At 45.5% G+C, this 72,089-nt stretch overlaps 2 protein-coding genes and 2 pseudogenes across 2 annotated transcripts; all 4 read right to left on the reverse strand.

Moving 5' to 3' along the window:
• Positions 1–21,542: 21,542 nt before the first annotated feature.
• Positions 21,543–21,693, reverse strand: LOC120970052 (U4 spliceosomal RNA; annotated as a pseudogene).
• A 553-nt stretch (positions 21,694–22,246) lies between these two features.
• Positions 22,247–27,104, reverse strand: LOC109750497 (ATP-dependent 6-phosphofructokinase 6-like; annotated as a pseudogene).
• A 3,400-nt stretch (positions 27,105–30,504) lies between these two features.
• On the reverse strand, positions 30,505–31,756 carry LOC109750506 (uncharacterized). The gene has a single exon (XM_020309465.4). The coding sequence runs from the start codon at positions 31,689–31,691 to the stop codon at positions 30,933–30,935; it is 759 nt and encodes a 252-aa protein (XP_020165054.1). The 5' UTR covers positions 31,692–31,756; the 3' UTR covers positions 30,505–30,932.
• Positions 31,757–34,791: 3,035 nt separating this feature from the next.
• LOC109750502 (ubiquitin-like modifier-activating enzyme 5) lies at positions 34,792–41,454 on the reverse strand. Its single transcript, XM_020309463.3, has 14 exons — positions 41,249–41,454; positions 41,088–41,159; positions 40,874–40,987; positions 39,835–39,963; positions 39,593–39,661; positions 38,708–38,854; positions 38,515–38,551; positions 37,711–37,793; positions 37,425–37,499; positions 36,925–36,999; positions 36,604–36,690; positions 36,394–36,509; positions 35,346–35,398; positions 34,792–35,262 (listed from the first exon to the last, which is right to left on the reverse strand). Exons 1-14 carry the CDS (start codon positions 41,324–41,326, stop codon positions 35,120–35,122), a joined length of 1,278 nt encoding a protein of 425 aa, XP_020165052.1. The 5' UTR covers positions 41,327–41,454; the 3' UTR covers positions 34,792–35,119.
• Positions 41,455–72,089: the final 30,635 nt, after the last annotated feature.

Raw genomic sequence — 72,089 nt, forward strand, 5'->3', positions numbered from 1 at the left:
GTTTTTATACCTAATTTTTTTGGTACTGTTTTTTTAAATTGCTACTGTTTTTGCTACTACCCTAATTTCCTAAAAGATTTCTAACTTTGCTAACTGTGCTAGATTTTCCCTAAAATTTACTGCCCTAACCCTAAAATTTGCAAACCCTACACCCTAAAATTTACAAAGGGGAAGGAGGAGGCCGGAGGGGGAGGGAGAGGTGGGGGCAGTACCTGAGGAGGCGGAGGAGGCCGGAGGGGACAAGGAGGAGGTCGGAGCGGCGCGGCGGTGGCGCGGACGAGGAGGAGGGCGAGGACGAGGACGACGGGGCGGCGGCGTCGGGAGAGGAGAGGGGAAGGGGATCGAGGGCGACGTCGAGGGGCGAGGAGGAGGTCGGGGCAGCGGCGTCGGGAGAGGAGAGGGGAAGGGGCAGCGGCGTCGGGGCGTCAGGGCGGAGACGAGGACGACGGGGCGGCGTCGAGGCGGCGGGGCAGCGGCGTCGGGAGAGGAGAGGGGAAGGGGATCGAGGGCGAGGGCGAGGGAGAGAGAGGGGATAGGAGAGGGGAAGGGGATCGAGGGCGAGGGCACAATACTAATGGCGCACCACCCCTCGGTGCGCCATAAGTACATCCATACTAATGGCGCACCTCACCCTGGTGCGCCATTAGTATTTTTTTTTTGATTTCTGCTCGAGCCAACAGGTTATCTTCCACCTGACCTGATCCACACCAAGTTCCCTCTACTAGCTCGACTGGTCAACAGCCAGTTCTCACACCAGGAGGTCCTGGGTTCGATTCCCAGGCTCCACAAATTTTTTTATGCATTTAAAATGCTGTTTGATATTTATTTGTGTTTAAATATGTTCAAACTTGTTTAAATCATAACAGTAATATTTTTTTATAAGACAGTAATAATTTTTTAAAAAATATCATCAAACAGTAATGTCGGTGGAGCGGGGGAGGGTGCGCGGGGTGCGGGGGGCCGGTGGACCGGGGGGTGCTCGGCGGCGAGGGGGGCCGGATCTGGCGAGGTGGGATAGCGATCGAGATGGAGGGGGATCGAGATCGAGTGTCCATGAAATTTAAAAATATTCATGATAGTTCAAAAAGTGCCCATGAAATACAATCGAGAAATGAAGGCTACGATTTAAATACAATCGATCTTAGCTAGCTATCTGTTCACAATCTTCTTGCCCTTCTTTTTCGCAAATGGAGTTCTTCTGTGGAACGGACGTCCTTTAGGTAGGGTGGTCCTGCTTCTTCTTGTGGTGTATGCTGCTACTTCATCATCGTCGTCATGTTCGATTCTCGGGTCGCCGTACTTGTCGAAGTCTTGCTCATTGGCTACTCCATCCATTCCGATGATCTTCCTTTTGCCTCTCCTCACGACAACACGACTGGGCTTTGACGGGTCGGTAATGAAGAAGCATTGGTCCACTTGGGAAGCCAGTACCCATGGCTCATTTTTCGCGGTGACGTTTGCGCCTGCGGTCTTGAATTTGGCTTCGGGTATAACCATGGTGGTGAAATACCGGTCTTCTTTTAGGACGCTCTTGGCCCATCTGACACGGAACATCGGGACCTTCTCTCCAGCGTAGCTCAGCTCCCAGATCTCCTCGATCCTTCCGTAGTATCTGTCCTTGTCGTTACCGGTGTAGGATTCCATCGTTACCCCGGAGTTCTGATAACCATCGCTCTTCATGTCCTTGGCCTCGGTGTAGAATGTGTAGCCGTTGATATCGTACGCCTCATAGGTCATCAGGTTGTGCTCGGCGCCCTGTGACAAGGCGAATATGAGTTGTTCTTCCGCGGAAGAATCCTCATGTAAAGGGTACGACAGAAGCTTCTGCTTGAACCAACGTGTGAAACATGAGTTGTGCTCTTTGAGTATATCTCCGTCCGTCCTCTGTTTGCCTCGGTCATTGTACGTCTTCTTAATAAAGGTTTTGTGCTCTACCACCCAAGGATCGACCACGTCTATGTGTTGTAGCGCGACTAGGTTTGCTCTTTCAAAGTCGGCGAGTCGACCCTCGAAGTCGACATGCATTTCGCGGCGACCCTCACGGTGACCCCATCCAGCGAGCCTGCCGAGGTGCCTGTTGACGGGCAGACCAACGGGGTTCTTGATCCCTAGATAATTCGTGCAGTAGGAGATGCACTCTTCGGTCAGAAAGCCCCTGGCTATGCTTCCCTCTGGACGTGACATGTTGCGAACGTATCCTTTGATGACACCATTCATCCTTTCAAACGGCATCATGCTCTGCAGGAACGTCGGCCCGAGTTGGATGATATCGTCCACGATATGGACCAGTAGATGCACCATAACGTCGAAGAATGCGGGCGGGAAGTACATCTCAAGCTCGCATAGTATTACCACGATCTCTTCCTGTAGCCTTCTAAGTTGCCTCACGCCAACAGACTTCCGAGAGATGACGTCGAAAAAGTTGCATAGGCCAAATAGCGTTTCACGGACGTGCGCGTCCATGATCCCACGGATTGCAACTGGAAGTATCTGCATCATCAGCACGTGACAGTCGTGAGACTTCATCCCGCTGAACTTCAGCTTCGCAAGGTCTAGGTATCTGCTTATCTTCCCCGCGTAACCGTAAGGAAGTTTTACTCCTACAAGGCAGGTGAAAAACTGCTCGATCTCCTCCTGACTTAGAGTGAAGCACGCGGGAGGGTAGTCATTTCCGGTCTTCTTGGCCTTTTTGCCTTTGCGACGACTTTCCGTGTCCTGCTTCGCCTCATCATCATCATCATCATCATATATAGCGTGAAGCTCCTGCCTGATGCCCATTGATTTCAAGTCTGCCCTTGCTTTCGGCCCATCTTTGGTCCTCTCTGGCATGTTGAGCAGGGTACCAAGCAGACTCTCGCACACGTTCTTCGTGATATGCATGACATCAAGGCTGTGAGGCACACGGTGGATCTTCCAGTACGGCAAGTCCCAGAAAACAGACCTCGTTTTCCATACCTTCAGCAGGGGCTCTGGCGCCTTTCGCTTCTTTCCCGGCTCTGGCGCCTTTTGCTTCTTTCCCGGCAGTGGGCAGTCTTTCCAATTTTTCAACAGCTCGTCTATTTCCTCGCCGCTCCTCGTACGCGGGCGTCCTCGGGGTTCGGTTTCACCATCGAATAGATCCTTGCGTTTTCTCCACGGGTCATCGTCGCGAAGCCACCTTCGATGTCCCATGAACACGGTTTTCGAAGACCCGGGATCTCTATCTAGCTGGCGATACGTTGTGTCATCCATGCACCTGACGCATCCAGAAAATCCGTGGACCACCTGCCCCGCGACATATCCGTAACCGAGATAGTCGTGCACCGTCGTGAGCAGCGCGGCTCTCATAGGGAAATATTCTTTCTCTGTGGCGTCCCACGTATTGGCTGGCGTTTTCCACAGCGTGTCAAGCTCCTCTTTCAGCAGCCCCAGATACAGATTGATGTCGTTCCCTGGTTGTTTCGGTCCTTCAATTAGCATACTCATGTGAATGTACTTCATCTTCATGCACAACCAGGGGGGAAGGTTGTACATCCACACAAACACAGGCCAGGTGCTATGTGTGCTTCTCTGGCTGCCAAACGGATTGACTCCATCGGTGCTCGCGCCCAGCACGATGTTCCTTGGATCGTTCCCAAATTCTAGGTCTTCGAAGTTCAACGCTTGCCACTGGCTCGCATCCTTAGGGTGACTCAGCATCTTGTCTTTTTTATCTATCTCCGGATCATTTGCGTCATCTTCTCGCTTCTTCTCCTCCCTATCCGCGTGCCAACGCAGGAGCTTTGCTACCTTAGGGTCCGCGAAATACCGCTGCAGACGAGGAGTGATCGGAAAGTACCACACCACTTTTCGAGGAGCTTTCTTCCTCTTCTTGTATCGAGTGACGCCGCACACCGGACATATGGTAGACTCCGCGTGCTCGTCCAGATAAATGATGCAATTGTTCATGCACACATGGTATTTCACGTGCGGTAAATCCAGAGGACACACGATTTTCTTCGCCTCCTCCAAACTGGTCGGTTACTTGTTCCCCTTGGGAAGACGTTCGTGCCAGAATGACATGTTCTCGTCAAAGCATGCGTCGGTCATTTTGTGTTTTACCTTCATCTCCAGAGCCATGAGCGTTACTTTCAGGCGGGTATCCTCGGGCCTGCATCCTTCATACAATGGAGTAACCGCGTCTAACTCAAGTTGATCCATCTTGGCTTTCTCTCGGGCGGCAGCTCTTGCGTTATCCGTCTGCTTGAGAAGCAGCTCTTGAATATGAGGGTCCTGCACCCAGCCCATCCATGGTCCAGCGTCGTCTGCTCCGCCGGCATCATCATCTTCATGATCATGCCCGTCGTCTACTCCGGCATCTTCCTCATCATCATGTCCTGCATCTTCTACATGATGACTGTGTACAGCATCACCGTCGTGATCATCTCCTGGGGATTCTTCGTCTTCTCGCCCGCCCGAGCCGCGGTGGTTGTCTTGCTGCCCTTCCTCATTTCTTGCCCGGCCCCCATGGACGACTTCGTAGTCATCTTCATCACCTTGCCACCGATAGCCATCCATGAAACCACGCAAGAGCAGGTGGTCCCGCACCTGCCCGGATTCCGGGTCCGCAATAAGGCTCTTCAGCTTGCATCTTCGACACGGACATCTTATCTCCGTCTCGTTCTTTTGAAGCATCTCGGCCTTCGCGGACCTCAAAAACCTATTCACGATGCCTTCGGTCATCATGCGGACCATGGTCGCCTGCGGGGTAGAGCAAAACGATATTTTAGAACCAAGAAAAAATTTGGCATGACTTTCCCTAAAAATAGGACCAAAAAGAATGCTTAATGCCAAAATTCTCGCCGAAACGGAAATGAATCAACATTCCGGCAAAATATTGGCAACTATCGCATTTCAAATACCGGTACACCTCCAAACACAAACACATATGCAACACCACAAACATATGCAACACCACGAACATACATAGATCTAGCTAGGCCATAAAAAGTGCATGTGCACATTGTTGTAGGGAGAACAACATAAATATAGCTTCCCCCCTTACTTACCTATCAAAACAAGGTAATTTAACCACTTAAATTGAATGAATCTATGGTGGAAATGAGGTGAAAAAGAGGAGGCACCCGAGACAAGGAGGAGGTGGAGAGAATGAAGTGGGGAGAAAGTGAGTGTGGGTAGGAGAGGCTGTCCAAAATATCTTGTTGCTGCCCACTTACTAATGGCGCACCAACTCTAAATGCGCCATTAGTAATCCAGGGTACTAATGGCGCACCTTCTGGTGGTGCGCCATTAGTAGTTTTGCAAAAAAAAACATACTAATGGCGCACTCTTCCACAATGCGCCATTACTAGTTTAAACTAGTAATGGCGCACGGTGGAAAAGTGCGCCATTAGTAGTTTTGCAAAAAAGGGAATAAAAATATAATAGAAAAAACAACATTAGTGGCGCACTTTCCGGCAGGTGCGCCATTACTAGTTACAACTAGTAATGGCGCACTGTGTCTGGATGCGCCATTAGTATGTTTGGACAGGCGCACTAGTTAAAAAAAATTGATACTAATGGCGCACCCTGGGCCAGGTGCGCCATTACTAGTTACAACTAGTAATGGCGCACTGTCTGGATGCGCCATTAGGATGTTTGGACAGGCGCACTAGTTAAAAAAAATTGATACTAATGGCGCACCCTGCGCCAGGTGCGCCATTAGTAGTTTCAACTCTAATGGCGCACCGCTTGTCTGGTGCGCCATTAGTGTCAATCCCATCTATAGCCCTTTTTCTAGTAGTGATAGGCTCTATCATGTATGTAATGATGTGTACCAGACCTGATGTGTGCCTTGCTATAAGTTTAGCAGGGTGGTACCAAAGTAATCCAGGAGTGGATCACTGGACAGCGGTCAAGAACATCCTGAAATACCTGAAAAGGACTAAGGATATGTTTCTCGTTTATGGAGGTGACAAAGAGCTAGTCGTAAATGGTTACGTCAATGCAAGCTTTGACACTGATCCGGACGATTCTAAATCGCAAACCGGATACGTGTTTACATTGAACGGTGGAGCTGTCAGTTGGTGCAGTTCTAAACAAAGCGTCATGGCGGGATCTACGTGTGAAGCGGAGTACATAGCTGCTTCGGAAGCAGCAAATGAAGGAGTCTGGATGAAGGAGTTCATATCAGATCTAGGTGTCATACCTAGTGCATCGGGTCCAATGAAAATCTTTTGTGACAATACTGGTGCAATTGCCTTGGCGAAGGAATCCAGATTTCACAAGAGAACCAAGCACATCAAGAGACGCTTCAATTCCATCCGGGATCTAGTCCAGGTGGGAGACATAGAAATTTGCAAGATACATACGGATCTGAATGTTGCAGACCCGTTGAATAAGCCTCTTCCACGAGCAAAACATGATCAGCACCAAGGCTCCATGGGTGTTAGAATCATTACTGTGTAATCTAGATTATTGACTCTAGTGCAAGTGGGAGACTGAAGGAAATATGCCCTAGAGGCAATAATGAAGTTGTTATTTATTTCTTATATCATGATAAATGTTTATTATTCATGCTAGAATTGTATTAACCGGAAACATAATACTTGTGTGAATACGTAGACAAACAGAGTTTCACAAGTATGCCTCTACTTGACTAGCTCGTTGATTAAAGATGGTTATGTTTCCTAGCCATTGACATGAGTTGTCATTTGATTAACGGGATCACATCATTAGGAGAATGATGTGATTGACTTGACCCATTCCGTTAGCTTAGCACTCGATCATTTAGTATGTTGCTATTGCTTTCTTCATGACTTATACATATTCCTATGACTATGAGATTATGCAACTCCCGTTTACTGGAGGAACGCTTTGTGTGCTACCAAACGTCACAACGTAAATGGGTGATTATAAAGGTGCTCTACAGGTGTCTCCGAAGGTACTTGTTGGGTTGGCGTATTTCGAGATAGGATTTGTCACTCCGATTGTCGGAGAGGTATCTCTGGGCCCTCTCGGTAAAGCACATCACTTAAGCCTTGCAAGCATTGCAACTAATGAGTTAGTTGCGGGATGATGTATTATAGAAAGAGTAAAGAGACTTGCCGGTAACGAGATTGAACTAGGTATTGAGATAGCGACGATCGAATCTCGGGCAAGTAACATACCGATGACAAAGGGAACAACGTATGTTGTTATGCGGTCTGACCGATAAAGATCTTTGTATAATATGTGGGAGCCAATATGAGCATCCAGGTTCCGCTATTGTTTATTGACCGGAGACGTGTCTCGGTCATGTCTACATAGTTCTCGAACCCGTAGGGTCCGCACGCTTAAAGTTTCGATGACGGTTATATTATGAGTTTGTGAGTTTTGATGTACCGAAGGTTGTTCAGAGTCCCGGATGTGATCACGGACATGACGAGGAGTCTCGAAATGGTCGAGACATGAAGATTGATATATTGGAAGCCTATATTTGGATATCGGAAGTGTTCCGGGTGAAATCGAGATTTTACCGGAGTACCGAGGGGTTACCGGAACCCCCCGGAGGCTTAATGGGCCATAGTGGGCCTTTGTGGAGAAGAGGAGAGGCGGCCAGGGCAGGGCCGCGCGCCCCTCCCCCCCCCCAGTCCGAATAGGACAAGGAGAGGGGGGTGGCGCCCCCCCCCCCTTTCCTTCCTCTCTCCCTCCTCTTTCCCCCTCCACTCCTAATCCAACAAGGAAAAGGGAGGGAGTCCTACTCCCGGTGGGAGTAGGACTCCTCCCGGCGCGCCCCCTCCTGGCCGGCCGCACCTCCCCCCTTGCTCCTTCATATACGGGGGCAGGGGGCACCCTAGAGACACAACAATTGATCGTTTGATCTTTTAGCCGTGTGCGGTGCCCCCCTCCACCATAGTCCACCTCGATAATACTGTAGCAGTGCTTAGGCGAAGCCCTGCGTCGGTAGAACATCATCATCGTCATCATGCCGTCGTGCTGACGAAACTCTCCCTCAACACTCGGCTGGATCGGAGTTCGAGGGACGTCATCGGGCTGAACGTGTGCTGAACTCGGAGGTGCCGTGCGTTCGGTACTTGATCGGTCGAATCGTGAAGACGTACGACTACATCAACCGCGTTGTGCTAACGCTTCCGCTTTCGGTCTACGAGGGTACGTGGACAACACTCTCCCCTCTCGTTGCTATGCATCACCATGATCTTGCGTGTGCGTAGGAATTTTTTTGAAATTACTACGTTCCCCAACAGCGGGTTACACCGGCCGGCAGCGGCCTCGGCGGCTGCGGGCCCCAGTTGCTCCGTGGCTCAGCAGGCGGGCCGGCCACGAAACCCGGCAGGTTGATATAGTTGCGAGTCGGATCCAGGTTGCGGACGTAGAAATACGATTTCTGCCACAACTTGGCCGACTCCAGCACCACCACAGCCGGAAACCGGACCCCACCACCGGTGCGCCGCACGGCGACGCAAGCGCCGCACTGAGCCACCTCGCCCTTGGCCGCGGTGCCAAGCTTGAGGTAGAAGAATCGCCCCCACAAGTCAAGCGTGGGCACAACTCCGAGGTAGCCCTCGCAGAAAGTAACAAAGGCGGAGAGAAGTACCACGGTGTTGGGCGTGAGATGATGCGGCTGCAAGCCATAGAGGTTGAGGAAGGAGCGGAAGAAACCGCTCGCCGGCAAGCCGAAGCCGCGGAGAAAGTGGTTGTGGAAGACCACGAACTCGTCGGGCTCCGGTGACGGCGAGATCTCCTGCTCCAGAGGAATCCACACGCCCACGCACTCCTCGTCGGGCAGCCTCCGCGTCATGCGGAGAAAAGCGATGTCCTCGTCTTGGACGTTGGAGTCGTCCCAGTCGCCGGAGCGCCCGTCATGCGCCATGGTCGTGGAAGCACTATGGTGGGGCGGTGAGGTCCCATGAGGACGAGGGCGCGGCAGCGCGGCGAGGGCGAGCTACGACGGGCTACAGCGACGCTCTGGCAGCAAGCAGCTACGGTGCACAGAGGAAGAGAGAAGATGGAGAGCGGGGGGAGCGCGCGTGCGTTCTGTCGCCCCCCCCCCCCCTACTTATAGGCCCGTGGCGGCAGAACCGAGGAGGCGAGACATGGGGGGCGCGAGATTAACTGCGCCCACTTCCCCCACGCCCCCGCACCTTCCGCGCCGTAACGGCGTAAAGATTAATGCGCCCCAGAAGGGCAACCATTGCCTCGGCCGCGGCGGATCCACGCGCGCACTGAGGCCTTGTAGTGGCGGGCCCAGGCCTGTGGCGACGTCCCGTGGCGCGTGTGGGCTGGCAGGCCGGCCTGGTCTGCTGGCGCCGCATGGCGAACGAGCAACGGGCGGCAAGCCTGTCACCCGGCGGACATGCCACCCGGCCTCTACCCCGACGTTTTGAATTCACCAGTCGGACGGCCATTCCTTGGCCGACTCCTAATAGACGACATCTCCAGAAGACAGACGAAGCAAGATTACCAGATCACTCGGAGTAGGAAGCTGCTGAGGCTCCTCGATTTCAGCCGCGGTGCCCCACCAGCTTCGGGGACTACTGTCGGAGTAATTGACCACGGGTAGCCTCATCGGCACCCCATGGCATTTCAAGACATCGGGGCAAGCTCCGCCCCCCACACCTTTAGGACATACGGCTGGTCTAAGAGGCCGGCTGCTGGAAGACGGCGAGATGACAGAAGACGGCCACGAAGGGGCCGACTCCTAGCAGGCGGCCCCTCGTCCCCTCAAAGTTTGCACCCATTAACCACAACAAGACGGGGCGTGGCTACAGTGCGACCTGCCACCCCCGAATCTAGGGAGGATTGTGGCCGCAGTGCGGGTGTACCAAGCGTACACCCCTCGCCCGGCGTGGCACTGTTGCCACGCAACCCATGACATCATCCACGTCAGAGGGAGCCATGCTCCCACGATGGCCGGTCGGTACGACCCGCAGGCGGCGGGCCCTACCTGTCCGCGAGCCACCAGAAGGCGACGAACCCCAAGCAGGCAACAGTGCCAAAGTCGATGTGATCGCCGTCAGCACGCTACCTCTACATCTACCTTCGGGATTACTTCTAGACCTGAATAATTGTTATTTGGTGCCAGTGTTAAGCATGAACATTATATCCGGATCTTGTTTGATGCGAGACGGTTATTCATTTAAATCAGAGAATAATGGTTGTTCTATTTGTATGAGTAATATCTTTTATGGTCATGCACCCTTGAAGAGTGGTCTATTTTTGATGAATCTCGATAGTAGTAATACACATATTCATAATGTTGAAGCCAAAAGATGCAGAGTTGATAATGATAGTGCAACTTATTTGTGGCACTGCCGTTTGGGTCATATTGGTGTAAAGCGCATGAAGAAACTCCATACTGATGGACTTTTGGAATCACTTGTATGAATCACTTGGTACTTGCGAACCATGCCTCATGGGCAAGATGACTAAAACTTCGTTCTCCGGAACTATGGAGCGAGCAACTGATTTGTTGGAGATCATACATACTGATGTATGTGGTCCAATGAATGTTGAGGCTCGCGGCGGGTATCGTTACTTTCTCACCTTCACAGATGATTTAAGCAGATATGGGTATATCTACTTAATGAAGCATAAGTCTGAAACATTTGAAAAGTTCAAAGAATTTCAGAGTGAAGTTGAAAATCATCGTAACAAGAAAATAAAGTTTCTACGATCTGATCGTGGAGGAGAATATTTGAGTTACGAGTTTGGTCTACATTTGAAACAATGCGGAATAGTTTCGCAACTCACGCCACCCGGAACACCACAGCGTAATGGTGTGTCCGAACGTCGTAATCGTACTTTACTAGATATGGTGCGATCTATGATGTCTCTTACTGATTTACCGCTATCATTTTGGGGTTATGCTTTCGAGACGGCTGCATTCACGTTAAATAGGGCACCATCAAAATCCGTTGAGACGACGCCTTATGAACTGTGGTTTGGCAAGAAACCAAAGTTGTCGTTTCTTAAAGTTTGGGGCTGCGATGCTTATGTGAAAAAGCTTCAACCTGATAAGCTCGAACCCAAATCGGAGAAATGTGTCTTCATAGGATACCCAAAGGAGACTGTTGGGTACACCTTCTATCACAGATCCGAAGGCAAGACATTCGTTGCTAAGAATGGATCCTTTCTAGAGAAGGAGTTTCTCTCGAAAGAAGTGAGTGGGAGGAAAGTAGAATTTGATGAGGTAACTGTACCTGCTACCTTATTGGAAAGTAGTTCATCACAGAAACTGGTTCCTGTGACGCCTACACCAATTAGTGAGGAAGTTAATGATGATGATCATGGAACTTCAGATCAAGTTGTTACTGAACCTCGTAGGTCAACCAGAGTAAGATCCGCACCAGAGTGGTACGGTAATCCTGTTCTGGAGGTTATGTTACTAGACCATGATGAACCTACGAACTATGAAGCGATGGTGAGCCCAGATTCCGCAAAATGGCTTGAGGCCATGAAATCTGAGATGGGATCCATGTATGAGAACAAAGTGTGGACTTTGGTTGACTTGGCCAATGATCGGCAAGCCATTGAGAATAAATGGATCTTCAAGAAGAAGACTGACGCTGACGGTAATATTACTGTCTATAAAGCTCGACTTGTTGCAAAAAGGTTTTCAACAAGTTCAAGGGATTGACTACGATGAGACTTTCTCACCCGTTGCGATGCTTAAGTCTGTCCGAATCATGTTAGCAATTGCCGCATTTTATGATTATGAAATTTGGCAAATGGATGTCAAAACTGCATTCCTGAATGGATTTCTGGAAGAAGAGTTGTATATGATGCAACCAGAAGGTTTTGTCGAACCAAAGGGAGCTAACAAAGTGTGCAAGCTCCAGCGATCCATTTATGGACTGGTGCAAGCCTCTCGGAGTTGGAATAAACGTTTTGATAGTGTGATCAAAGCATTTGGTTTTATACAGACTTTTGGAGAAGCCTGTATTTACAAGAAAGTGAGTGGGAGCTCTGTAGCATTTCTGATATTATATGTGGATGACATATTGTTGATTGGAAATGATATAGAACTTCTGGATAGCATAAAGGGATACTTGAATAAGAGTTTTTCAATGAAAGACCTCGGTGAAGCTGCTTATATATTGGGCATCAAGATCTATAGAGATAGATCAAGACGCTTAATTGGACTTTCACAAAGCACATACCTTGACAAAGTTTTGAAGTAGTTCAAAATGGATCAAGCAAAGAAAGGGTTCTTGCCTGTGTTACAAGGTGTGAAGTTGAGTAAGACTCAATGCCCGACCACTGCAGAAGATAGAGAGAAGATGAAAGATGTTCCCTATGCTTCAGCCATAGGCTCTATCATGTATGCAATGTTGTGTACCAGACCTGATGTGTGCCTTGCTATAAGTTTAGCAGGGAGGTACCAAAGTAATCCAGGAGTGGATCACTGGACAGCGGTCAAGAACATCCTGAAATACCTAAAAAGGACTAAGGATATGTTTCTCGTTTATGGAGGTGACAAAGAGCTAGTCGTAAATGGTTACGTCAATGCAAGCTTTGACACTGATCCGGACGATTCTAAATCGCAAACCAGATACGTGTTTACATTGAACGGTGGAGCTGCGAGTTGGTGCAGTTCTAAACAAAGCGTCGTGGCGGGATCTACGTGTGAAGCAGAGTACATAGCTGCTTCGGAAGCAGCAAATGAAGGAGTCTGGATGAAGGAGTTCATATCCGATCTAGGTGTCATACCTAGTGCATCGGGTCCAATGAAAATCTTTCGTGACAATACTGGTGCAATTGCCTTGGCGAAGGAATCCAGATTTCACAAGAGAACGAAGCACATCAAGAGACGCTTCAATTCCATCCGGGATCTAGTCCAGGTGGGAGACATAGAAATTTGCAAGATACATACGGATTTGAATGTTGCAGACCCATTGACTAAGCCTCTTCCACGAGCAAAACATGATCAGCACCAAGGCTCCATGGGTGTTAGAATCATTACTGTGTAATCTAGATTATTGACTCTAGTGCAAGTGGGAGACTGAAGGAAATAGTCCCTAGAGGCAATAATGAAGTTGTTATTTATTTCCTTATATCATGATAAATGTTTATTATTCATGCTAGAATTGTATTAACCGGAAACATAATACTTGTGTGAATACATAGACAAACAGAGTGTCACTAGTATGCCTCTACTTGACTAGCTCGTTGATCAAAGATGGTTATGTTTCCTAACCATTGACATGAGTTGTCATTTGATTAACGGGATCACATCATTAGGAGAATGATGTGACTGACTTGACCCATTCCGTTAGCTTAGCACTCGATCGTTTAGTATGTTGCTATTGCTTTCTTCATGACTTATACATGTTCCTATGACTATGAGGTTATGCAACTCCCGTTTACTGGAGGAACGCTTTGTGTGCTACCAAACGTCACAACATAACTGGGTGATTATAAAGGTGCTCTACAGGTGTCTCCGAAGGTACTTGTTGGGTTGGCGTATTTCGAGATTAGGATTTGTCACTCCGATTGTCAGAGAGGTATCTCTGGGCCCTCTCGGTAAAGCACATCACTTAAGCCTTGCAAGCATTGCAACTAATGAGTTAGTTGCGGGATGATGTATTACAGAACGAGTAAAGAGACTTGCCGGTAACGAGATTGAACTAGGTATTGAGATAGCGACGATCGAATCTCGGGCAAGTAACATACCGATGACAAAGGGAACAACGTATGTTGTTATGCGGTCTGGCCGATAAAGATCTTCGTAGAATATGCGGGAGCCAATATGAGCATCCAAGTTCCGCTATTGTTTATTGACCGGAGACGTGTCTCGGTCATGTCTACATAGTTCTCGAACCCGTAGGGTCCGCACGCTTAAAGTTTCGATGACGGTTATATTATGAGTTTATGAGTTTTGATGTACCAAAGGTTGTTCAGAGTCCCAGATGTGATCACGGACATGGCGAGGAGTCTCAAAATGGTCGAGACATGAAGATTGATATATTGGAAGCCTGTATTTGGATATCGGAAGTGTTCCGGGTGAAATCGGGATTTTACCGGAGTACCGAGGGGTTACCGGAACCCCCCGGAGGCTTAATGGGCCATAGTGGGCCTTTGTGGAGAAGAGGAGAGGCGTCCAGGGCAGGGCCGCGCGCCCCTCCCCCCCCCCCCCAGTCCGAATAGGACAAGGAGAGGGGGCGGCGCCCCCCCCCCCCCTCCCTTCCTCTCTCCCTCCTCTTTCCCCCTCCACTCCTAATCCAACAAGGAAAAGGGAGGGAGTCCTAGTCCCGGTGGGAGTAGGACTCCTCCCGGCGCGCGCCCTCCTGGTCGGCCGCACCTCCCCCCTTGCTCCTTTATATACGGGGGCAGGGGGCACCCTAGAGACACAACAATTGATCGTTTGATCTTTTAGCCGTGTGCGGTGCCCCCCTCCACCATAGTCCACCTCGATAATACTGTAGCAGTGCTTAGGCGAAGCCCTGCGTCGATAGAACATCATCATCGTCATCACGCCGTCATGCTGACGAAACTCTCCCTCAACACTCGGCTGGATCGGAGTTCGAGGGACTTCATCGGGCTGAACGTGTGCTGAACTCGGAGGTGCCATGCGTTCGGTACTTGATCGGTCGAATCTTGAAGACGTACGACTACATCAACCGCGTTGTGCTAACGCTTCCGCTTTCGGTCTACGAGGGTACGTGGACAACACTCTCCCCTCTCGTTGCTATGCATCACCATGATCTTGCGTGTGGGTAGGGATTTTTTTGAAATTACTACGTTCCCCAACAGCGGGTTACACAGGCCGGCAGCGGCCTCGGCGGCTGCTGGCCCCAGTTGCTCCGTGGCTCAGCAGGCGGGCCGGCCACGAAACCCGGCAGGTTGATATAGTTGCGAGTCGGATCCAGGTTGCGGACGTAGAAATACGATTTCTGCCACAACTTGGCCGACTCCAGCACCACCACAGCCGAAAACCGGACCCCACCACCGGTGCGCCGCACGGCGACGCAAGCGCCGCACTGAGCCGCCTCGCCCTTGGCCGCGGTGCCAAGCTTGACGTAGAAGAATCGCCCCCACAAGTCGAGCGTGGGCAAAACTCCGAGGTAGCCCTCGCAGAAAGTAACGAAGGCGGAGAGAAGTACCACGGTGTTGGGCGTGAGATGATGCGGCTGCAAGCCGTAGAGGTTGAGGAAGGAGCGGAAGAAACCGCTCGCCGGCAAGCCGAAGCCGCGGAGAAAGTGGTTGTGGAAGACCACGAACTCGTCGGGCTCCGGTGACGGCGAGATCTCCTGCTCCAGAGGAATCCACACGCCCATGCACTCCTCGTCGGGCAGCCTCCGCGTCGTGCGGAGAAAAGCGATGTCCTCGTCTTGGACGTTGGAGTCGTCCCAGTCGCCGGAGCGCCCGTCATGCGCCATGGTCGTGGAAGCTCTATGGTGGGGCGATGAGGTCCCATGAGGACGAGGGCGCGGCAGCGCGGCGAGGGCGAGCTACGACGGGCTACAGCGACGCTCTGGCAGCAAGCAGCTACGGTGCACAGAGGAAGAGAGAAGATGGAGAGCGGGGGGATCGCGCGTGCGTTCTGTCACCCCCCCCCCTACTTATAGGCCCGTGGCGGCGGAGCCGAGGAGGCGAGACATGGGGGGCGCGAGATTAACTGCGCCCACTTCCCCCACGCCCCCGCACCTTCCGCGCCGTAACGGCGTAAAGATTAATGCGCCCCAGAAGGGCAACCATTGCCTCGGCCGCGGCGGATCCGCGCGCGCGCTGAGGCCTTGTAGTGGCGGGCCCAGGCCTGCGGCGACGTCCCGTGGCGCGCGTGGGCTGGCAGGCAGGCCTGGTCTGCTGGCGCCGCATGGCGAACGAGCAACGGGCGGCAAGCCTGTCACCCGGCGGACATGCCACCCGGCCTCTACCCTGACGTTTTGAATTCACTAGTCGGACGGCCATTCCTTGGCCGGCTCCTAACAGACGACATCTCCAGAAGACAGACGAAGCAAGATTACCAGATCACTCGGAGTAGGAAGCTGCTGAGGCTCCTCGATTTCAGCCGCGGTGCCCCACCAGCTTCGGGGACTACTGTCGGAGTAATTGACCACGGGTAGCCTCATCGGCACCCCATGGCATTTCAAGACATTGGGGCAAGCTCCGCCCCTCACACCTTTAGGACATACGGCTGGTCTAAGAGGCCGGCTGCTGGAAGACGGCGAGATGACAGAAGACGGCCACGAAGGGGCCGACTCCTAGCAGGCGGCCCCTCGTCCCCTCAAAGTTTGCACCCATTAACCACAACAAGACGGGGCGTGGCTACAGTGCGACCTGCCACCCCCGAATCTAGGGCGGAATGTGGCCGCAGTGCGGGTGTACCAAGCGTACACCCCTCGCCCGGCGTGGCACTGTTGCCACGCAACCCATGACATCATCTACGTCAGAGGGAGCCAGATCCCACGATGGCCGGTCGGTACGACCCGCAGGCGGCGGGCCCTACCTGTCCGCGAGCCACCAGAAGGCGACGAACCCCAAGCAGGCGGCAACGAAGGCGGGCCGACTCCTATCAGGCGGCCCTCCTCCCCCTCGGAGTCTGCGCGCCATTAACCAGATGAGACGGGGTGTGGCTACAGTGAGCGCCCGCCAGGTGTACATGGCCCGCAGGCGGTGGGCCCTACCTGTCGGCCGAGATCATGGCCGCCGTCGGGACCCACCAAGCGGCGGGCCCCAGCAGCCGACGGAGAAGCCAGCGCCTAGAGACACTGACGGCCGGGTCCCACACCCGGCCGGATTACCATTGTACCCCTTGGGGGTAGGCCTATATAAACCCCCAAGCTTCCCCATGCAAGGGGTTCCGAACCCTAGCCAGTATACACCCACGTAGAGAGAAGTAGAGGAGCTAGTCTTGCCCTTCTTCTTCCTCTAGCCATACAGCTCAAGGAGCACTCTTGTAGCCACTCTATTGACGATAGTCATCATGTAGAGACCCCGCAGAGTAGGACTAGGGGTGTTATCTCCACGGAGAGCCCCGAACCTGGGTAAGATTCGCAGGCATATGCGGTCTCGCTCACTCCCGCTTCTAGAGCCCGGCGACGTACTCTTGTCCCCATCCATGATAAGCCACCCCCTGGCATATGTCGCTAGATATCCCTGACAGTTGCAGATTTGGCGAGCAATTTTAGAGGGACGAGATATCCTCAAGCAAGGCATCATACAAAGGATTGGCAAGGAACAGTCGACGCACATCTGGGATCACAACTGGATACCCAAGGAGGGGTCGCTTCAGACAATAGTTTCTCTGGTCCAAGACCCACCTCAACTGGTCTCGGACTTGCTAGTACCAGCAACGGGCTCCTGGAATGAAAATCTTATACGTTTGATGTTCCTGCCAACCGATGCGGAAGCTATCTTGAAGATTCCTGTATGCACGAGTAATATCGAAGATTTCTGGGCATGGCATCCAGAGAAGAAGGGAAGGTTCACGGTGAGATCAGCCTACAAGTTCATGATCAAAACAAAAATTACTAGAGAAAACTAGCTTGAAGGCAGGAGCGGGTCGTCGAGCAATGACAGAGAGGAGAAGGACTGGACCAAGCTATGGTCTTTAATGGTGCCGTCAAAAGTCAGGGTCTTCCTGTGGCGTCTAGCCCGCCACTCTCTTCCAACAAAGGATGTCCTGAACAGAAGAAACATGGTAACCCGAGATGCCTGCCCACTGTGCGGTTCCCCAGACTCATGGCGCCACGCGCTGGTTTCATGCACATCGGCAAGGTGCACCTGGGCTTTGTCTGGTCCTGTTTTGATAGCGAAGATCGTTGAGAACTTTGAACTCAGTGCAAAGAACTGGCTATTCCGTTTGAATGATGTTCTCGATCACAAGTCCTACACAACAATGGTGGTGACCCTCTGGGCAATATGGTATGCGAGGAGGAAGGCGGTACATGAGGGTATTTTTCAGTCCCCAATGCATACTTCGTCTTTTGTGACCTCGTACATAAACCAGCTGCAGCAGCTCAAGAAACCTGAGGAGCCTCACACTACAACAGGCACGAGAAGCGTAGGTCCAAGGCAATGGCTAGCTTCATCTGTTGGGGTGGCGAAAATCAATGTCGATGGAGCTGTTGCACGCCATAGACGTGGCGGGGCGGTTTCAGCTGTGTCAAGACCACACAGGATTATTTTTGGGCTCTTTGGCGGCGGTTTATCGAGGCATCGCTGACCCCACGACCTTGGAAACATTTGCATGCAGGGAGGCGTTAGCACTTGCAAAGGATCTTCAGGTAACAAACTTGACAGTTGCTTCGGACTGTCTGGGTGCGGTGTTGGACATAAATCAAGGAACAGGAGGTCCGCACTCAGCTATTGTACATGAAATAATGGGACGAAGAAGCACTTTCGCTTCGGTCTCTTTTGTTTTTAGCGTAGAAATCACAATTTCGAGGCTCACAATCTGGCCAAGTTCGCTTGTAATTTAGGGCTAAATCGGCATGTTTGGTTGGGAGTCCCTCATGACCAACATATCGTGTACCTATGAACATTGCTATTATCTAATAAAGTGGCGAGATTTCCTAAAAAAAGGAAAGGGAAAGGAATATGCAGTGGGAAGAAATAATGTAATTTTAAATGTTGCGCTTGGCGGAGGGAAAACACGTCTTCTGCAGCCAAAACTCAAGTAGTTGAATTGTATAGGTACAAGTGTAATCTGATCTAACTATCGGATTTCGCTCCTTTCTCTCAATCGACGTCCTTTTTCTCCCTTGTGAAATCCTAATTATGGAGCCACGGCTCCGCTGAAAAACAATTAAAGAAATACCACATTGAAAGAATATTTACTCTGAAATTTAGACAACAATCGAGTTGTTAGATTAGGATCGTGGGACAACTTTCTTCACTTACCGTCTTGCTAAAATGGTAAAAGTATCAATAAGGATGGAGTAAATAGCATAAAACTACTACTTTACATGCTAGGGTTTCAAAAAACTATTGATTTTTAATTTTCTCAGATAACTATCAAATGGGTGGTCGGCCGTTTCAAAAAACCCAAATCGTCGAGTGCTTTACGATTAACTGTGATTATGAAAGTTGGGCCCCAAGTGTAAGAGCTCTAATTGTTTGACCGTTTGTTTGACCGTTAGGGGTAGGCCTGCACACAAATTTAGAAAAGCAATCAGGTCCCTATAAGTTTGTAAAAAAGCACTCAGGTCCCTGCCACATCACGGCAACCATTGGTGTGGGTCTGCCCAGACCACGCGATGTCGCCTCCTCTGGCCGGCGAGCCGCCCGCCGCCCGCCACCAGTGATCACCGGAGCAAAACCCCGGCCGCTCCTCCGGCTTACCTGCTTCTCTACACCCACAGCCGACCCGTGCTAGATGGCGGGCGGCGACCCCCAGCCGGCTCCCCATGGCGGGTGGCGCGGTGACCCGAGCGGAGCCCCATGGCCGGCGGCGTCCCAGGCGGCAATCGATGGCGCGCGGTGGCGCGGCGACCCGAGCCGGAGCCCCACGGCGGCGTGCGCGGCGGCAACCCCCGCCGCGGATGAGGCTGTTGAGGCCGGTGAGCTCCTTGTCACCAGGAGCTCCAGCGAGCTCCTACCAGCAGCAACCGCAGTGGGGGGCGACGTGGCATAGGGCGGCGGCCGGACGTGGCATAGGACGGCGGCGTGGGCCAGCGGTGTGGCTGGCGACCATGGCGGTTCTCCGGCGTTCTTCGTGAGCAGGGAGAGTGGAGGAGAAGAAGGGAGGCAGAGAGGAGGAGAAGAAGATGACTAGATGAGAAGAGACATTGACATGTGGGCCCCACATGTCAGTTAACGGTCAAACAAACAGTCAAACTAACACTTCATTTAGGGGTGGGTCCAACCTGTCATAATCACGGTCAATAGATAAGCACCCGGCAATTTGAGTTTTTTGAAAAGCCGACCACCCATTTGGTAGTTATCTGAGAAAAATTAAAAACCGTAGTTTTTTGGAACTCTGGTCTGTAAAGTAGTAGTTTTAGACTAGCCACAATGGGTAGTAACATAGAGTAGTAACATGGCATGTTACTACTCTATGTTACTACCTCTATAGTGGGAGTAACATATGTGTGGTAACATGCAATACTTCATTTATTATGCTATAGACTCATCTTGCCTTGATATGTGTGATGTTACTCATACTAGTGGTAATTAACTATGTTACTACATGTCTCTCTTTCTTCATTTATTGCTTGCCACATCATCTATTTTATCTAGATATGTGTGATGTTACTACCTATGTTACTCCCACTGTGGATAGTCTTATGTTTACTTAGATGGATGATGTCTCTTCCACACCATAGAGCTTTCAGGTAGAGCAGCAATTCATTCAGTTGTAGCTCGTGGGTATTGTATAACATTGTTCTGCAAAAATGCATTTGGAGTTAAAACGCTTATAAGTCGCTGTTTTGTTGAAAATGTTTGGAAACATCAGGAACACTATAAAATGTTTCTTGGTTTCAACTTTGTGGTCTCAAAAGAGATATGGCAAATCTTAAGTCTGGGTTAAGTGACGATTGTGCACATAAACATTTGATCATTTCTTATAGCAAAAGGGCCTTGCCCCAAATCCAGTAAAGAAATCACGCCATACATCAGGATTGTAGTAAGCGAAGCCTGCTGTATGCATGCTCATCGAAAGGGAGACAGTTCTTTAGCTTGAACAGCCAAGTCTTATACGAAGTAATGCAAGCAACGAAAGCACCCCATGACAACAAACATTCAAGACACGTCTTGGACAACACCAGAGGCTCAAACACACAGAACTAATGACACGGTAGAACTACCACCGCCCGCTCCGCCTCTTCTTCTTGGAGTGAAGCCTCAGCGCCAAGCTAGCGTTATCCAGATCCCAGAGACATTTCCATGCCGCCGAGGACATAGCACACCAGAATCAGAAGCGTCACCGTCAGGACGAATGGCATCACTGGAAGAGCACATAATCAGCCAGGATTCGACCAGAGAAGCACTGGAGTCTCCTAGCAGTGTGTTTCAAATCTCCTATCAGTCTTTCCAGGTGAGCTTTGGGATCTCCATTTAGGAGAATTTTCCATTTAGAAAGTAACACAGAAACCTTCCTGTAAGTGATCTGTAATCCAGACCAACAAGAAGAATAAAGACTTGATATTTCTCTTGCGAAATACAGATCGGAATGGTGCACGTCAAATCTGATCAAACTATCTAGCACTCCTGTCGAGCTAATTTTCACTATTTTGCTTGTAGTTTTCTACTTATTTAGACACACGCTTGGATTTTTCTTCTGTTTAACTCTGGGATAGTCCTCCGAAAGAAGAATGACAGGCAATCCGTATTCTTATTCAGTTTGGTTCTCACTCATGTTTGATGTTAGCTAGGCCAAGTTCAGCAATGGAGCTAACTAATTTGTTGGATATGGTTGTTAGAAAGTGAGCAACCAAACTGATATATCGGCTCTCCAAACGAGAGCCCATGTGTGTGTGATGGTTAAAAACGTTGAAGTGTATGTGCATCTTGACCTGAACAAATACGGATCATATAAGCTGCAAAAGAAATAAATTAAAACAAAACAAATTTCTGCAAGTGAAAGATTAAAAGCATCTATTCAGCCAAGGATCCAAATTTTGAGATTGAATTTGTAGGGCCTTGCCCTCTCCAAGGAGAGGGAGCCCTTTCAGAAATTCTCAATGACCCATGAGGACCAAAGAGGGGGTTTGGAAATAGTTTTCAACCAGCAATTGACGCGCCTCGGTATTACCTCACTAGCTGCGTCATTGCCCCAAGCGCAAAGATGCCTTCTCCCGTTCGCCCACGACCCCTTTTATATGAAGGTCCAGCCCTGCCACCTCCCTCCCTGAGCGAGGTGGGACTAATCAGACAGGCAGCATCAACCAGCATACATCACCGACGGCCATCCTCGCCTGGGCCGCTTCTCTACTCGAGTCTCTTTCTATTGCACTGCACGGGAGAGCTTCGGCCCATGATGGTCCGATTAGAAGATTCTATGAAAGGAATCCTATTCTCTCAAAAAAAATTGAAAGGAATCGTATCGCTCAGAAAAAAAGGAAGGAATAGTCTGCGTACGAGGAGGGTCCTTGCCAACGCTTTGCTTTTCGCTTCGCTTTACAAAAAAAAAATCAAAATTATACTATATGCAACTCTACCTTTACATGTTCCATCTGTTCATCGCATGTTTAAGTGCATTTATTCTGCCTTGTATAAATAATGACCTTAATATATTGTTAATTTTTTGCAGGAGAATTATTATTTGTGTTTTACTTATTATAAACAGCAACAAAGGGAGCACCGTCTTTTGACATAAATGAACAGAATAATGCCACTCATATCACAAAGAAATCCAAAGTTGACATAATATTTGCCTGGTCAAGTTTCCATGAATGGTGGAGTTTTAAACCCGTAAAAAATACCGACCAGACCCTACCGGTAACTGGTCGAAATCGAGAAACCGAACCCTGTGCGACACAAACAAGTATCTGGAAAGTCCAGCCAACTGTGCATATTTATTTACCACTGAAATTTCGACTGGAAGAAGAACTAACTAAAGTATGACTTGGCGATTGGATGAACCAACAAATAACGCTGACAGGTACTAATCGATGCGTACATAGCTATCAGCAGGCTTGGCGGCCTCACTTCACACCGTTGGAGTTGGAAGACGCAACTTTATCTTCGACCTTGGGGTTGGAAGGCGAGCCGTCCAAGAGCTTGGCCGTCCTCTCGTCCTCGACCTTGGCATCGTCAACGTCTTGCTTGCTGAGGAAGCTTGGCTGGTTGGTAGAGGAGAGAAGCCTTGCCCACATCCTGTCCGTTATCGAGACCTTGTTCTGCTTCTCCGTGATCCTCTGGAGTCAGCGAGTCAAGCAAGGAATCGAATCAGTTATGGAGGGCACTGGAACAGTTTTAGATCTAACATTGTGATTCTGAATGAGGTGCTTACGTAGAAGGGGATGTAGCAATGCCGACCGTTTACTTGGCCAACCGTAAAACCGGTGTATCCAGCCATGGCTCCGTGGACCACACTGTGAGCCAGCAATGTGCAATAAACATTATCCGATGCGTTGCTAGGAATGGCGCGAATCATGTATGTAGGATCTGCAAAAGGCATGGTTGTCAGAAATTAAGGACCAACTTACTGTCAGACCGAGAAAGTTAGAGAAACAACTGACCACTGACCTATGTACTTCAGATTTATGGTTGTCTTGTTTTTCTTGAAATGCTCCTGAATTTGCAAAATAAAAAATAGAACAAAACGGTGTCAGCCAGCGCAGAAAGGAACTAAAAAAAGTGAAATGTCAAACCACACAGTAGACATATGGAACATGCAAAGCGAATTTCCAAGAGTCTCACATTTATCTTCTGAGACAACCAAAGACCAACATCAAGAAGCAGTGCATTGCCAGAAGCATCTTGCCCCATTTCCTTCATGTTTTCAGCAATAAGTTTCTGTCCTGCACCCTCCGCAACGACAATGACCATATGGCCATTCTCCTTCAGCCGCTTTTCTATATATTTGAAGAGTCCACCTTCACCTTCCAGATAGAAAGGTGACTCCGGAATTAAGCAACAATCCTGATACACAGAAAATGACAAAATGTGTGTTAGTTCAGTTGACATAAATTAAGCCCTCATCTTGAGTGTGAAGGTACAATTCAAAGTTTCCATTTGCTGGAGAAGTTAACATACCACATCTCTGCTTGCTAGGGTGGCATAATGTGCGATGAAACCTGCATCAATAAAAATAGTACTGGATCAAAATTATGGTATAGACTCTCAAAGTTGCTACAGCACATAGGTATGTTCGGTTTTAAAAGTTTGAAGTGTCGCATTCACAAACAAGGGGAACAAGCCAAATGCTATCCAAAAGAATGTGGGTGTATGCAGAACACCCACAACCCGATAAGGTTACATATGTCAGCTACTGCCATGTGTTTTACTTGCAACAACACAGAAAGTTACACGCAACAATTAGCTGTAGCAGCACAAGACATGCATCTAAAATTCCAATTCACATATAAATTAACAACAAAACCAAACAAATTTGGTTTAGATTTCCTTAGAGCAGTAGATAACATCAATAAGTAATACTAGTACAACTTCACAGGAAACTGTTAATAACAAGTTAACAACAATATATCTAAGAGTTCTAAAAGAAGCACAGGAATTTCTTTAAACATGCTCATTTAAGAAAATATATTAACAGGGTAACTTTTTCAGCTAAATGTGCCACAAATTGGCTAATAACATATCATACTGTGTCCAAGTATACAGTTGGCTACTATAAACTTACCACTGTATCGACCCATTAGCTTTACAAGTCCAATTCCATTATCAGCACTTCCAGCTTCTACATGAGCGGCATTTATGGCACGTTGAGCTTCCTCAACTGCACTGTCGAAACCAAATGACTTATCAATTACCTGAAACAAGGGTACCAATCCATTCAGGGATACAAAAAGGGAAGAATGTATTTTCAACATAATATCATTGTAACATGGAGCAGAGTATTACTGGGATGTCGTTATCAATAGTCTTAGGAATGCCAGCAACAGCAACTTTGAGACCACGCTTTCTAACCTCCTGCGTTAAGATTCATGTAAACAGTACACTTAAAACTTGTTTCAGCAAAAAAAATGTACGGTTGATTTAATATCAGCAAACAAATGTAACAATATACAGTTGATTTAATATCAATATACCATTTGATTCAGATTATAAGTTATAAATGACGTTATAACCGACAAAATGTTGAGAGTAAGAGCTCTAATTCAATCAGCTTAAAGAGAGCTTTCTTCTGGTTTATAGTTGAGCTTACTTCAAAAATCACTCCTGCACCCCTTTGACTACCATCACCACCAATAACATACACCTGGACAAAAAACCGAGAGAGTGAAACGAATGCACAAGCTTACGATGTCTAGGTTTGAAATAACTTTCATAATGCAAGGGAGAACAAAGTGATCCTAAAAGACAAAGAAGTAAAAATAGTATAAATGGTGTTTCTTTACTTCACCTGATTTATACCACGGTACTGAATGCTATCAACAATCTTCATGGTGTCATGGCCTCCTCGTGACGAGCCAAGAATAGTTCCGCCCCTTTTGTGAATGTCATTTACACTCTTTGGAGTCAAGTCGATGGTGTTGCGAGCGTAGAAACCTCTATACCCACCCTACACAAAAATAATCATAAAATTATAAGAGAGAGAGCCAATGTAATATCGATACCTCAGTTTCTTGCCAGGCCATTGTCATTGTTTTTCCTATGATTCCAAATCCCACACATAAAAAACTTGCTGTAATCCAGTTTGTAAGTGAAAAGAATCTGCTATAGATGTACAGCATAATCAACGCGACAAATTTGGTAGATTTTTTTCCGGCACTAGGTCTGATTATTTAATTCTCAAACTGGAGCAGATATCCATTATCCATACTTGGCTTTTGCATGATGCATCTTCCTGGATGTCAGGTTGATGTGACTGGACAGTTGTAACAGAAATAATGAAAGTGTATACCAGTTATCCCAGGATACGATACGGAAAGAAGCAATAGAGTCCAGGGGGGAAATAGCCTCTTGGTATTGAATTTTGTGATGCAATGTAATTGAGCAGCGACTTACCTGAATCCCAAGTATCTTGGTGACACCGTACATGTCAGATAAGCCGCATACAATTTCCCTAATAACAGTATTAAGTCCTGGGCAGAGTCCTCCACAGGTGACAATGCAAGCATGGACCTCGTCAGGTTCAAAATAGACCTGATGGAGACAAAAAACGAGGTTAGCGAAAATTCCTTCTCTTTGTCGTCAATATGCAGCATAAACAAGGTGTGATATACCCTTTGGCGAGGTCCAGCACGTCGGAAGTGGTTCCCTCTTGGGCCATCCTTGTGAACAACAATCTGCATTGAGGCGTGCAAGACACTGAATCAAAATGAAGACTCTCTAATCTAAAGTACTACCTCTGTTCCTAAATATAAGACGTCCTATATTTGGGAACAGAGTGTGCACTTGTCATTTTGTTGACAGAAAGGAAACACGAGTTCACGGCGAATCTCTCAAGAATTCACCTTCTGGCAGACAGTGTCATCCGGGTCAACGAAGTACTGCCTGCAACCAACATATTTTATCTTGCAGTGAGTAACAATGTGCAAAGAAAAGCCATGAGTAAAGCCAGTCAGGAGAAAGTTCAGTCATACTTGACAACCGAGTACGCCGTGTTATCTTGCAGGGGGTTTGGGTAGGTCTGTCAAATCAAACAACAGAATGGTCACCATGATCACAAGGTAAAAAGTTTCGTATATTCAGCTCAAAGTCAGAGCTGTGGATTCCACATTTTCCCCAGTCTTAGTACTTGTAATTTATCACAGAATAACTAAAAGTTCATCACAGAATTAGATTAGAAATAGGCTCCCTTATATTAGAAATAAACCAAAGAGGAAAAAGGTAATAAGTTGGGCGACCACTTTCAATGGCCATCGCTGTTCCAATCCCCAAAAGCGCCCACGCCATGACGCAAATAGAACTAACCAACAAAAGGTAGTGCAGTATTTAATGACAAAAGGTAGTAGCAACAGCTTTAGATCGCGGAGAATCTGGATGAGATTCCACGTTCTGCCGCTTGGCCAACTGCTCCAACCTCCACATGCCAGCGATCCAGCGCGGCGGCGACCGGTCCGACCCCCGGATCGATCCACGCACGCAGGAACACACACACTCCTCGCGGGACGGCCAGGGCGGGGCGGGCGACTCACCGGGAGATCGGGGAGGTAGTCGGAGACGTGCGGCACGTCCTCGAGGACGTACCCGGCCTCGCCGGCCGCCAGCTTCGCCTCGGGCTTGGGCGGCGGAGTCCCGTCCATCGCGGGCGTCGCCCTCTGGGCCTCCCGCGCGGCGGTCGAGCAGGTGGTGCAGGTGCCGGTGCAGAGGTTCCCGCGGGCTGGGGACGGCGATTGGGGCGGGGGCGTTGCTGGGCCGGCCGGGGTCGGGGTCGGGGGTCGGGTGGGGATCAGTGGTGGCGGCGTCGGTCGGCGACGACGGCATGGGGGAAAGCGGCCGCGGGGGAGAGCTCCATTGTGTTCGGATTGGGGCTGCTTTGTGGCGGGGCGGCGACGGCGACGGCGACGGTGGCGCGTGGCGACGGACGACGGAGGGTTGACGGCGACGGGAGGGGGCTAGGGAGGAGAGGCGAGACTGGTTCTGGTTCTATAGGGAGATGGGGAAACGGCCGAAGAGTACGGCGCAGGGCAAAGCATTGGAGGACGAGGGGTGGACCGGTGGAGTGACACTTGTTGGTGGGGCCAGGCCGCGGGTGGGTGGGCCCGGTCGGATAGGTTCCAGCCGGGATTCGTCTGCCGCTTGTCTGCAACCTGCCGACGCACGTAGACCGACAATCGTCTTTTCTTCCCCTCAAAAAAAAAAGACAATCGTCTTTTCTTCTTCATCTTCTTCCCCGTGATGATCGGCGGCATCTCCTTTCTGTTCATTTTTCACGAATAAGATGGCACACGTACGAACGGAGGAGCTCACATTCCACGTCCTCCTCCATCTTCATGTCTGGTCGGGACTACGAATATGTGCATACTCCCTCCATGTTTATCCGCTCTACATATTTACTTTGACTAAAGACAAACTTTATAAAATTCAATCAAATTTATAGACATTTACAGTAACAAATTTATATAATATGAAAATATATTCGATGAAGAATCTGATGGCATTGATTTGATATTGTATATGTTACGAATATTTTTTTAAATTTTTGGTCAAAGTTAATATAGTTTGACTTCAGACAAAGCTACTCCCTCCGTCCCATAATATAAGAGCGTTTTTGACACTACTACTGTCAAAAACGCTCTTATATTATGGGACGGAGGGAGTAATACACAAAGTAAACAAAAAACGGAAACATGAAACGCTACCGCGCAAACCACAACCACTCCGTTGAAACTTCCACGCCATTGGGTTGTCGCCGTCCCACGCTGATTCCGGCTGATTCTTGTTGACGGATAATCGCCGCCGCCACTCCGTCGCTAATGAGGTCGATTAGAGGACGGGGGACACTAAATCAATCGGCGCGGCCACCGCCGAGCCGTGGCTCTGTTTGACGCTTGGGTTGTGCGGCACCACCAAAGTTGGTCACACCCCGGGATCCACTCGGGGCCCTTGGCCCTCCTGACGCCATTCCTAGGCGTCCCTGCGAGCTATCTCGGCTGGAATTGAGCTCGGTGTCCCCCAACAACCGTCAGATCAGCCTCCCCACCATTGGCACCTTATGAGGGCACGCAAGCTTAATTTTGGGGGCACCATTTTAGAGCATTTATTACAACAGAAAATTTTCTCTCGCCTATCATACAACCATTTTATGACATCAATTTTACACCATCTGTTGGAGATGCTCTTAGAGGGTACCCTTGGAACCGTACTGTATAGGTCACTTATAGAGTGCGGGGCACATGAGAGCGCGCCATGTGTCGTTTCCTAGTGTCGTGACACAGCACAGGTGCGCTCCACGCGAAGCGCAGGCGTGCGGGTGGAGCACAAGTGTGATTTCCACAAAGTGTAGGTGTGCTTTGTTGAGAAGTACATGCTCCCCCATGGTGAAGCACGTGCAACTGAAAAGGAAAAAAGAGTTGTGCTCCACCGCGAAGTGTAGATGTGCTACAGCGGGTAGAGCACGAGCGTGATCGATAAGGGATAAAAAAAAGTGAAGCACAAGTGTGGTGTGTGATCGAAAAAGGAGAAAAAAAGGTGAAGCATAAATGTGCTCCCAAAGGTGAAGCACAAGTGTGCTTTACCACGAAGTGTGTGTGCTCCACGCGTGAAGTATGGAAGTTCTCCCAAAAGAAAAAAAAGTGAAGCATATATGTACACCATGATATACTTCGTCTGAGAGCACGGATGTGCTTCACTATGAAGCATAGCACACCCATGCTCTGGCAGAGCACGGTTATGATCCGCGAGATGGAGCATATAGAAAAAAAAATGTCAGCACGGTCCCCTCTCCATCGACCACATGTCAAACGCGGAGTGCATCAAAGATTGATCTCAGGTGTGCGACGTCGTGTGGAAGCCAGCGTACGAAGTCTCTCAGGGCATGGCCATCGCTCCAGGGTGGACCGCTGCCCCACGGATCCACGTCGGACGAGCGGCTGCCGTGGAGGAGAAAAGAAAAAAAGGCCCTCACTTGCAGAGCCAGATGGGATCTTGCGGAGGAGCCTGCTTCCTCATTGAAAAAAGCAAAAGGAAAGGATGGACTGAAGGAGAGAGAACTCTAAGAGCATCTCCAACAGGCGCGCTAAACAAGCGTCGCGCCGTAAATTTAGCCAGTTTAGCGCGCAACCCGGCGGGTGGCTCCAGCGGGCGCGCAATAACCGCGCGCGCGGTATAAGGAGTTGGGCGCGCGGTCGGATTCGCTATCTCGCGCGGTGTATTTGGGGCGCCCGCTTCCGCGCGCGGCACACTCAAGCGCTCGCGCTGCACTCTCTCTTCTCCGCCTCCTACGCCCCGCGCGCGCCGGCGCCGGCGAACTGCACCCCATGGACGCACGCGCCGGCACCCCGCTCACCCCATCCTATAGCCGCGACCACTCCACCGCTGCCGCCGCCGCCGCAAACCCTAGCCCGGGTGGCGTTGGCCTCGCCTCCGCCGGAGCTCCTCCGACCATCGGCCTCGCGCGCGGCCTCTTCATGCCTCCGCGGATGACCTCGGCGGCGGGTGGCGTCGCGCCGGCGCCGGCCCGAGCCGCCGCCCCCTCCTCAAAGCTCCCCAATGCGGAGCGGCCAAAGAAGGGCAAGACATCGGCGAAGAAAAACAAGGCATGAGGAATGGGTGCACCTCCGGCCGTCATGGGCGGAATGTCTTTCGATGTGCCTCCTCGCACACATTCCCATGAAGATGCCGTTGAAGATCTTGCCAACACCGTCGGAGGTTCACGTGATGCGGTGCGCGATGAGGAGAGGGAGGAAGATTCATCTTCGGAGGCGGAAGAATCGTCTTCCGAAGATGAGGACGAGGACGAAGACGAGGACGAGGAATGATGTGTCTTTCATTTGTGTATTGAACTTGATTTGCATTTTGAACTTGGTTGGATGAACTTGTGGGCATGAACTTTTCTTCATCAACTTGTTTGTGTGAAATTTTATATGTCATGTTCATTGCATTTTGAATGTTTCAACTTCATTTTGTGTTCAAAATGCCATATATGCAATGCCCCGGTGAGTCACGCGCGCTGCATTTTTTGCGCGCTGCTGGAGCGGCGCGCGCGCTGCATTTTAGCGCGGCTGCTGGAGCCAGCGCTGCGCGCCGCGCCAAACCAAGCGATGGGCGCGCGGCAAAGCAGTTTTTTGCGCGCGGCGCGTTCGGCGCCTGTTGGAGATGCTCAAACAAATGGATGAACGAGCCATGGAGTAAAAAGTAGTGACGGAGAAAGATAGGCGGACCACTAGAAGAGCTGCTACTTCTGATGGGTGTGACCGTGTGAGATGTTCATTCAGTGGCCTCATTAACTTTTTTCTTAGGTGGAGGCTGAAACCACACCGGGGTGATGCTCCCATAGTTCATGTCCTCAGTCGATGAGGATCCGTGCAAATTTTCTTTATCTCCTGATTTCAAATATTCGAGGCCGCTTTTTACGTCGGTAATCGGGGCCAGAATGGCCGACTAAGCGGGGCCTCAACCAAATAATCCTACACTTACGGGGCATAGGCCACGGGATGGAGGTTACGGGCTAACGTGTCTGCTCCTTATTAATCTCACCAGTCACCTCCCTTGAATTTTGTTGTGGGCTCCATCACTAACCAATCATAGATTTACACTTCAGTCCGTAACTCCTTCGGTGCCAAAACAGTCCGTAAGTGTAGCATTTCCCGGCCTCAACGTACCTGACAGTGAACATCATCATCTTTCTCCTTTCCAACCCAAGTTTGTTTAAGTAGGTCATCCACAATTCCACTTCCACATACACACAACTCGACAGCGAAAGCACCACCGCTGCCACCTCAACGAAGCAGTCACATTCACAGGTAAGGGGACTCCTCCAGGTGCTGCACCCGGCACCTCCGCCCCAGCGGGATCGGCCGGTCGTAGAACAGCTCCGCCTTGCCATCATCGACACGGCGACCGGCTGCCAGCCTGCCGTACGAGCCCTTCAGGGCCCTGGAGCGCGCCCCCAGCGACGCCAGGACGACCACCAGCCTCTCCACGTTCACCAGCGCCTTCGGGGACAGCATGGCGCCGCCGCCACCGCCGGCGTCGAGCTCCTCCTCGGGCTCCTTCTCGTCGCCGGGGCAGGTAATGGCGCCGTGCGGATCTTCTGAGACGGCCAGTGGCGCGTCGATCTTCTCGTCATCGATGATCGGGCGGCTCTTGTCGCCGTCCTTGCCTAGATCGAACACCACGATGGCGCTCTGCTTCCAGGAGTCTTCGTCGTCGTCGTCGTCGTACGTGTCGACCATCTCGGCAGGCTCCTTGGGTTGCTTGACGTCGAGGAGATCCGACGACGACGCTTCCATCCTGAGAAGCTCCTCGAGGCTCGGCCTTCTCGTCGCCCGGTCGACGTCGTGTGCAGCTGCACCGGCGGAGCACGCGGTCCCGAAGACGGCGGCGAAGGGCGAGCAGATCAGCCTGACGACGGCGTTCCTCCTCCTTCCTCCGAACCTCGTCGTGCCGTGGTTGGGTGCCGGCAGCAGCGGCGATGGGGACGACGCGCCGGAGAGAGGCGGGGACGTGCCGAACCCGAACGGCGACGCAGCCCCGTCGTGCTCCGGCCTTCCCATTTCCGCGGCGTGGCTAGCTATCACCCTGTGCGTGCGCACTCTACACACGATCCCAAGCTTCGGAGAGGTATTTATGCCGCTGATGATGCGCGAGGTGGGTGTGGACTGTGGAGTTTGTTCCGAGTAGATAGGCTTCCGCGGTGTGATCTGCAAGCGTAGTAGCACTCGTTTGTTCAGCTACCGTGGTTAGGAACTTAGGACGAGTGTTTGGTCCGGGAGGTTCCGAAATGTTGCAGAGTTTTGGGGGAGGGGGCAAAGGATGGATGGGAAACGTGTGGGACTGTGCAAGGGGAAAATGTTGTCGATGCATCGGTCGATTTATGCCGTTGTTTGAAGAGTGCGGCCGTCCTGGACGCAGCGGCATCTCGACACAGATATCCAGCCGCCCGCTGCGTCCAGGTGATGCGCGCATGGAATAAGTGGAAAAGTCACAACGAATGTATACATCGCCATATACACCTCGATACCGTGGCCACGTGTGCTCTGTGGCTCGTACGGCGCGGTACGCATCAGAAGCAAAGGGCCAGCCATGCAGCGGCATTGACATTTTTTACCACGTGGGACCTGGCTCCCGTTTTTGGGTAGAGTGTCCTGGACGACGTAGGCTTGGTTGCGTGTGCTTGCGACCCACCTCTCACACTCGACAGACCAAGAACCGAAAAGGAAGGCGCTCAAGTTCCGTCTGAATCTACTCATGGCGATTCCCGGGGCGACGACACCGGCGTTGGGTGACCGGTTAGTAAAACTCTGCGGCAATGTTCTTGCCGGTTGCCCACGCTGGTCTGTGCTATCCCCCCTTCCTCCATGGTCCCGTCGCCTCCTTATGGGTTGTTTTGCGGACCGATTTTTGCAGATTAGCCGGCAAAACGGCATCCACCGCACGACTATACTCTAGGAAGCATGTCAGCTTGGTGCGAATCGTGATGGTCCTCGCGCCATTGATGCCGCGCGTGCAGCTGCCGCTGCGTCCAGACCTGCGTTTCTCGTTGTTTGAACAGCAAGTTGAAGTTCATGGTTAAGTGAAAACTGACTAGCGACTTGGTGAGGAGGAGAATCTCAGTGTCTCCGCTCCGGTTAGTAATTTATGTTAGGTTTTTTTTAGTCATAGCAGATGCGGCCCTCGGGTGGATGGTGGCACTTTTTCTTCGAGTTTATCTTTCGGGCTTTGATTCTCCTCGAGTTCGTCCGTTTGGACGTAGTCGACGGAGCTTCAGCGTAGATTCATGCCATGTCCTTGGGAAGGTAAGGTTAGGGTTTTTCATCATGTGACGAGATTTGGTGTCAAATACTTCAGATCTATGCAAGGGTTCAATGACCAGTGGCGGAGACAGGGGGATCAGCAGGGGCCCTGGCCCCCCCTAACATCACTGATTTGGTACTAATATAGCAATGAACAGTGCAGAATTTAGAGAATAATACATGCATTAGTGTAGTTTGGCCCCTGTAATCCAAAGTTTGTGTCATTTGGCCCCCCTAATCTTTAATTCCTGGCTCCACCACTATCGACGATGACAACTATGGTTCCAAGGCGATGGTCCTTTGGGGCACGTGCGCGAAGACTTCTAGACTGCCATCAAGAAGGTCAAGCCGGCTCCGACAGGAGAAGAGACAACGGCGTGTCAGCAGCTCATTCTGACGGCAGTATTGGCCGTTCGGTGGTCTCGGAATCTTGATGTAATTATTATTATGTTTGAGATGTTTTGTACTTCCGATAAATTTTTATAACAGATCTGATCCTTTCCGCGAAAAAGGGCTCGGTGCTGGAAGAATAGTTATGCACGCACGTGCTGGAGCTAGCAGTGAGGGTTTCAAAGAAAACATGGCTCGGTAGTGCCAGAACAAAAATGAGCGACAATTCTGACACCGGGAGAAATGGGTTTGTTGGGAAGCTTTAGTTCTCACTATATGGCCCCGCAAAAAAAAGTTATCACTATATGGGATCGGTATAGCTGAGTAAAAAACACGGTGGCGCCGTGGCTTAGGGAAAGCATAGAAGTATAGCAGCTAAAGTGGATTCTTTTGGAAACTTTGGTTAAGGATTCTATCTTGGAGTTCAAACCAAAGTACTTTTGCCTTTGCTTGTGCTCATTTTGATAGTATGGTTGTCCTAAACTCAATGTAAATCTTGGATTCAACAAAAGCCTATAAATTACATTCTACAAGCTTGAGGTAGACATCATCTTGAGAAATTGGAGGTAGTGGCCACATTTATTATCCACTCAACTCATGAGGCCTATTTTCTGAAATAGAACTTGATAAAACGTTAGTCATATGTAAATTGGATGACATCATTAATCACCAAAGCCTAATAGGGGCATCCAATAGATGCACTTTTTGAATAGATTGAGTTAACATGTGTGAGGAAGAAGAGAAGTTGCTTATCAAGGCAATGAGCAAAAAATGAGAATTTGACTAGTGAGCTTGAAAAACTAACTTAAAACATCAAACTCACATCGTTGATCGTAGAGAGCTTTTGAAGCATGATGAGAGGCTCAACCTCGAGACGCTTGATTTGAAGGATCATGAGAGGCTAAACTTTAAATCCTCACATAATTCATCACAAAATCATAGCTAATTTATAACACGAAAATGGTTGAAAATGAGAACAAAAAAAATTACATGTCACGGCGGAAGAGGGGTGCCCGCATTGGTGCATGGAGAGACCTGGCCAGAGGGCAAGCAGAGCTCGAGCATGGGGCAGTGCAGCTTGCGTCAAAGGAGGAGAAGCCGGACGAAGGCGAATCACCTTCACGGTGAAGGTGATATAATGGGTCAACAGGGCATCTCAGTGGTGGCATCACAAATAGCCGATGAAGGGGGTCAACAAGGCATCTCGGTGGCGGCATCACAAATAGCCGACAAAGGTTGGGGGAGACCACAAGTGCCGAAGCACGGCTTGCGGGCGCAACGTGGGGTCACGGCATCCGGCAACTCTAAAAAGCACAGGACAGGGTCGGTGTGGGTGGCTGTCGTGGCCCAGTTCAGCAGCTCTTTGCTGTGGAGATCACCACGGTGGTGCAGATCGCCGCCAGGAGGAGCTTACCTCTGGAGCATACCCCTAGCACCGTCATCCAATCACCAGGCGATGGGGCGATGTACATTCTTGGTAAAACACGGTATCTATGATTTTGTCGGTAGGCACACATCTTACAGAAAGTTCAGTACAGGTTTTACAGTATATGCTGTCACGGTTCATAAGTTCTATTCAACCTCTGTCTATAGCGGAACTCTCATCAACACCCGCCTCTTAAAATCTAAATCACCCGATCCAAAATTGCATGACTAGAAAATGCAGCTAACATTTCTCCGCTCGATTAGAACAAGCAGAGGCTATATCAACTGAAATGGCTAACTCTGTCAGAAGGGACGCAAACAATGGCATCTGGTTTGGTTTTCCAATGCACTGTTTGAGCCAGATCTGCGCGAGGTCAAGATGAGTTTAGGGCGTCGAGTTGCCGCTGGAGCTCCTCGAGATCGTCATCGATGGCACCACAGCTGGCTGGTGCAGCAGGTGGTTCCACGTAGGTATCTTCATCTGGAAGTTCACGGACAAGGCCTTCTGGAAGGATGTCTGTATAGATTTTCAAACGAGGTAAAACACATCAGGAGTGGTAAATAAGGAAATAATCCTTCGTTCTTAGAATTTGATTTTACCTGTTGCAGCCCTTTGAACGCTTGACGTTGCTGTGTCACTATCATCAAGAACACTGCAGAAGGGGAAAACACTGCAAGTAAGAAACTCCGAGCAACTTCTGCGATGGATATTCATTCAGTTCACCAGGAAAATAATTCTATACTCCTGGGGAGTATGTACGTACTCCCATTCCTCATATACCATTTAGATAAATCGACCATACCTCTACCATCTTAATACACTTCATTAGCAATTACATTTTGCATAGTTTGCGTATATTGCATATTTGTACATAAAAATGGTATATTGCAAAAACTAGAGGCCCTGGTGATGTTTTTTTTCGTAATACTTGTATTGAGGTATCTTAGTAGGGTATATCGAGAATGACAGAGGTATAATATATTCATTTAAGAGGCATACTGAATGTGGGAGTGCATACTCTGGAAGTATATAAAGGAGTCCTTGTATTATGTACATAGAAAAGCAAAATCATGAAAATACAGCAAGCATCAAACTACAAATAATAGCTGGGTAGTTCTGAAGATCTACATGAACAAACATAGTAGTTCAATACAGGGTTGAGAACATTTTAGAACACATCCAATCTAGCTCATTTGGTATAGAACTATGGATAACAACACTGAACAGAACAACTAGGTTAGGGGGTGTTTGGTTGGGCTGTGGCTTTCAAATAAGCAGCTGTCAGCTGTGGAAAAGCTGCTGAAAATCATAGCACCAATCTGTAGATCTGTAGCATTGGCAGGAGATAGCACACCTAATTTACACCGAGAAATTCCATGTCTAAGTTTCTAATCTAACTTGGGTGGGAATCTGAAATTCAGAGGATATGACAACATTCAATCAAAGGGACCACATTAGTTGATCAATAATCAATCAATGCAAGGTTATTTCGTGGCAGTTTTAGGGATAGGTAATCTGCTGGAGCTGTTTTTAGGTCATCGTAGCAAAATCTGCTGTGTGTTAATATCTGTGAACGGATTCAATCAGAATAGGGGGCAAAACAAAGTTTAATGTAACAAAGCATGATAGTCATGTGGAATGATGTACCTAATGTTCCACTCGTTATCCATGTGAACCGGGTATTCAATTGCTGCGGATGCTTCGGCTTCCATCTTAGCCTTTGCTGCTGCATCTCTAGCAGGTTTTGATTGCATATATTCTTTCTACAACATGATGAACACCAGGATGCCATTAGGAAACAGTCACAATTGTAACTAGCAAAGAGTACCAAAAGGAAGCAAGGGTGAAAATAAGCACCTGTCTCTCAAGACATGCTGGGTTTGAACATTGTGGATTTGGTCTCATTTCCATTGTTGGGAAAAAATCCTTAAGTGAATTATATCCCTGCAAAAATAGGAGGGCGTCGCAAAAATATGATAATTACAAAATGTTCAGAATTTTGAGATGAATATGTTGGATAAACATGTGCCACAATGGGGAAACCTTTCAACCTACAGGAACAAAAATGATACTAATGCTTTGCGACCATTTCCTTCCAAAAATACAGAGCCTAACTATGTCATTTAAAACATGCCAACAGCGTTCGCAGCATCACAACAACTCGATTGAAGCAATTACCAAGTAAGGGGAAACTTGTCCAAACTTCAACAGATATTTCAGAGAATTCTGGACCAGGAGTCCAGCAACAACACCCTGCAAAGAACATGTTCATCAGCCACAACAAATGGGACATGAAAAATGTTCAGAATGGTTTTGGTTAACTTTGAGACAGGAGTGACTAGAATGCATTGTCACTTTGGGATGGTAGTACTAAGTCGTTAAATGCATGGTGCACTGCATTGCAGTTATGTCCAGCAATGCATAGATCCAATTGAAACAAGAAATCTCTTTAAACAAAAGTCGACTAACATAAGCTGAAAGTCAACAGTACAGTAGATAAGTATATTTAAACAAGTCCAAAACCAAATTAGTAACACTCCCAGTGTCCCATTTATAGCTGCTAAACAGGAAGAAAAATGTGACTAATCAGAACCAAGCTTCCACAGCTTTGAGCAAATTGTTGCCGGGTGAGAAAACAACAAAGCAAAAAACAAAAGTGAACGAAGTAAAGGACTCACCATTGTAGTTGGCAAAGAGGCAGCACAAACACCATCTCGCTTAAGTGTACGCTCGTCCACTCCTGATGCTACAACCTTTACACATAAGTACCACAAACAAGTTACAAAATATAAACAGATTAAATACAAATACAGGAAATGCAAAGGGACATCTCAAGTCCTCAACTAAATTAGATCAACTGTGAAGAATAAAAAAAGGCAGAAACTAAAATCAAAAGCATAATAGCACACTATTAAGGTACAGCGTGAAGAGTACAAAATCTGAGAGACATAGAACAGAAAGTACCAATGGAGGAGCACATGCAAAGCATGCAGTTTCACCAGGAACCAATAGCTGTATATGACCAGAAACAGCATCTTCAGACACACCTGATGCATAAGTTCTCATGTCAAGTGCATTTCACATTGATGAGATTATTATAAATGAAGAGAATTAGCATGAAATGAAGGTGAAAATATGTAGGTAACAACTAAGCATCTATTCTTTGGTGCTGCAATAGGATCTAAGAATGTGGTGTATTTCCACGAAATGCAAGTATGGAACCTAGGGTACACATTTACGAAACATAACCTCGCCTAGTTCAGTAGCATGCTCTGTGCTATTTTCTGAATCAATCAAATACATCTAGCTTGAGCAGCCTCATAATAAATCTAGCAAGTACTACAGTAGAACTGTAAAAGAATAATGTCACAGGAACACAAGATTCTTTCCCCTATTCATGTACAGATTGAACTGTTTTGATCAGAGTTCCTGCCAGATTCTTGGGTGCCATAGGGGCCACCATGTTCTCGCAAAAAGATTTGTATTCGATTAAACTCTTGAACAACACCTATGGATTAATTCATAACCAGGAATTACAGTAATAATATATTGCGGATGAGTTTATCCAATGCATATACAGGTATAAGGGGATGTATAGCAACTTTTAAAGGCAAGGTGGACGATAAAATTTCTATGTACATCAGGATACAACGAGACAGAACAATTGGCATGAAGATATAAGTGCGGATAATATGAGCGGCATCCAAAAAGCAGTAAATATGTTCTCAATAGGGCATAACAATAATTAAATGCAAGTTTTGGGCGTACCAGATTCCATCCATGTTTGGCGAAGCTCATTGCAAGCCTGAAAAGCAAGTATAAAAACAAATAATGCACCACTGAATCACAGAAATGCAGAGCTACACATGCAAAGTTAACAAGCCATAGAGAATGAGAATGTTGAGAGGATTGATGAAGTGCTACACAAAATCATGCAAGTATGATGTTCACTAGTTTTCACCTGATTGACAACCATACGAGCTTCATAGTTATCAACACAGCTCAAAACAAGATCAACTCCAGTGCTGCGCCCATTAGAGCTCCTGGCTTTGAGACTTCCCAAAAATGTTTCAAATCCTTTCACTGTAGTGATATTCAGTGAATAACTCTGTTGGAAGAAAACAAATGATGTCAGTTTACACAACAAACCTGTTGGAAGAAGGGTTGGGCACGCTTCACCGCGCCGTTGGTGTTGTTGGGATTTCATAAAAAAAATTGTTATTTGATTTGGCGTGTGGCGAAGATGATGGAGTGTGTTTTCTTTTTTCATAATATTGTGTTTTGGTGGGCTTTTTTGGTGGTGTGATTATGTGGGGAGGTTGCTTGCGCTGGTGGTTGCACATACTGTATGGGTGCTACAGTGTCACATGTTGGCGCTTCTTTTTCCAGGTGGTGAGAGGGTGCACGAGACTGATGTGTTTTTATAGACTGGTTGATGCCGATTAATTTGAGAAATCATTGACCCAGTCAAATCATGAATCAAATCTGAAATTGAACACCTCAATTAAATGAGAGAGCTCCTTGAGAAATCGTTGACCCGGTCAAAATTGTAAACCAGATTCAAAATTAAGCACCTCAATTCAATGGGAGGCCTCTAAAATTAAGGAGCATAGTGAATTAGAAGATATGATCCACTATATCAATGGCAAATTCTCTTGGGTCAAACAAATTCTATGGATACGAGGTATAGGGTAAAGAAAAGTTTTTATCCTAAAAAACATAAGACCTACATTTTTTTCTCTTCAATGAAAACTTGTTGTGTCATGAATCTGATGAAAGGATCAATTTGCTGAAGAAGGGAAGGGCAGGCACATAAATGACTGTCACCAATGGGCACAGTTCTCACCTCCAATACGACATCAGGATTTATTTCGCTAAGTGTCTGCACAGCAGCATCAGTCTTGGTCATTCCAACCTAACAGCACAAGGATACTGTTATTAGTATGGCCAACGTTATGCTCTTGGAGAGTAGTAGGTATATTCATTATTCAATTCACTAAAAGAGTGTAAATAGTGTTTCAGAAAATAAACTTGCACTATGTATATTAAGAAAGGAGAGAGCAGATAAACATCTCCCTGGAAGCTTACCTGGTCTGGGCGGAAGAACAGCCTATTCATGTTAGCCAACTCAACCGTGTCATAGTCATATAACAAGAGGCGTCCAATTCCACATCTAGTGAGCATCTCAGCAGCGACACTACCAACGCCACCTACACCCTGTGGAGCATGTACTAATGTATCAAGAACATTAAAAAGTCCAAAGTTTGATCTGGTAAACTAAGAAATGTTTGATCTTCAGCAAAGAAATGTTCTGCTCAAGTAAATCATTTTATTTCTGTTGTTAACTTGTTCCATATAACTAAAAAAAACCATGTATTAGTCTAGTAGGATCGTAATTTTGTGCAGAAATGGCATGTGTGAAACCAAACAAACAATTGTGTGTCATGAAATTCAATTAAATTACTAGAAGTTAGCATTAGATGAAAAACAGCAGCTGTTCAAAACATACATTTGCTGTACATTTTCCTTAATAGGAACGTCAATACCCATATACTATAACCCTAAAAAAAATACCCGTATACTACCACCTTCTCTTCAGATAGGCTTGCACAGACAACCAACTGCAGACATATGTTTGGCGGACAAAAGCTAAGTTGCATATTGTATATCTCTAATTATATTTAGCTCCGTGACTACCGATTTGATCTTGCAAATTGGTAATTTCATCAGAACTGGGCTTCACCCAATATCTTCACCAAACAAGTATGTTCTGCCTTGAACCTTGCATAAGACAATTTTTCTAGAACAATCTGAAAGATCTAATGTGGCTATTACTGCATCGACATCAAACTCCCGTGGGGTTGAGTACATGTTGTTAACCACGATATTTCATTGAGGAAAGCCTAGTATGCAAAGACACAAGTGAAGAGTACTCATCTACTCACTACCCTAGCCCACAACATATTTGCTTGATCCATGATTTCCATCCGAGAACTTCATAGTATACCAACTAACATCATCCTCTACTCAGAGAGGGAAAGTTCACAGGTCTGCTCGATGCCAATTGCCAACTCGAATTGCTTTCTAAGTAACGCCTCAAAGCCAGATGAGAGCGAAAGACGCTCACCACAATGGCGACGGAGTAGTCGCGGATGCGCTCGTAGTTGTCGACGATCCCCATCCGCTGCAGCGCCATGAGCCTGCTGTAGGGGTTGCTGTCCACCACCTCCGCGCTCATGTCCTGCGCCACGCAACCCCAATCCGCAAGCCACAGTCAATTCCACAAATATGCAAATCCAATTCGCCACCTAGAAGCCTGGCAAGCCATCATCGGATCGTACCTTGATCTTCGACCGGGTGGCGGCGGCAGCTGCGCCGGACGGGCCCATCATCTTCACCACGCGATCTCGCATCTGCCAACAGGGGAGAGGAAGGTGTGTGGGGGCAGTGACCGGAGGAAGGGATCGAGATCTGGGGAGGGAGGGAGCGGACGGCGGCTTACCCGGTCGATGGAGGCGGGGTCGGGGAGCTGCTTGAGCGCGTCGAGGTCGCGGAGCAGCGCGTGCAGCTCCTCCTCCATGGTCGCCGCCGGCCGGCCGGGTGGATCCGTTCGAGTGCTGGCAGCGGCTGTCTGGATCGGAGTGTGACGAGTGGAGCGCGGGGGCGACGAGCCGACGGCAGAGTATTTGGTGGAAACCACGATAAAAACGCCGTGGAAAGAAAAACATATTTGGAAGTTTTCAAATAAATATTCTAAAAAGTTACTACATTTATTATCATCCACCTATAATACTAGTATGAATAAATATAAATATATTTTTTAATAAATATATTTATTAATACTCCTCCGTTTCATAATGTAGTGCATATAAATTTTTCAAGAGTCAAACGTCACAAATTTTGACCAAGTGTTTAGACAAAGAACATTTATATCTAGAGTGACAAGGGTATATCATTACATTTATTACAAGATATAATTTCATATTTTATATATTTAGTACTCCCTCTGTATTTTAGTGAACTAAACGCTCATATATTAGTTTACAGAGGGAGTACTATATAGATATAAATAATTTTCTTGGTCAAAGTTTACAAATTTTGACTTTTGAAAAAACATATACACGCTACATTAGGAATAGAGGGAGTACATGTTATTAATAATTGTATTTATATTTATATATTATTGTTCCTAATAAAATACTCGTGTGTTGCTATGGGCTACGGTACATATACGAGTCCTTTCTGCTTCCATAAGAGTTGCTTCTGTATTAGACTTCATAAGATGATCCTGGTAATTCTGCTATTTGCCTCTGAAAATCAACATGCTAGCGGGTAAGCAGAAGTACATCCAATCAACAAGAAACACAACTGATGGTAACAAATACTCCCTTCGTATTTAGTGATCTAAACATTCTTATATTAGTTTACAAAGGTAGTACATTCGTTTGCAAATTTGTGAATTACTAAAACGTGAGGTATCAGATTTTGACAAATGGATGAAGAATATTGGAAGTGTAATGATAAGAGAGGTGATATGAATTATTTCTCCATTTTCTTCGTACAAGGCATCTGCACCTGCATTGCAACGAGAGAAACAAATCTTCGAACGCAACCATAAAATCAATTTAACACTGGTCGTGCTAGTTATCTATATATGCATGTTAAAAATAGAAAATTATACTTAAAGACATACATATTATAAGAACCACATAGGTGATTAAGAAAAGTAACTCGATGTAGCAAAATTGTTTAGTTTAGTGTGATCTAGTTAGTAAAGTCCATGCTTGGCTATGGAGAAAACACTTGTTGCCATGATACGCCAAGGTTTGCATGACTCATGAGGGGGTGGGATGATGAAACGCATGAAGGATTCACATGGGTCAGTTACCTAGATCTTATATTTAAGTTTTGAAGAATCTATTACTTTTTATGATTCATTTTTATACAGAGTTATAGAGTCATACATATGACTATCTCAGCACTTCGTCTTCTAGCAACTTTGACATCATTCAAACATAATCTTTTAAGTGATCAAAGCGCCAAATAGAATGTTTAGATATGTTTCATCTTAGATGAGAAATGGAATTTCATAGGAGTGGCTATTAAGTATAGGAAGATGGTAAACAAATGCGAATTCAGATTTGTATGTAAGGCGACCAAACAACTTTCAGATCAAAAAGTTTACATTCTTAATAAACGCTATATACCTGCAAATATTGCATGTTAATAGAAGTACTTTCCCTCGAAAAAAATGCAATGGTCTAGCATCTCTAATTCATAATTTTGACAATAGCTCGATGCAGTCGTAATGAACATAAAACTTTAGATACTTAACTCGGATGGTTAAAACATTCATGTGTACCTTCATAATAAAGATATCTATAACAAATGACTAAGCAGCCTTTTCAAGAAGCCAAGGGGTTGTTTTGGATGTGTGAAATATGTAAGACCGGATCTCTATAAACCTAAAAAAACTACCTAACAAGAATAAAAATCTTGTTTGGGTGCTGTAAATAGTCTATGAATATACACAACTTGGTTCGGGAAAACGTGATGTTTTGTGTATGTAAAAATGGCTATTATTTATTTATTTATTTCCGAAATCACGATCCCAAATACTCGATCACAACTACTTATATCGTCTCCATGAAAGTGCATCTAATTTCCTAGGTGGATTTTGTTAATTATGTCAACATATCTTAAGGAACTAATACCTCCTACAAGTTTATTTCGTGATTCATGAATTGTTCATTGTGGGTGCAGCAAAGAAATAGAAGGCGAACCCTACAAATTGCATTAAGATCAGGCGTTGGACAAGCCGGGGGATTCCTCTGTTTCATTTAGCGATTCGAGAACATTTGAGTTCATAGGTATGTCGATACCATCAAAGGGGATGAGGATAACGTGATGAGCTTCTTGCTCCATGTGCTTAAAGATCAAATGCCAAACTCCTCAATATCCCTCGAAAGACTCCACTATATCTACCCAGTGCTATTCAGTTTGGAGCTTATGAGCTTTGAGTCGGAATCGTCGAACCATTCACAAGATATAGTCATTGCACAAAACCTACCCATTCAGAGCATCCAAGCATTACACTCAGAATCACCGAAGCATCTGGCAAACCTTCTATTTCCATGTCAGAACTTCTGAAGCAAACAGTAGGAATTTTTAAGCGATAACAAAGAGTGTGTCACTACCCCAAGTGTATTGCTACCTCTTGAGCACTGCGTTGGTTTTCCTTGAAGAGGAAAGGGTGATGCAGTAAAGTAGCGTAAGTATTTCCCTCAGTTTTTGAGAACCAAGGTATCAATCCAGTAGGAGACTACGCTCGAGTCCCACACACCTACACAAACAAATAAGAACCTTGCAACCAACGTGATAAAGGGGTTATCAATCCCTTCACGGTCACTTACGAGAGTGAGATCTGATAGAGATGATAAGATAATTTTTTTGGTATTTTTATGATAAAAAGTAAAAGTAAAGAAAGCAAGTAAACAGTAATGGAAATAACGGGAGATTAATATGATGGAAAATAGACCCGGGGGCCATAGGTTTCACTAGTGGCTTCTCTCAAGATAGCATAAGTATTACGGTGGGTGAACAAATTACTGTCGAGCAATTGATAGAATTGAGCATAGTTATGAGAATATCTAGGCATGATCATGTATATAGGCATCACGTCCGTGACAAGTAGACCGAAACGATTCTGCATCTACTACTATTACTCCACACATCGACCGCTATCCAGCATGCATCTAGAGTATTAAGTTCATAAGAACGGAGTAACGCTTTAAGCAAGATGACATGATGTAGAGGGATAAACTCATGCAATATGATATAAACCCCATCTTTTTATCCTCGATGGCAACAATACAATACGTGTCGTTTCCCCTACTGTCACTGGGATCGAGCACCGCAAGATTGAACCCAAAGCTAAGCACTTCTCCCATGGCAAGAAAGATCAATCTAGTAGGCCAAACCAAACTGATAATTCGAAGAGACTTGCAAAGATAACCAATCATACATAAAAGAATTCAGAGAAGATTCAAATATTGTTCATAGATAATCTTGACCATAAACCCACAATTCATCGGATCTCGACAAACACACCGCATAAGAAGATTACATCGAATAGATCTCCAAGAGAATCGAGGAGAACTTTGTATTGAGATCCAAAGAGAGAGAAGAAGCCATCTAGCTAATAACTATGGACCCGAAGGTCTGAGGTAAACTACTCACACATCATCGGAGAGGCTATGGTGTTGATGTATAAGCCCTCCGTGATCAATGCCCCCTCCGGTAGGACGCCGGAAAAGGCCCTAAGAATGGGATCTCACGAGTACAGAAGGTTGCGGCGGTGGAATTAGGTTTTCGTGGATGCCTCTGATGGTTTGGGGGTACGTAGGTATATATAGGAGGAAGAAGTAGGTCCGTGGAGCCACGAGGGGCCCACGAGGGTGGAGGGCGTGCCTGGTGGGGGTGGGCGCGCCCCCTACCTCGTGGCCTCCTCGTCTATTGCTTGACGTCCACTCCAAGTCCTCTGGGTCACGTTTGTTCCGAAAATCACGTTCCCGAAGGTTTCATTCCGTTTGGACTCCGTTTGATATTCTTTTTCTGCGAAACACTAAAATAGGCAAAAAAACAGCAATTTGGGATGGGCCTCCGGTTAATAGGTTAGTCCCAAAAATAATATAAAAGTGTATAAATAAGCCCATTAAACATCCAAAACAGAATATATAATAGCATGGAACAATCAAAAATTATAGATACGTTGGAGACGTATCATGTACGCCTCGGAGCTTCCAAATGCTTTCTGATCAGACCGTGCGAGTTGTATGGAAGTTTCTACCTTTGTTCACGTTGGAGCTTTCGAGCCGATCACGTTGGAGCTTCCGAGATGTGCATCCTATTTATAGCCCCACTATCGCATCAGTTCACTCGAAGCAAACTCCATTTCCATGTTCTGAGAGAGACCCACCCTCATTGTGCATATTTCAAATGGCTTTTTACTCCAACCATCCAAGCCAATCCTTTGGGACCTAATCCCCTCTTTCTTTCCACTCCTTCAAATCCAATAGCCAAATCTTGAGAGAGTTGGAGTGTTGAAGATAACAAGGGTTTCATCACAAGCAACATCTATCTTGTTACTTTTGGAGGGTGTGTCCCTCCCAGATCTGTTGGGTGCTTGGGAATTTTCAAATGAAGAACCCTAGAAGTTTGCAAGGGCTTGAAGATCATCTACTTCGTAAGGACCTACATTAGTGAAGCTAGTCCTTTGTGTGCGTCCACCATGGTGGAATATGTTGATCGCTCGTTCATGGACCCTTTGTTGATCGTCTCTATATGGAATCACACAATCAAGATCCTTGTGATCTTAGACCCTTCATGAGTCAAAGCTTTTATCAACGTGGATGTAAGATAGCGCCAACCATCCGAACCATGGGAAAATCTTCATTGAGCCACACTGTGTTTGCATATCTCGAACTCTACTTGTTTGCTTTCACTTGCATGTCTTTGTTTTTTGCTGCTTGTACTCTTGTAGACTTGCATGTGTAGGGTGTTTGATAGATTGCTAAAAAAGCCTAAAGCTGCCAAGAAAATAAGATTTGAGAAAATGGTTCATATTTAGCTTAGTAGTCTATCTACCACCCTTAGATGTGTTTATATATATGCTACACCCCGCTTATTTCTCAACGACCTAACAATAAACAAAGCACCACCATGGTTGAAAGCATGAAATACCCTCTCCTTCCTTCGTGCAGCTGGATAAGATACTATACCGATAATCATGTATTACAATTTTACATGTGAGAGAGACATGTGCTAACATGCAATCAAAACCCATTGACAGCATGTTCTTATGATTGAAACCCTGATACGTCTCCAACGTATCTATAATTTCGATTCATCCATGCTGTTATTTTATCATTCTTGGATGTTTTACAATCATTTTATAGCAACTTTATATCATTTTTTGGGACTAACCTATTGACATAGTGCCAAGTGTCAGTTGATGTTTTCTACTTGTTTTTTACATCGCAGAAAATCAATATCAAACGGAGTCCAAATGCAGCAAAAAAATTTGGAGAATTTTTATGGACCAGGACACCCAGGATGGGCCAGAGCAGCACTTGGGGGTGCCCCGAGGGGGCACAACCCACCTAGGTGGGTTGTGCCCACCTCGGTGGCCTCCCACACCCCCTCTTCGCCCTATAAATTCACAAATATTCCAAAACCCTTCGGGGTAGCCCTAGATCAGAAGTTCTGCCGCCGCAAGGATCTGTAGCCACCGAAAACCAATCTGGACCCCGTTCTGGCACCCTGCCGGAGGGGGGAATCATCTCCGATGGCCATCTTCATCATCCCGACGGCCACCATGATGAGGAGGGAGTAGTCCACCCTCGGGGCGGAGGGTTTGTACCAGTAGCTATGTGTTTAATCTCTCTCTCGTGTTCTTCAGATGTCACGATCTTGATGTATCGCGGGCTTTGTTAATATAGTCGGATCATATGGTGTTTTCCCCTCTCTATCTTGTGATGAATTGAGTTTTTCCCTTTGAGGTTTCGTTGTTATCAAATTGGATACTTTTATGGATTTGAGAGCACTTGATATATGTCTTGCATATGAATACTCGTGGTGACAATGGGGTATCATATTGATTCACTTGATATATGTGGCACTCAACTCGCGGATTCCCGAGGTGACATTGGGGTAATCTAAGCATGGGGTTGATGCACGTTCTTGTCTTTGTTTCTCCGGTAGAAATCTTGGGGCACTCTTTGAGGTTCTTTATGTTGGATTGAGTATTATGAATCTGAATTTGCTTTGGTGTTATTTTAGTACGAACGCTAGGATAGATCGAATGGAAAGAATAGCTTTGTGTTATTTTAGTACGAACTCTTGAATAGATCAAACGGAAAGAATAACTTTGAGGTGGTTTCGCACCCTACAAACAATTTCTTCTTATGTTCTCCGCTAGATAAGAACTTTGGATTGATTCTTCGTTGCACGGTGAGGGATGGTTATGTGATCCAATTATATTAGCATTGTTGAGAGATTGCACTAGCGAAAGTACGGACCCTAGGCCTTGTTTCTAAGCATTGCACTACCGTTTTTGTGCCCATTTACTATTTGCTACCTTGCTATTTTTATTTATTCAGATTATAAAAATATATTTCTACCATCAATATTACACTTTTATCACCATCTCTTCGCCGAACTAGTGCACCTATACAATTTGCCATTGTATTGGGTGTGTTGGGGACACAAGAGATTTCTTGTATTTGGTTGCAGGGTTGTTCGAGAGAGACCATCTTCATCCTACACCTCCCATGGATTGATAAACCTTAGGTCATCCACTTGAGGGAAAATTGCTACTGTCCTACAAAACTCTGCGCTTGGAGGCCCAACACAAGTCTACAAGAATAAAGTTGCGTAGTAGACATCAAGCTCTTTTCTGGTGCCGTTGCCAGGGAGGTGAGTGCATGAAGGTATATCTTTAGATCTTGCAATTGAATCTTTTAGTTTCTTGTTTTATCACTAGTTTGGTTTATAAAAGAAAACTACATAAAAAATGGAATTGAGATTGCATCATATTATTGATCATCTTTATAATATCTTTCTTGAAAATGATGAATCGGAAAATTGTGCTCAATTGTTAGAAGAATAAGTCAATAAAATGTTTGGCACAAAATATTTGAATGATGAGCATGATTGCAATGTTGTTAGTATGAACTCTTTGAATATCCATGATGCTAATGATATGCAAAGCTACAAGCTTGGGGATGCTGTATTTGATGAAGATGATATTTTTACTCCCCCAAGTTTTGATGAGAACATTTATTATGATGAAAGCATGCCTCCTATTTATAATTATTATATTGATGAAAGTGGATTTGGAGAGGTCATGACTTTATTTAGTGATGAATCCACTATGTTGGAAGAGGTTTCAATTGATTATGAGAACAAAGTTGCTATCTATGATGATTATGGTGATGACATGTATGCTATATTGAATAATGATAACCATGAAACTTGTCATCATGATTTTAATTTTCAATCACATGATAGTTATTTTGTTGAGCTTGCTCCCACTACTATTGATGAGAATAAATTTTCTTATGTGCAGAGTAATAAAATTTTCTATGCTTGTGGATCATGAAAAGAATGCTTTATGTGATAGTTATATTGTTGAATTCATTCATGATTCTACTGAAAATTACTATGAGAGAGGAACATATGCTTTTACGTATTGCAATAATATCAAGTTTCCTCTCTATGTGATTAAAATCTTGAAGTTTTGCTTGTTTTGCCTTCCTATGCTAGTTGATTCTTGCTCCCATAAATTGTTTGCTCACAAAATCCCTATGCATAGAAAGTGGGTTAGGATTAAATGTGCTTGCCATGTGTTTCATGATGCTCTTGTTATGTTTCAATTCTTATCTTTTATGCGAGCATCATTGAAATCATCATGCCTAGCTAAAAGACATTAAAGAAAAGCGCTTGTTGGGAGACAACCCAACACTTTTACCTACTGTTTTTGTGTGTTCACATGATTATGCTACTGTATTAATCATGTTTTATTGCTTTTGTTTTGATAAAGTGCCAAGTAAAGCCTTTGGGATAGTGTGGATGATAGTTGACTTGAATCTGTGCAAAAAACAAAAACTTTTGATTTGAAAATTCATTGGACCGTGATTTTGATCTGAATTGTTTACAGGTGATAGCTATACAAATTCTCTACGTTGTCCTAATTTTTCAGAATTTTTGGAGTAGCAGAAGTATGGTTGGAGTACAGATTACTACAGATTGTTCTGTTTTTGACAGATTCTGTTTTCAATGCATAATTTGCTTGTTTTCTAGTTTCTATGGCTTATATTGCTCAATATAAATTGTGGAAATGATATGCTACAATAGGCATTGTTTGGAAACAATTATGAATCTTGTCTTTGACAGTACCAAAGTGAAATGGTTTGCTCTTTATCATACTAACCTATCTCACGAAGTCCCGTTAAGTTTTGTGTGATTGAAGTTTTCAAGTTTTGGGTGAGATATCAATATGAGGAGAATAAGGAGTGACAAGACCCTAAGCTTGAGGATGCCCAAGGCACCCCAAGGTAATATTCAAGGAAGATCCAAGCAACTAAGCTTGGGGATGCCCCTGAAGGCATCCCCTCTTTCATCTCCAACATTATCGGTAACCTTACTTGGGGCTATATTCTCATTCATCACATGATATGTGTTTTGCTTGGAGCGTCATTTTATTTTGCTAGGATTTTCTTGCTGTTATTTAGAATAATGTTTTGCATCTTTCTTTTCAATAAAATGTCAAGGATAGCCTTTGTCATGCTTATTTTGCAAGTCTACTTGTTGCTGTTTGAAAACAAAAAGTTTATCGGTGTTGCAAAAATTCCCCAGAAAAGTCAGAATGTGATAAAATGTTGAAACTTTTTGCAAAATAAGCTCTGATAAATTTTCTACAGCGTGTTAAATTTTCAGAATTTTTTAAGTTGAAGAAGTATGATGAATCTTGCATTCTTTACAGACTATACTATTTCGGCAGATTGCTGTTATGTTTGCATATGTTTGCTTGTTTAATGATTCTATTTGAGGATAGGAGTATTAAATATGCAGAGGCATTTAGTATGCAATGTTGAATAATAATTTGTGTGATTTGCTACAGTAGAGAATGATAAGGTTTTTGCATTGGTTTATACTAACTTATCTCACGAGTTCTTGTTGAGTTTTGTGTGGATGAAGTTTTTAAGATTTAGGGAAACCGTGATATAAAAGGAATTAAGGAGACACAAAAGCTCAAGCTTGGGCATCCCAAGATAATATTTCAAGAAGTCTCAAGCATCTAAGCTTGGGGATGCCCCGGTAGGCATCCCACCTTTCTTCATCAACAATTATCGGTTAGTATCGGTTGAGCCTAAGTATTTGCTTCTTCACATGAGTTGTGCTATCCTTGAAATGTCATTTTACTTTCATTGTTCTTGCTGTTTTAATAAAATACTTAGATATGAAAGTTTTAAATAAGAGAGAGTCCTCAAATAGCTACCCATTTACTTAACTACTCGCTTGATCTTCACTTATATCTTTTTGGAGTAGTTTGTCATTTGCTCTAGTGCTTCACTTATATATTTTTGAGCACAGTGTGCTTAAATATTTTTGTAGAAATTCTCTCTTGCTTCACTTAAATTAATTTGAGAGAAAGAAATATTATGCTCATGATCTTCACTTATATTTGTTTGAGCTGTTGGGGAACGTAGTATTTCAAAAAAAAAAATCCTACGATCATGCAAGATCTATCTAGGAGAAGCATAGCAACGAGCGGGGAGAGTGTGTCCACGTACCCTCGTAGACCGAAAGCGGAATTGTTAAGTAACGCAGTTGATGTAGTCGAACATCTTCGCGATCCAACCGATCAAGTACCGAACGCACGTAAATCTGAGAAAAGTTTGATACCTGAACCATAACTCAACCAAACTTACGTGAGCTAGCTTGACACTTGAACCTAAACTAAACCCACGATAGCTATCTTGACACCCAACCAAAACCAAACTTGTTGGGAATCTTAACCAAACTAAACTAAACCAAGCCTTCAACCATGGGTTGAAACTGTTTACATAAATGGGTCCAGAACCGTTTGATTAAATGGGTTAATCACTATATTAACAATGAACCAAAAAAGAACAAGCACACTGAACCAACTTACTGCTTCACCCAACTGGAGTTTAACAATGACATCTCAAACTGAATATACATTACAAAGGACTCATATTCAGACTTGAGCATCAAGTCAATCTCTGACGAAATGAAATTAACAAAGAAACAACACAAGTAACTAGAGCATCAGGAATCCACATCATCTAAACAAATATGGGCTATCAAACAGACAATCTATGTAACAAGCTTGGCCATAACTGGCTGCAGCAGCCGCTAGTGCTCGGCGCAGAAGTTCACATCCTTCATGAAAAAGATCATCACGCTGGCAGCGGCACAAGCACCCGAGAACATGAGATGGCCATGACCTGCAAAATAACATGGACAAATGGGACATCATTTCAACTATATATAGAGGCATGATTTTGACAAGAATTAAAATGAATAATTCTAGGCTAGAAGAAAAATATATAACACCTAATACCAGCTAAACAGTACATGGATTGCATCAAAGCTCTTCACAAGGATGTCCTAAAATGGTACAAGGGTGTCCTAAAATGGTACTGTCATCTTCCAGTACATGGGGAAAAAATCTTCGTAGATTTTTTTTATGATTTGGCACCTTTACAAAGATTATCTGCCTAGCTGATCTTCATATCAACAATCCGAGGTTGATGCTTTATCATTTTGTTCAAGTGCATCTATAAGCTCATGCACAAGTGCAATGGGTGCGAATAGTATTTGTTTTCTTCATCTCAGTGTTTGTTGGTAAGTTGCACTTGAACAACACAGGCTCAAGAAAGTCAGATTATTTCATCTTGTTTATCATATCATTGGCTGAAGCAAAGAAGATTAATTGTCACAAGCAGAGTATTCCCTGCTACCAGATAATGGCTGTGGTTTTTCTAATCAGTGTATTGTGTACATACCCACCCACAGGATTTCTTAAGCAAGTTGCAACTTGGATAATGGAATCCAAACCTAAATGGAGCCCTCGTCTGGGACAAAGGAGGATTTCTTCCGAGAAATGAGCTGATTTTTGTTCTTGCCATTACACATGACATTATTATTATTAGGTAAATAATTTGAACAGAAACAAACTCGGTTATTCCTTGCATCCATGGAATAGTTAAGCGACTTACAAACTGAATTAGTAGTACTCCCACCACAAATGCTCGTCGAATTCGCAGCCGCTCGTGGTCACCGTCGAATGTGCATGTGTTAGGCAGCAGTGGTACGCGGCAGAGTGTGCACACTACTGTAAATAAATTTGCAAACTACTGTAATGGACAGATGCAAACTGAAACTGAACCTGAACCGAACATGTACACAAATCGAAGTGGTTCTTTGTTGAGGAATAAAGACCTTGTTGCTGCTGTTGTTGTTGCCGGAGCACCTTGCCGGCTTGCCGCAGGAGGAGCAGGACCTGGTCAACAGAAAAGAAACAGGCCGGTCAGAGAGAGAGAGAGAGAGAGAGAGAGAGAGGTAGAGGGAGAGAGAGAGAGCTGCCGGCGGAGGGAAGGTGGCGCGGCGGAGACGGCCTGGCGACCTCAACCCTAGCGGACGGGGAGGGGCGGCGGCACCGATAGGAGGGCCAGCTCGGGCTAGCTCATGGTCGGGACTGCTGTGCCGAGGAGGGGCGGCGCCGGAGGGTGACGGCTGGTGGGTGGAGGGTGGGCGGTGGGCGGCGGCGCAAGGAAGGGGCGGCGAAGCGAAAGAGAAAGGGGGGTGGCGGCGCGGGGAAGAGACAGGGGGCTAGCGCGTGGGAGCCTGGGAGGCAACGAACCAATACAACGAACCGGGTTCTACCCACAGTTTGTAGCCCATAATGCATCAAACGGTTTCAGCCCATAACCAACTATACCCAAACTGGTTCCTCTCCAAACCGAAACCAAACCAAACTTAAGAAAGCCTCAGCCCAATAAGACCTAAACCAATCAAGCCCATAATAAAAACTAACCCATTTAACCCAGTTTTTCTAAAACCACTCCCAGATTTAAACGCACGGCACCTCCGCGATCTGCACACGTTCTGCTCGGTGACGTCGCTCGAACTCCAGATCCAGCTAAGGCCGAGGGAGAGTTCCGTCAGCACGACGGTGTGGTGACGGTGATGATGAAGTTATCGGCGCAGGGCTTCGCCTAAGCACTACGACGATATGACCGAGGTGTAAAACTGTGAGGGGGGCACCACACACGGCTAAAGATCAACTTGTGTGTCTATGGGGTGCCCCCTCCCCCGTATATAAAGGAGGGGAGGAGGAGGAGGGGCGCGCCCAAGGGGGGGATTCCTACTCCTAGTAGGAGTAGGTTTCCCCCTTTCCTAGTCCAAGTAGGAGAAGAAGAGAAGGAAAGGGGGGCCGCCCCCTAGCCCTAGTCCAATTCGGTTTGGGCTAGGGGGGGGCGCCACACCTTGGCCTGCCTCCTCTCTTCCACCACTAGGCCCATGAGGCCCAATAACTTCCCGGGGGGGTTCCGGTAACCCCCGGTACTCCGGAACTTATCCGAAATGACCTGAACCATTCCGGTGTCCGAATGTAGCCTTCCAATATATGAATCTTTATGTCTCGACCATTTCGAGACTCCTCGTCATGTCCGTGACCTCATCCGGGACTCGGAACAACCTTCGGTACATCAAATCACATAAACTCATAATACCAATCGTCATCGAACGTTAAGCGTGCGGACCCTACGGGTTCGAGAACTATGTAGACATGACCGAGACACATCTCCAGTCAATAACCAATAGCGGAACCTAGATGCTCATATTGGTTCCTACATATTCTACGAAGATCTTTATCGGTCAAACCGCATAACAACATACGTTGTTCCCTTTGTCATCGTTATGTTACTTGCCCGAGATTCGATCGTCGGTATCACCATACCTAGTTCAATCTCGTTACTGGCAAGTCTCTTTACTCATTCCGTAATGCATCATCCCGCAACTAACTCATTAGTCACATTGCTTGCTGATACGTCTCCGTCGTATCTACAATTTTTGATTGTTCCATGCCAATATTCTACAACTTTTACATACTTTTGGCAACTTTTTATACTATTTTTGGGACTAACATATTGATCCAGTGCCGAGTGCCAGTTCCTGTTTGTTGCATGTTTTTTGTTTCGCAGAAAATCCATATCAAACAGAGTTCAAACGGGATAAAAACTGACGGAGATTTTTTTGGAATATATGTGATTTTTGGGAAGAAGAATCAACGCGAGACGATGCCCGAGGGGGCCACGAGGCAGGGGGCGTGCCCCAGGGGGGTGGGCGCGCCCCTGACCCTCGTGGCCACTCCGTAAGGCGGTTGGTGCCCTTCTTTCGCCGCAAGAAAATATCCGGATAAAAATCGTGTTCAAATTTCAGTCCAATCGGAGTTACGGATCTCCGGGAATATAAGAAACGGTGAAAGGGCAGAATCAGGGAACGCAGAAACAGAGAGAGACAGAGAGATAGATCCAATCTCGGAGGGGCTCTCGCCCCTCCCATGCCATGGAAGCCAAGGACCAGAGGGGAAACCCTTCTCCCATCTAGGGAGAAGGTCAAGGAAGAAGAAGAAGAAGAAGAAGAAGAAGAAGAAGGGGGCTCTCTCCCCCTCTCTTCCGGTGGCGCCGGAACGCTGCCGGGGCCATCATCGTCACCGCAATCTACAACAACACCTCCGTCATCTTCACCAACATCTTCATCACCTTCCCCCATCTATCCATAGCGGTCCCCTCTCCCGCAACCCGCTGTACCCTCTACTTGAACATGGTGCTTTATGCTTCATATTATTATCCAATGATGTGTTGCCATCCTATGATGTCTGAGTAGATTTTCATTGTCCCATCGATAATTGGTGAATTGCTATGATTGGTTTAATTTGCTTGTGGTTATGTTGCTGTCCTTTGGTGCCCATCATATGAGCGCGCGCGTGGATCACACCATATGGTTAGTTGTATGTTGATAGGACTATGTATTGGAGGGCAAGAGTGACAGAAGCTTCAACCTAGCATAGAAATTGATGCATACGGGATTGAAGGGGGACCAATATACCTTAATGCCATGGTTGGGTTTTACCTTAATGAACGTTAGTAGTTGCGGATGCTTGGAATAGTTCCAATCATAAGTGCATAGAATTCCAAGTCAGGGATGACATGCTAGCAGTGGCCTCTCCCACATAAAACTTGCTATCGTTCTAGTAAAGTAGTCAATTGCTTAGGAACAATTTCGCAACTCCTACCACCACTTTTCCACACTCGCTATACTAACTTTATTGCTTCTTTACTTAAAACAGCCCCTAGTTTTTACGTGCTCTTTATATTCTTACAAACCTATCCTGTTACACCTACAAAGTACTTCTAGATTTATACTTGTCTTGGTAAAGCAAACGTCAAGCGTGCGTAGAGTTGTATCGATGGTCGATAGAACTTGAGGGAATATTTGTTCTACCTTTACCTCCTCGTTGGCTTCGACACTCTTACTTATTGAAAGAGGCTACAATTGATACCCTATACTTGTGGGTTATCACTTGCAAGGCTTATTGTGATGTGCATTACCGAGAGGGCCTAGAGATACCTCTCTGACAATCGGAGTGACAAATCCTAATCACGATCTATGTCAACTCAACAAACACCATCGGAGACACCTGTAGAGCATCTTTATAATCACCCAGTTATGTTGTGATGTTTGATAGCACACTAAGTGTTCCTCTGGTATTCGGGAGTTGCATAATCTCATAGTCAGAGGAACATTTATAAGTCATGATGAAAGTAATAGCAACAAACTAGACGATCATAGACTCATAGTGCTAAGCTAACGGATGGGTCTTGTCCATCACATCATTCTCTAATGATGTGATCCCGTTCATCAAATGACAACACATCTCTATGGCTAGGAAACATAACCATCTTTGATAAACAAGCTAGTCAAGTAGAGGCATACTAGGGACACTGTGTTTGTCTATGTATTCACACATGTACTAAGTTTCCGGTTAATACAATTCTAGCATGAATAATAATCATTTATCATGATATAAGGAAATGTAAATAACAACTTTATTATTGCCTCTAGGGCACATTTCCTTCAGTCTCCCACTTGCACTAGAGTCAATAATCTAGATTACATAGCAATGATTCTAACACCCATGGAGTCTTGGTGTTGATCATGTTTTGCTCGTGAGAGAGGCTTAGTCAACGAGTCTGCAACATTCAGATCCGTATGTATCTTGCAAATCTCTATGTCCCCTTCCGACACTTGATGACGGATGGAATTGAAGCGTCTCTTGATGTGCTTGGTCTTCTTGTGAAATCTGGATTCCTTTGCCAAGGCAATTGCACCAGTATTATCACAAAAGATTTTCATTGGACCCGATGCACTAGGTATGACACCTAGATTGGATATGAACTCCTTCATCCAGACTCCTTCATTTGCTACTTCCGAAGCAGCTATGTACTCCGCTTCACACGTAGATCCCGCCACGACGCTCTGTTTGGAACTGCACCAACTGACAGCTCCACCATTCAATATAAATACGTATCCGGTTTGAGACTTAGAGTCATCTGGATCAGTGTCAAAGTTTGCATCGACGTAACCATTTACAACGAGCTCTTTGTCACCTCCATAAATGAGAAACATATCCTTAGTCGTTTTCAGGTATTTCAGGATGTTCTTGACCGCTGTCCAGTGATCCACTCCTGGATTACTTTGGTACCTCCCTACTATACTTATAGCAAGGCACACATCAGGTCTGGTACACAGCATTACATACATGATAGAACCTATGGCTGAGGCATAGGGAATGACTTTCATTTTCTCTCTATCTTCTGCAGTGGTCGGGCATTGAGTCTCACTCAACTTCACACCTTGTAATACAGGCAAGAACCCTTTCTTTGACTGATCCATTTTGAACTTCTTCAAAATCTTATCAAGGTATGTGCTTTGTGAAAGTCCAATTAAGCGTCTTGATCTATCTCTATAGATCTTGATGCCCAATATGTAAGCAGCTTCACCGAGGTCTTTCATAGAAAAACTCTTATTCAAGTATCCTTTTATGCTATCCAGAAATTCTATATCATTTCCAATCAGCAATATGTCATCCACATATAATATTAGAAATGCTATAGAGCTCCCACTCACTTTCTTGTAAATACAGGCTTCTCCAAAAGTCTGTATAAACATATGCTTTGATCACCCTATCAAAACGTTTATTCCAACTCCGAGAGGCTTGCACCAGTCCATAAATGGATCGCTGGAGCTTGCACACTTTGTTAGCACCCTTTGGATCGACAAAACCTTCTGGTTGCATCATATACAACTCTTCTTCCAGAAATCCATTCAGGAATGCAGTTTTGACATCCATTTGCCAAATTTCATAATCATAAAATGCGGCAATTGCTAACATGATTCGGACAGACTTAAGCATCGTTACGGGTGATAAAGTCTCATCGTAGTCAACTCCTTGAACTTGTCGAAAACCTTTCGCAACAAGTCGAGCTTTGTAGACAGTAACATTACCGTCAGCGTTAGTCTTCTTCTTGAAGATCCATTTATTCTCTATGGCTTGCTGATCATCAGGCAAGTCAACCGAAGTCCACACTTTGTTCTCATACATGGATCCCATCTCAGATTTCATGGCCTCAAGCCATTTCGCGGAATCCGGGCTCATCATCGCTTCCTCATAGTTCATAGGTTCATCATGGTCAAGTAACATGACGTCCAGAACCGGATTGTCGTACCACTCTGGTGCGGATCTTACTCTGGTTGACCTATGAGGTTCGGTAGTAACTTGATCAGAAGCTTCATGATCATCATCATTAGCTTCCTCACTAATTGGTATAGGAATCACTGGAACTGATTTCTGTGATGAACTACTTTCCAATGAGGGAGCAGGTACAATTACCTCATCAAGTTCTACTTTCCTCCCACTCACTTCTTTCGAGAGAAACTCCTTTTCTAGAAAGGATCCATTCTTAGCAACGAAAATCATGCCTTCGGATCTGTGATAGAAGGTGTACCCAACAGTTTCCTTTGGGTATCCTATGAAGACACATTTCTCCGATTTGGGTTCGAGCTTATCTGGTTGAAGCTTTTTCACATAAGCATCGCAGTCCCAAACTTTAAGAAACGGCAACTTGGGTTTCTTGCCAAACCACAGTTCATATGGTGTCGTCTCAACAGATTTAGATGGTGCCCTATTTAACGTGAATGCAGCCGTCTCTAAAGCATAACCCCAAAACGATAGCGGTAAATCAGTAAGAGACATCATAGATCGCACCATATCTAATAAAGTGCGGTTATGATGTTCGGACACACCATTACGCTGTGGTGTTCTGTGTGGCGTGAGTTGCGAAACTATTCCGCATTGTTTCAAATGAAGACCAAACTTGTAAATCAAATATTCACTGATACTTCTCCAACATATATATAAATTTTTATTGTTCCATGCTGTTTTATTATCAATCTAGGATGTTTTATAATCATTTTATAGTCATTTTATATCTTTTTTGGTACTAACCTATTGACATAGTGCCAAGTGCCACTTGCTGTTTTTTCCATGTTTTTTACATCGCAGGAAATCAATATCAAACGGAGTCCAAATGCCACGAAAATCCACGATGAATTTTTATGGGCCAGAAGGAAGGCAATGGGCCCTGGTCGCACCTGGGGGGTGCCCCGAGGGGGCACAACCCACCAGGGCGCGCCAGGAGGCCCAAGCGCGCCCTGGTGGGTTGTGCCCACCTTGGGTGCCCCCAGGACCGCCTCTTTGCTCTATAAATACCCCAAAAGACTAGAACCCTGGAAGCGTCGATGAAATATTCATCCAGCCACCGCAGAGTCCAGAACCACCAGATCCAATCTAGACACCATCATGGAGGGGTTCACCACTTCCATTGGTGCCTCTCCGATGATGCGTGAGTAGTTCTTTGTAGACCTTCGGGTCCGTAGTTAGTAGCTAGATGGCTTTCTCTCTCTCGCTGAATTCTCAATACAATGGTCTCTTGGAGATCATATGATGTAACTCTTTTGCGGTGTGTTTGTTGGGATCTGATGAACTTCGAGTTTATGATCAGCTATATCTTTTTATATCCATGAAAGTTATTTGAGTTTATTTGATCTCTTATAGCCTCATATTTCTTCTCCGATATTTGGGTTTTGTTTGGCCAACTTGATCTATTTATCTTGCAATGGGAAGAGGTACCCGGTAGTGGGTTCGATCTTACGGTGCTTGATCCCAGTGACAGAAAGGGAACCGACACATATGTATTGTTGCTACTAAGGATAAAAAGACGAGATCTATATCTACCGCCATATAGATAAACGGATCTTGTCTACATCATTTCATCGTTCTTATTGCATTACTCCATTTTTCCATGAACTTAATACACTAGATGCATGCTGGATAGCGGTCGATGTGTGGAGTAATAGTAGTAGATGCAGGCAGGAGTCGGTCTACTAATCTTGGATGTGATGCCTATGTAATGATCATTGCCTAGATATCGTCATAATTATTTGAAGGTCTATCAATTGCCCAACAGTAATGTGTTTACCCACCGTTTTCTATTTTTCTCGAGAGAAGCCACTAGTGAAACCTACGGCCCCCGGGTCTTCTTTCTCTTATATCTGCCTTGCGATCTACTTTTCCTTTGCATTTTTATTCAGATCTATTAAACCAAAAAACACAAAAATACCTTGCTGTGTTTTATCTTTATTTATTTTATTTGGCGTTTGATCTATCAATCTACTATAATTTACCTCACGTCCGCTTGCCTTGAGGAGAATTTCAGCTACCATCTACTACAATCTAATACCGACGTAGTTTCAGCTACCATCAAGGAGAATTTCTGGCGCCGTTGCCGGGGAGGATCTTCAACATAACCAGGTTCCTAATCACAAATCTCATCTCCTTGCAATTTATATTATTTGCCATTTGCCTCTCGTTTTCCTTTCCCCTACTTCACAAAAAATTGCCGTTTTATTCGCCTCTCTTTTTTCGTTCGCTGTTTTCTTGCCGGATCTGTTTTTGTTTGCGTAGTCATGATTCCTCAAAGAAAATATTATGATGTTCCTTACCCAAATATTTTGCTTGAAATTGAGAAAAGTACTAAGGAATATATGACTACACAATATGAGCATAATAAGTATTTTACTGAAGAACTTAAGGAACACTCTGTTGTGTTAGATGCTATCACAAAACAACTTGATGATATTAGTAGAGAAGTTTGTAATCTCCAATCTAAGTATGCTTTTGCTGAAAGTTTGCTAGGAAAAATATCCGATGCACAAGCTACTTTAGTAAATCAAATGGCTGCTAAACCGATCTTGTTAGAAGATAAAAGTGATGAAGATCTTAAAATGATTGGTGTTTCTTCTATTGATTCCTTGTTTAGTAAACTTAAGAATGATGAAAAAGGGACTGGAGAAGAGTTAACTTTAGGTAGAAGGCGTCCCAATATTTCGGAGGGTGAAAATCTTGTTGAGAAAATTGATAAAAGTGGGTTTGGAGAGGTCAAAACTTTAGCTAGTGATGCACCCACTATTTTGGATTACAAAGACTTTAATTATGATAGTTGCTCTTTGATTGATTCTATTTCTTTGTTGCAATCCATGATAAATTCACCCCATCCTTATGAACAAAACAAAGCTTTTACTAAACATATTGTTGATGCTATGATGAAAGCTTTGGAAGAAAAATTGGAATTAGAAGTATCAATTCCTAGAAAATTGCATGATGAGTGGGAACCTACTATCAAAGTCAAGATTAAAAATTATGAGTGTTTTGCTTTGTGTGACTTGGGTGCTAGTGTTTCTACAATTCCGAAATCTTTATGTGATTTGCTTGGTCTTACCAATCTTGAAGAATGTTCCTTGAATTTGCACTTGGCAGATTCTACTATTAAAAAGCCTATGGGAAGAATTAATGATGTTCGTATTCTTGCAAATAGGAACTATGTGCCCATAGATTTTATTGTTCTTGATATTGATTGCAATCCATCTTACCCAATTATTCTTGGTAGACCGTTTTTACGCACTATCGGTGCCGTGATTGATATGAAAGAAGGCAATATTAAGTTCCAATTTCCTTTGAGGAAGGGTATGGAACACTTTCCTAGGAAAAAATCAGTCCACCTTATGAATCAATCATGAGGGCATCTTAGAGATCTCGAACCAAAGATGACAAAACTTAGATCCTTGGCTTACGCCTAGCTAAGGGCGTAAAACTATAGCGCTTGTTGGGAGGCAACCCAATGAATATAATTTATTTTTGATTTTTGCTTTCTGTTCTTGTGTGTTTACACAATTATGCTACTGGTATGATTGTGCTTTTTATGTTTTAATTAGTGTTTGTGCCAAGTAAAGCCTATAGGATCTTCTTGGGTGATAGTTATTTGATCTTGCTGAAAAAGACAGAAACTTTGCGCTCACGAAAATAATTTTCATAAATCACAGAAAAGAGCTTTTTCACTGATTCTTTTTTTCAGAAGATTAATATACAAATTACCCTGGTCTTCCTATTTTGGTTCAATTTTTGGAGTTCCAGAAGTATTCGAACAAATCAGATTACTACAGACTGTTCTGTTTTGACAGATTCTGTTTTCTTTGTGTTGTGTGCTTATTTTGATGGCTCTATGGTTTTCTTTGATGAGTTTTTGCCATAGAAAGTTGGAATACAGTAGATATAATGCAAAAACAAAATATGAATTGGTTTGATACACCACTTATAGTATTGATTTATTTTTCTTACACTAACGGATCTCACGAAGGTTTTGTTGTGTTTTGTGTGATTGAAGTTTTCAAGTTTTGAGTTATCTTACAATGGATGAAGGAAGGATGTAAGATCCTAAGCTTGGGGATGCCGCGGCATCCCAAGCTATTATCCAAGTATGAGCAACCAACTAAGCTTGGGGATGCCCCCGAGTGGCATCCCCGCTTTCTTCCAACAACTATCGGTATTTTACACGAGGCTATATTTGTATTCGTCACATGATATGTGTTTTGCTTGGAGCGTCTTTTATGATATGTGTATTTGCTTGTTTTATTTTGTGTTTTAAGTCTTCAATCCTTGCTGGACACACCTATTTGAGAGAGCTAAAATTATTTCATGACTTGTTAGAATTGCTCTCTATGCTTCACTTAAATCTTTTATGAGCTAGAACTTGCTCTAGTGCTTCACTTATATCTTTTTGAGCACGGTGTGCTTTGTTATTTTTGAAGAAATTCTCTCTTGCTTCACTTAAATTATTTTGAGAGAAAAAAATTTGTTATGCTCATGATCTTCACTTATATTTGTTTGAGCTTATGAAAAGCAACACATAAAAATTAGTCCCAAAGTGATAAATATCCAAGAAGGATAAAGTAAAAAAATGTCATGAAGATCATTGGACAAAATAAACTTGATTCTTAGTAATATTTTTGAGATATGATGATGTGATATGTGAGTTATGTTGATGAGTAATTGTGCTCTAGTAAGAATATTGGTGTTAAGGTTTGTGATTCCCTATGCATGCACGAAAGTCAGGAATCATGCAATGAAAATTATATCCTACTTGTGGTGCATTATTCGGTGTTAATTATGCTTAATGCTTGCTTATGAGATTATTCGTTTCTTGGTTGGTCGCTTCTCAATCTTTTTGCTAGCCTTCATTTTGCACTAAGTATGACCTGTACTTGTGCATCCAAAACCCTTTTAAACCAGTTCTGCCACATGAGTCCACTATATCTACCTATATGCGGTATTCTTTTGCCGTTATAAGAAAATTTGCATGTGCCATCTCTAATTTTCAAAATAAACTTCTCTTTTGTGTGTTTGTTTCGCTCGTGGAACGGTAACGGGTGGCTATATTTTCCATGCTAGATGTGTTATTCTCAAGATGAGTGTTTATTCACTTGTCATTGCACAAGAGTAAGGCAAAGGTTTTAGGGATGCCCAGTCCCGAAATGCAAAAAAATATTTACTTTGTGTTGTCAAATAATAAATTCCTTGGAAAGTGTTGGTATGGAGGGGACCCGTGGATACGGCTAGCCATGGAAAGTGAAAGAATGGTGGAAAAAGGAATAAACTTTATTTTCTGTTTGGGAACCGCCTATGGCATATCTAGCATGGAAAGTGTTCGTAGCTCTGATTCGTTTTTGTTGGTGGGATGGATACACCTCCCAAAATGTTTTTATCTCAAATTTTTCGCTTTGAGCTCTGGCACCTCTACAAATTCCTACTTCCCTCTGCGAAGGGCTTTTCTTTTACTTTGTGCAATTTTTATTTTTTGAATTTGAGTCTCCATCTTCTCTTATAAAATCACCAACTAGGAGGCAATATGATCGTGCTCAAGTATTGGGTGTAGTTAATATTCGAGTGTGTTTCATGAATGGACCAATGTTTGAGCATGATGGGCTAGGGATAACTTATTTTAGCGTTGATATTTTGAAAGACATGGTCGCTTGTTGATATGCTTGAGTATCTAAATTATTATGTCAAAACTAGACTATTGCTTTGAATCACATAAAAGTCCAAATGTCCATGCTATAAAGAAAATAATATGATATGACTTGATGAACAACACTCCACATCAAAAATTCTGTTTTTATCACTTACCTACTCGAGGACGAGTAGGAGTTAAGCTTGGGGATGCTGATACGTCTCCAACGTATCTATAATTTTTTATTGTTCCATCTTATTTTATTATCAATCTTGGATGTTTTATAATCATTTTATATCATTTTTTGGTACTAACCTATTGACATAGTGCCAAGTGTCAGTTGTTGTTTTTCCATGTTTTTTACATCGCAGGAAATCAATATCAAACGGAGTCCAAATGCCACGAAAGTCCACAATGAATTTTTATGGGCCAAAAGGAAGGCAATGGGCCCTGGTTGCACCTAGGGGTGTCCCGAGGGGGGCACAACCCACCAGGGCTCTCTAGGAGGCCCAGTCGCGCCCTGGTGGGTTGTGCCCACCTCGGGTGCCCCCCGGACCGCCTCTTTACTCTATAAATACCCGAAAAATAACAGAACCCTAGAAGCATCGATGAAATATTCATTCAGCCGCCACAGAGTCCAGAACCACCACATCAAATCTAGACACCATCACGGAGGGGTTCACCACTTCCATTGGTGCCTCTCCGATGATGCATGAGTAGTTCTTTGTAGACCTTCGGGTCCGTAGTTAGTAGCTAGATGGCTTTCTCTCTCTCGCTGAATTCTCAATACAATGGTCTCTTGGAGATCCATATGATGTAACTCTTTTGCGGTGTGTTTGTTGGGATCTGATGAACTTCGAGTTTATGATCAGTTATATCTTTTTATATCCATGAAAGTTATTTGAGTTTCTTTGATCTCTTATATGCATGATCTCTTATAGCCTCGTATTTCTTCTCCGATATTTGGGTTTTATTTGGCCAACTTGATCTATTTATCTTGCAATGGGAAGAGGTTCCCGGTAGTGGGTTCGATCTTGCGGTGCTTGATCCCAGTGACATAAAGGGAACCTACACGTATGTATCGTTGCTACTAAGGATAAAAAGATGAGATCTATATCTACCGCCATATAGATAAACGGTCTTGTCTACATCATGTCATCGTTCTTATTGCATTACTCCGTTTTCCATGAACTTAATACACTAGATGCATGCTAGATAGCGGTCAATGTGTGGAGTAATAGTAGTAGATGCAGGCAGGAGTCGGTCTACTAATCTTGGACGTGATGCCTATGTAATGATCATTGCCTGGATATCGTCATAGTTATTTGAAGTTCTATCAATTGCCCAACAGTAATTTGTTTACCCACCGTTTGCTATTTTTCTCGAGAGAAGCCACTAGTGAAACCTACAGCCCCTGGGTCTTCTTTCTCTTATATTTTCCTTGCGATCTACTTTTCCTTTGCATTTTTATTCAGATCTATTAAACCAAAACACACAAAAATACCTTGCTGCGTTTTATCTTTATTTATTTTATTTGGCGTTCGATCTATCAATCTACTACAATTTACCTCACGTCTGCTTGCCTATCTTGAGGCGCCGTACCCCGGAAGGGATTGACAACCCCTTTAACACGTCAGGTTGCGAGGTGTTGTTGTTTGTGTGCAGGTGCTGTTTACATTGTGTTGCTTGGTTCTCCTACTGGTTCGATACCTTGGTTTCATAACTGAGGGAAATACCTACCGTCGCTGTGCTACATCGTCCCTCCCTCTCCGGGGAAATAGCGATGTAGTTTCAGCTACCATCATTCACCTCCACGATCAGATCGTAGAAACTTTATTTTCTTGTTATGATGATTTTCAACTTCACTCTGAAATTCTTTGAACTTTTCAAATGTTTCAGACTTATGTTTCATCAAGTAGATATATCCATATCTGCTCAAATCATCTGTGAAGGTCAGAAAATAATGATACCCGCCGCGAGCCTCAACACTCATTTGACCGCATACATCATTATGTATAATTTCAACAAGTCTGTAGCTCGCTCCATTGTTCCGGAGAACGGAGTCTTAGTCATCTTGCCCATGAGGCATGGTTCGCAAGCATCAAGTGATTCATAATCAAGTGATTCCAAAAGCCCATCAGCATGGAGTTTCTTCATGCGCTTTACACCAATATGACCTAAACGGCAGTGCCACAAATAAGTTGTATTAAACTTATATCTTTTGGCTTCAACACTATGAATATGTGTATCACTACTATCGAGATTTAGTAAAAATAGACCACTCATCAAGGGTGCATGACCATAAAAGATATTACTCATATAAATAGAACAACCATTATTCTCTGATTTAAATGAATAACCGTCTCGCATCAAACAAGATCCAGATATAATGTTCATGCTTAACGCTGGCACCAAATAACAATTATTTAGGTCTAAAACTAATCCCGAAGTTAGATGTAGAGGTAGCGTGCCGACGGCGATCACATCGACTTTGGAAACCATTTCCCACGCGCATCGTCACCTCGTCCTTAGCCAATCTTCGCTTAATCCGTAGCCTCTATTTCGAGTTGCAAATATGAGCAACAGAACCAGTATCAAATACCCATGCACTACTGCGAGCATTAGTAAGGTACACATCAATAACATGTATATCAAATATACCTTTCACTTTGCCATCCTTCTTATCCGCCAAATACTTGGGGCAGTTCCGCTTCAAGTGACGAGTCCCTTTGCAGTAGAAGTACTCAGTCTCAGGCTTAGGTCCAGACTTGGGTTTCTTCACTTGAGCAGCAACTTGCTTGCCGTTCTTCTTGAAGTTCCCCTTCTTCCCTTTACCCTTTTTCTTGAAACTAGTGGTCTTGGTGACCATCAACACTTGATGCTCCTTCTTGATTTCTACCTCCGCAACCTTTAGCATTGTGAAGAGCTCGGGAATTGTCTTATCCATCCCTTGCATATTATAGTTCATCATGAAGCTTTTGTAGCTTGGTGGCAGTGATTGAAGAACTCTGTCAATGACACTATCAACCGAAAGATTAACTCCCAGTTGAGTCAAGTGATTATGATACCCAGACATTTTGAGTATATGTTCACTGACAGAACTATTCTCCTCCATTTTGCAGCTGTAGAACTTATTGGAGATTTCATATCTCTCAATCCGGGCATTTGCTTGAAATATTAACTTCAACTCCTGAAACATCTCATATGCTCCATGATGTTCAAAACGTCATTGAAGTCCCAGTTCTAAGCCGTAAAGCATGGCACACTGAACTATCGAGTAGTCATCAGCTTTGCTCCGCCAGGCGTTCACAACGTCCGGCGTTGCTCCTGCAGCGGATCTTGCACCTAGCGGTGCTTCCAGGACGTAATTCTTCTGTGCACGGACCCAGTCCGTGTAGTTGCTACCATCATCTTTCAACTTAGCTTTCTCTAGGAACGCATTAAAATTCAACGGAACAGTAGCACGGGCCATTTATCTACAACAACATACACATGCAAAATACTATCAGGTACTAAGTTCATGATAAATTAAAGTTCAATTAATCATATTACTTAAGAACTCCCACTTAGATGTCCCTCTAATCATCTAAGTGATCACGTGATCCATATCAACTAAACCATGTCCGATCATCACGTGAGATGGAGTAGTTTTCAATGGTGAACATCACTATGTTGATCATATCTACTATATGATTCACGCTCGACCTTTCGGTCTCAGTGTTCCGAGGCCATATCTGCATATGCTAGGCTCATCAAGTTTAACCCGAGTATTCTGCATGGGCAAAACTGGCTTGCACCCGTTGTATGTGAACGTAGAGCTTATCACACCCGATCATCACGTGGTATCTCGGCACGACGAACTATCGCAACGGTGCATACTCAGGGAGAACACTTGTACCTTGAAATTTAGTGAGAGATCATCTTATAATGCTACCGCCGTACTAAGCAAAATAAGATGGATAAAGGATAAACATCACATGCAACCAATATAAGTGATATGATATGGCCATCATCATCTTGTGCCTTTGATCTCCATCTCCAAAGCACCGTCATGATCACCATCGTCACCGGCTTGACACCTTGATCTCCATCGAAGCATCGTTGTCGTCTCGCCAACTATTGCTTCTACGACTATCGCTACCGCTTAGTGATAAAGTAAAGCAATTACATGGCGATTGCATTTCATACAATAAAGCGACAACCATATGGCTCCTGCCAGTTGCCGATAACTGTTACAAAACATGATCATCTCATACAACAAATTATATATCATCACGTCTTGACCATATCACATCACAGCAAGCCCTGCAAAAAACAAGTTAGACATCCTCTACTTTGTTGTTGCAAGTTTTACGTGGCTGCTACGGGCTTAGCAAGAACCGTTCTTACCTAAGCATCAAAACCACAATGATTTTTTGTCAAGTGTGATGTTTTAACCTTCAACAAGGATCGGGCGTAGTCACACTCGATTCAACTACTAAAGTTGGAGAAACAGACACCCACTAGCCACTTGTGTGCGAAGCACGGCGGTAGAACCAGTCTCATGAACGCGGTCATGTAATGTCGGTCTGGGCCGCTTCATCCAACAATACCGCTGAATAAAAGTATGACATGTTGGTAAGCAGTATGACTATTATCGCCCACAACTCTTTGTGTTCTACTCGTGCATATAACATCTACGCATAGACCTGGCTCGGATGCCACTGTTGGGGAACATAGTATTTCAAAAAAATTCCTACGATCACGCAAGATCTATCTAGGAGAAGCATAGCAACGAGTGGGGAGAGTGTGTCCACGTACCCTCGTAGACCGAAAGCGGAAGCGTTAAGTAACGCGGTTGGTGTAGTCGAACATCTTCGCGATCCAACCGATCAAGTACCGAACGCACGGCACCTCCGCGATCTGCACACGTTCAGCTCGGTGACATCCCTCGAACTCTAGATCCAGCTGAGGCCGAGGGAGAGTTCCGTCAGCACGACGGCGTGGTGACGGGGATGATGAAGTTACCGGCGCAGGGCTTCGCCTAAGCACTACGACGATATGACCGAGGTGTAAAAATGTGGATGGGGGCACCGCACACGGCTAAATATCAACTTGTGTGTCTATGGGGTGCCCCCTCCCCCGTATATAAAGGAGGGAAGGAGGAGGAGGGCCGGCCACAAGGGGCGCGCCCAAGGGGGGAATTCCTACTCCTAGTAGGAGTAGGTTTGCCCCTTTCCTAGTCCAAGTAGGAGAAGAAGGAAGGAGAGGAAGAAGAGAAGGAAAGGGGGGCCGGCGCCCCTAGCCTGTTGGAAATATGCCCTAGAGACAATAATAAAATGGTTATTATTGTATTTCCTTGTTCATGATAATTGTCTATTGTTCATGCTATAATTGTATTAACTGGAAACCGCAATACATGTGTGAATACATAGACCACAACATGTCCCTAGTAAGCCTCTAGTTGACTAGCTCGTTTGTAAGGGCATATTTGTCCCTAAGTTGTTTTGGTGATTGATGACAATGCTTTTGCGGACTAATCGTGTGCATTGAGTGTTTTCAGAGATTCATCCTTTTGGCACGAGACGATTCCCTCCCCTCGGAGTTTGAAGCGAAGACGGTGTAGTTCTTTCGAATTAGTTTGGTGGACTAGTTTCATAGGGATCACCGTACTATCAAGAGGGGGTCCGCTTTGGAAAGGCTAGGGCGGAATCATCACGTACACTTCCTTTGTCCCCCTCCGAGCCTTTCCTCTTCTATGATGGGCTCGTTCCCCTTTTGAGTGTGCCTTCTATGGTCCCAGTGGTAGTACCGCGGGCCAGAGCGGTAGTACCGCTTATGGCTACAAGCGGTAGTACCGCTCTAGAGCCGTAGTACCGCTGGTAGCCCTTTGCAGTAGTTCCGCTGCGGTCTCGTGCTAGTACCGCCTCGATTCGAGGGGCCTTTTTTCGTGTCGGGTTTTACGGTACTAGCCGCGGCAGTGGGGGCCATAGTACCGCTCGTATGCGGTAGTACCGCCCTGCCACCGCGGTAGTACCGCTCTGGGCCCAGCGGCAGTACCGTGAGGGGAGCGGTAGTACCGCTTATAGGGCAAGCGGTAGTACCGCTGGCCAAGCGGTAGTACCGCTCTCTGCGGGGCTGGAGTGGGGGTAACGGTTGGATTGTTCCCCCCACTATATAAGGGGGTCTTCTTCCCCAAAGTTGACTTACCTCTTCCCCCAAAAGCTCCATTGTTGCTCCAAGCTCCATTTTCGCCCGATCTCTCTCCCTAGACAATCAAACTTGTTGATTTGCTCGGGATTGGTTGAGAAGGCCATGATCTACACTTCCACCAAGAGAAATTTGATTCCCCCCACTTATCCCTAGCGGATCTTGTTACTCTTGGGTGTTTGAGCACCCTAGACGGTTGAGGTCACCGCGGAGCCATAGTCCATTGTGGTGAAGCTTTGTGGTGTCGTTGGGAGCCTCCAATTAAGTTGTGGAGATTGCCCCAACCTTGTTTGTAAAGGTCCGGTCGCCGCCTTCAAGGGCACCAATAGTGGAATCACGGCATCTCGCATTGTGTGAGGGCGTGAGGAGAATACGGTGGCCCTAGTGGCTTCTTGGGGAGCATTGTGCCTCCACACCGCTCCAACGGAGACGTACTTCCCCTCAAAAGGAAGGAACTTCGGTAACACATCCTCGTCTTCACCGGCTCCACTATTGGTTATCTCGTTCCTTTACTTTCGCAAGTTTACTAGTGTTATATCTCTTATTTGCTTGCATGCTTGTTGTCATTGCATCATATAGGTTGCTCACTTAGTTGCATATCTAGACAACCTATTTTGATGCAAAAGTTTAATTTGGTAAAGAAAAGTTAAAAATTATTAGTTGCCTATTCACCCCCCCTCTAGTCAACTATATCGATCCTTTCAATTGGTATCAGAGCCTCGTCTCTTTATTAAGGACTTTACCGTCCAAAGAGTATGGTTGACGTCGTAGACGGTGTGGAGGAGCACTCCAGTGAGAATCCGGTCTCGTCTACGGGAGATGGGGGTACCGCGGTCTCTCGTGAGGAATTCAATGTGGCATTGAAAACATTGAAAACCTCCATGACGACCAAGGTCGAAAGCATGTTTAATAAATTCTTAGAAGGGCTTAAACTTACCACCGCACCGTTGAAAGTGGGTGATCCCGCTAACAAGGTGACGGATGCTACCTCCGACAAGGGGGAAGCTACTAGCGAGAAAGCTCCTTTTTCTAGTGATAAAAATGGGACCGGCATCTTTGCCCATGTGGAACCTCCACCTGTCTATGGTGGACCGCTCCCTTCCACTCATTTGAATCATGCCGGCCCGGCCCCTAAGATTGAGAAGAATGTAGATTTTGACTCTTGGGTCTATCGTTTTAAGCGTCATTTAAATCATGTGAACACTAACCTTTGGAGAATCATTGAAGAAGGTTTTTATCCGCATGACCGAAGTAACTTCACTCCTAGAGAAGTTGTGGATCATCAATTCAATGAGAATGCTCTCTTCATCATCCAAGAAGCAATCCCACCTGAAGATCTTCCTCATCTCCGGCCTTACACCGTGGCCAAAGATGCTTGGCTCCAAGTTGTTTCCCTCTATCGGGGAAGCGCAAGCATTCAACGCTCCAACTATGAAGTGGTGCAAGATGAAGCCGACGAGTTTGCAATGAAAGAAGATGAAGAACCTCGTGAGCTTTTTCGGAGAGTAACCAAACTCGCGGTCTCTCTTCGAGATCATGGAAGTAAAGACACGGATGACAATTGGATCAAGCGCAAATTCCTCAAGGCAATGATGCCCTACCACAAAGCCATGTCCTCCGTAATTCGTCAAAGGCCGGACTTCCACACCTTGTCATCAAGTGAAGTGTTGGATGAGTTTGTTGCTATGAGAATCTTGGACAAGACCGCCGACAATGCGGTTCTTCGTTCTCAAAGAGTAAAGAAGCCCAACCTTGCTCTAAAGGCCAAGGTTAGTATGGAGGAAGAGGATGAAGAGGAAGAAGAGGAGGGCAACCTCGAAGATACGAAGTATGCCTATCATGAACACATGGCTCTTGCTTCAAGGCAATTTTGGAGCAAGAAGAACACAAGGCCAAACTTCAACAAGAGCAATTCAAGTGGCGTGAAGGGCAAGCAACGAGTGAGGACTTGCTTCAATTGTGGCAATGTGAGCCATTTTGTTGCGGAGTGCCCTTACGAGAAGAGGGAAGACAATGGTGGCAAGCTCATTAGAAAGGACAAGGCCAAGTCGTTCCCCAACAAGAGCAACTTCACCAAGAAGACTCCTCCCAAGGCAT

The sequence above is a fragment of the Aegilops tauschii genome, chromosome 7, assembly GCF_002575655.3.
Source record: "Aegilops tauschii subsp. strangulata cultivar AL8/78 chromosome 7, Aet v6.0, whole genome shotgun sequence".
Lineage (NCBI taxonomy): Eukaryota > Viridiplantae > Streptophyta > Magnoliopsida > Poales > Poaceae > Aegilops > Aegilops tauschii.

Bases quoted from the DNA above. Each gene is read 5' to 3' on its own strand.
- LOC109750506 (XM_020309465.4), bottom strand. From the start codon at position 31,691: ATGGGAAGGCCGGAGCACGACGGGGCTGCGTCGCCGTTCGGGTTCGGC.
- LOC109750502 (XM_020309463.3), bottom strand. From the start codon at position 41,326: ATGGAGGAGGAGCTGCACGCGCTGCTCCGCGACCTCGACGCGCTCAAG. The intron at 39,662-39,834 runs GTAAGCTTCCAG...TTGTGCTGTTAG, and splicing joins TGTTCTTCCGCCCAGACCAG to GTTGGAATGACCAAGACTGA. The intron at 38,855-39,592 runs GTGAGAACTGTG...TTCTTCCAACAG, and splicing joins ATCCTGATGTCGTATTGGAG to AGTTATTCACTGAATATCAC.